Below are 72,089 nucleotides of genomic sequence, written 5' to 3'. Positions count from 1 at the left end.
GGTGGGTCAACGCCAAGTGGGCCTGTCGGACCAAGAGTCTGGCGGATAAATAGGGAGTGGTACCCCCTCCATTTACGTCAAGTTTTCAACCCAACGGACGGCAGAAAATACGAAAGCAATATGTGGTCGAGGCGGTCGCTGCGACCGCCTCGACCACGTGACGGTTCGCTGCATACATCCCAGGCGGTGCCGCCGCTGCGGTCGCCACCACTTGACCGGTGCCTGTGATGCCTCTGCACCACGGTGCATGAACTGCGGTGGAGGCCATCCAGCTGACAACCCTGCCAGCCCCGGATGGCAGGATGAACGATGCGTGGCAGCGGCAGTTTCAGCCGCTGCGGAGCCTGCGTCACGGAGGGCCATCCTGTCGAACCTCCGCACAGGGGGGAAATCTTATGCCCAGCCCACCAGACAATCAACAGCTGACTCCACCAGGCCACCCCCGCAGGCCCTGCAGCCCGCGGCCCAGGGCCTTCCCTTCCCCAGGCCGCCACACCACCTCCCCTCCTGAGCGACCACCTGGAACAGCTGACGCGGACCCTGGTTACAACGCTACAAGCTGTCTTGCAGCTCTTCCCAGTAGCCAGCCAACCACCACAGTGTGGTGCAGGCCATGCGCAGCAGCCAAACCACCATGGCTAGCTTTCCACAGATAACCCCCAGACCACGGGCTCTCCAGTGGAACTGCCGTGCACTCCGTCCCCGTCTCTTCGAGCTTCACGAACGACTCCGGCTGGAGGAATATGACGTCCTGGCCCTCCAGGAGGTTAATCTACAGCGGGACAAGTTCACCTGCCTGGCTTCATCGGCTATGGCAGCAGGTCCTCCTGTCAGCAGCCTCCTGTTTGGCAGACCCATGCTTGAAGGACAGTCATCCTCGCGGACCCTCCCGGCTAGCCATCTTCGTCCGCAGGAATCTGGTCCAGGCAGAGATTTTGGTGAGTGATGCGGTTGTTGCCCCCATGGAGTTCGTCTGTGTGAGGGTCAGGCTGCGTCGAGTAGATACAGCTGTGGCAAGTATACACGTGCGTCCCCGGACACCTTGGGATGCCGAATCCTTGCCGCAGCTGGTCAGTCTCATTGGCGGCGACTGTTTGCTCTGCGGGGACTTCAACACGGCACTCACGCGATAAGGATACCGCAGGGCGGACCATCGTGGCCGTGACCTGGTTGCGGCTCTTCGCGGCACTGGGCTGCATGTCTTGAACACTGGGGTCCCAATGTTTGTCCGTCGAGGGCGCATCCACATATGCATTGACCTGTCCATTGGGTCGTCGTGATGTGTTTATGGATGGCACCCCTCGTCGCACGCTTGGGGTTTGAACCACTTTCCTATCACTCTGGTTCCTAAACTGGGCAAGAAAGTGGATGGACAGATGCAAGGTTTCCACCGAAACAAGTTCCGGGACCTCCTCCGCAGTTTCCCAATGCAAGACGCCATCCTGACCCATGTGGCACGGTGTTCTGAGGCGGCCACGGTCCGCTTTGAGGTTCTCCCTAATGAGCCCGTCCCGGATGTCTTCCTCCTCCAGCGTAGAGCACAACGGCGCCGGGCACAGCGGAGGGCCCTTCGCTCGGACAGGCCTGAGTATCGGACTGAAGAGAGCCGGCTGGATGCGACCTGCCGTCGGACCCACAACCTACGCCGCAGAAAGTTAGCGCTGTAGGTGAAACAACATGTATACGGCGCTAACAAAGGGAACTGGCCGGACCGTGCGGTTGGCCGCCGGTCCAACGAAAATCCTGGTAGCGCAGTCAACATTTTCATTTTCAATCCTGAGTTTGTGTAGAGTGAACACGTAGAAACTATACCTAGTAAGGCTGTTTAATTCCCAAGTTCGAAGCCATGTTTCCCGGAACGAAGTCCGATTTTAGCTCAGTGAAATGTTAAAGAACTGGCTGCAGCACAAAGAATACTACGAAATTCCATTGTCAAATCAAAGCCTGTTGGCGGTGTTGGTGTGCAATTGTTAAATTCACACTGTGAGCAGTACAGTACAGTCGTATCTTCTATTTTTTATGTTCGCTGAAATCTAGCTATAGCAAAGCGGTGCCGCAATGGGGTGGGCAAAGCCAACCACTGTGTTCTTAGCATGGAAATAAAGCAGCAGCTTAACCACCTGGGTACGAATCATCGCTCGCTCCGCCTTGCATAGTGCGATGTGCTAAAGAAGAAAAAGTTGTACTGCTTACCAAATAAGAGGAACATCTCTTGGTTTATTCCTCCCCCTGGCGAGACGTGTGACTACGTAACGCGCGCCTGGTTTTATGAACCAAATTTAGTGCAGGCATGGTAGGTAATGAACACGCAACTTTTGGGTAACGCGTAGACGTGCAAGCAAAAAAATCACGGGTGGTTTAGCTTGCTGTTAACCACGAATTATTGTGCACTAGCACCATTAGCCCTGGTTTTGCATGGTTTATGTAGACTTTCTATGCTTTTGCTTGACGTGACCAGACTTACTTTGGTTGATATATCTTATGATGTAAGTTTGCCAGATTGCATCATTTTAGACTTGTACTATGGTAGAATTGGTCGTTCTCTACACTCTCAGATACCTAGCAGTCCTGATACCGCTCCTGGCGCAGAGCGGTCAATCTACGTGCCATTGCCCTGCGATGGCAGGTACTGCAATTGGTGGGGCTTGCGACGCCTATCTTGTTCGTGAGGAATTCTCGCGACTAATCATTAATTGAACTACCAAGGTGGGCAGTTTGCTCACAATCCGGTGGGAAGCTTGTGATGACGTCACAACGTCACGGGACCAATGTGGCCCACGTGCTACAAGCAGGCTTCATACAGGCAGGCAACCACTTTTCGGCGGTTTTGAGGCTCTAGAGCACTGAAATGACAACCACAGGAATCGTCAACTCAAGACTGTGTACTTAGTGATTACCAATATTCAGCCGGAATGCTGCATTTTAATGAGTTGTTGATTTTCCAGTGGCCTGAATGATGTTTTATCTAAAGTTATGGCATAACAGCCTCATTGTAGCGGAAAGCTGGCATCGCACCGTGGGAAAACACTGAAGAAGTAAAGAACTTTATCGTATCGCAGACCCCTCAGCTCCGAACGGCGAGAAGGTAGAGCGCGTCATGCGACAAGCTCACCCTACCTTCGCAGCCTACCTACGAGGAGTGCAGTTCAGGGACTTGGACGAACTCGCCTTGGCAGCCAAGCGCATACAGGCGGACATACTCGCCTCCTGCGCGTATCGGCCACCACCGCCAGCGTCGCAGGCACTTGAGCCGCGATGCGCCTGGAACGGAGACACTTTTCGCATTCGTTCCCGGGGTGCCGAAACGGTTGCATTCAGTGACGGGCAACTGAGAAACGGTTGGGAATTGTCTGACCGAGCTCTCGACCCGTACACGTATGCTATGCGGGCAGCACACGCTGCACGTAGCCAAGGTACGCAGAATCGGGACCGACATGCCGACCCGAGGACGCTTGAGCAAAGGGCAACTGCGACGGTATGCCCGGCAGGTAGGAACGGTCAACCGGCGCTAGGCGACAACTGCCCCGCCCGGCAATGGCCGAACACCCTCTGCTACCGGTGCAACCAACGAGGGCACTACGCCCGGTAATGCAGACGCCCCGTGAACCGAGAGCACGCGCTTTCGGGAAACGAACGGAGCCGCCGGTGAGCAATGCTGCACAGCCGGCGGCGTCAACAGCGGTGCTCAGTGAGTCACACGAACTCCTAGCCCCGCTGGCTTGTCGTTTGGAACCACCCAGCGACACGCCAGTCCCGCTTATTGAGCTTACGGTTGCTCGACGTAAGTTCATGGCTTTGCTAGACACAGGAGCGAGCGCATCCCTGTTTGGCGCCGAGGTATGCGAGCATCTCCGTCGGAACGGACTCCGACTGCGAGCGAGCAACCTCACGTTCTGATTAGCCAGCGGCACAGCGCTCGCGAGCGGTGCCGCGCGGCTTGTGGTGCGTTGGGAGAAACGAGTGAGGCGCCAGCTCTTCGCCCACCTCCCCAGCCTATCGGTTCCCATTATTCTTGGGTGAGACTTCCTCGCCATGACGGGCATTGTTATTGACGTCTGCAACGGAGGATACAGGGAGCGAGCATGTGGCACCCTGAAACCTTTCGTTAAACCCCTAAAAGCGTCAGAAGCACATTCGCTTTCCGATGCTACGCGCGCAGACGTACGCAGCGATCGCCCGAAAAAGCCCCTCGAAACGCCTTCGGCCGAGCTGCCAAACCAGCCGGTCTACCGCGCCGAGAGGATAAGCGCAGAAGGAAACCCCTCCCTTCCCGTGCGACCCCCTTTCCCCCCCGCGGTGGCACTCTGCGCCGCGGCGGCATGCAGGCCTTCCCACCCGCTCCTGAACAACTCAGGCGGTTTGTCGGGGGAGGAAAAAGCGCGTTTGTCTCTGCTCCTCCACAAATACGACGCTGTATTCACGGAGCGGCCTGGCTGCACTACGCTGGTTAGGCACAAAATTGAGACAGGCGACGCCGTTCCGTGGAAGTGCAATCCTCGACCAGTCAGCTTGGCTAAGAGGAAAGCGCTCGATAACGCTCTGGACGAACTTCTCGACACAGGCGTTGTGGAACGTTCAAACAGCCCCTGGGGGTTTCCAGGGGTGCTGGTGCCCAAAAAGGATGGAACTACCCGCCTTTGTGTGGACTATTGACGCCTGAACGAGGTGACACGGAAGGACGCATACCCACTTCCGAGCATTCCCTCAATCGTGTCTAATGTTGGTGGAGCGAAGTACTTCACTACGCTCGATGCCAGCAGAGGATACTTTCAGGTGGAGATGACTCCCAGTGACCGAGAGAAAACAGCTTTCACTTGTCACAGGGAACTTTTCCAGTTTAACCGGATGCCTTTCGGCCTGGTCGGAGAGCCCGCGGCGTACCAGCGTCTGATGGACCGTGACCTAGGCGATGCAAGGTGGCACCACGCTCTTGCTTACCTGGATGACATTGTCGTGTTTTCGGCAACCTGTGATGAGCACTTACGCCATCTCAGGGATGTACTGAAAAGGCTGAGGTCAGCGGGAATCACTCTGAACCCGAACAAGACCCAGACGAGCGGCGACGCAACCGAGAGAAAACAGCTTTCATTTGTCACAGGGGACTTTTCCAGTTTACCCGAATGCCTTTCGGCCTGGTCGGAGCGCCCGCGACGTACCAGCGTCTGATGGACCGTATCCTAGGCGATGCAAGGTGGCAACACGCTCTTGCTTACCTGGATGACATTGTGGTGTATTCGGCCACCTTTGATGAACACTTACGCCATCTCAGAGATGTACTGGAAATGCTGAGGTCAGCGGGAATCACTCTGAATCCGAACAAGACCCAGATAGCGGCGACCCGAATAACACTGTTGGGGTTCACGCTAGACAAAGGACGCCTTTTGCCGTGAGAGGACAAGCTGCGGGCTATATTGCAGTTCCCGTCGCCGGCAGACATGGGCGGACTGAGACGCTTTCTGGGGCTGGTGAACTTTTATCGCCAGTTTATCCCAGATTGCGCAGCTCTGCAAGCCCCCTTAACGGCATTGTTGAGGAAAGGTGTGAAGTGGCATTGGGGACCCGAGCAAGAGGCGGCACTATGCCATCTCACTTGCGCGCTCGCGGAAACCACAGAGCTGAGGCTGCCTGACCTGAACAGGGAATTCGTGATCCACACGGACGCTTGTGACCTGGGCTTAGGAGCAGTCCTTTTTCAAGAGCACGAAGGTAGCCTGAGACCGGTGGCGTTCGCTAGCCGATCATTAACTCCCGCAGAGAGAAACTATTCCGTGACAGAAAAGGAATGTCTCGCGATTATCTTCGCTCTGCGGAAGTTCGTCTATTACGTCGACGAAGTCGCCTTCGTGATTGAGACTGATCACATGGCACTCACGTGGCTGAGGCGCCTAGGCGAGCCGAGCGGACGCCTAGCGCGATGGGCGCTACTCCTCCAGCGTTACGACTTTACCGTGCGCTACAGGAGGGGTAAAAACAACGTGGTGGTGGACGCACTTTCGCGCGCGCCCGTTGATAGCGTGGGAAGTAACAACACTGCCCACTCCGCCGTGCCCGAGAGCCGGAGCAGCGCGACTGCCGCGAAGCTCACCCAACGCCCCGAGGGAAGGGACTACCTGCCTTCCCAGGGCGAAAGCGTGAACCACTTGGAATTCGACAGTTCAGTGGTGAGCGTTATCAGCAGAAAGGAGCTGTTGGAGGCACAGCGGGAGGATTCATTTTGTCGAAAAGTGTTCGACGGACTCAGGGAGCCAGGCGGCGCGGCCGCGGCGCACATGGAGGCAACTGGTATTGTTGTCCGTGCGGGGCGCTCGAACACAGCTGGTAATGCTGTGAGCGCGATGGATTCCTATCTGCTCGATTCCGATGGCATCCTGCTGAGATATATCCCCTCCGAGAAGGATACACACGAGTCCTTCAAGGTGGTGATACCACGCACGATGAGAGGAGCACTTTTACGCTACTTTCATGACACGTGCATCGCCGGGCATGCGAGTGGCCCTAAAGGCGCGCTCACACTAGCGGGAAGCTTCCCGCAGCGGCACAGCGTCAACGTCCACGCTGCCTCGCAGCTCCTCGGAATGACGCTCACACTGCGCGTATTTTCTCGCTGCGGTTGTCTTGGAATGTGGAGAAAGGAGGCGCTGAGGGAGGACCCGAACGAGCAGAAAGAGAAAGGGATAGTCACGTGACACTAGAGAAGACAGGAAAGCGCACCCTTTTCTCGCGTCGTCGTCTTGATCGTCTGCTAGCTCCCCTCCCGTCGCCCTTTTTGTCTCGAGGATGACTGGTTCGAGCGATGAGCTGTTGGCTACAGTAAACGTACTTATTACTTGTTTGTTCGCTGCTTCTGCACCGTCGCTTCTGCACCGTCTCAAGTGGCATGTTCATGCTGGCAAAGCAGCCGCCAGTGCCCGGCCGGCCGGCCGGCCGGACGCGCGCAGCCTCCGCCTCCACCGACGGGGTCACTCAACTGGGACTGACGTCACGGTTCACGGTCGGCGCCCATTGGCTGTTCTCGTCAGCGGCACGGGAAAAATAGGTACCGAACCCATCGCTCTGCGGGACGGCACAGCAGGCTGTCCGCGGGAGAAAAACCGGCTTGTGCGGGAAGCGGCAAGCGGAAAACGTCCTGCATTGCGCGTTTTCCCGCTAATGTGAGCGCGCCTTAAGACTTACCTCAAGTTGTGCCGCCTCGCTACCTGGCCTGGCATGAAGCGGGATGCGATTCGCTACGTCCGCTCGTGCGACGTGTGCCAAAGGGTCAAGCCGCGTGGTGGACGCACACCCGGGCTTATGCAGCCGATCAATAGCCAGGGTTCTTGGCAAATTGCGGCTTGTGACGTCATGGGACCTTACCCCAGGACTCCGAGTGGAAACCACTTCCTGCTCGTTGTCACAGACCACTTCAGGAAATGGGTGGAACTTTTCCCGATTCGAAAGCTGACGGCACGCGTAATCATGGGGAAGCTGATCGAGGTGTTCACACGATTCGGCTACCCCGGGCAGCTGATAACGGACAACGCATCGTACTTCACTGCCAAACTCTTCGTGGACTCCTGTGTGGCCCTTGGCATTAAGCACATGAGAACAACCACGTACCATGCCCAGGCGAATCCCACGGAACGCGTGAACCGCAACATCAAGCACATGCTCGTTGCATTTGCGGAGACGCACAGCGACTGGGACACCCGTCTCCCCGAGATTGGGTTTGCTCTCAGGTCAACCGTGAACCGCTCGACTTGGTACACACCTGCCGCTCTCAGCCTTGGCAGGGAGCTGACGAACCCGGTAGAACTTACTCTCCAGTTCGCAGCAACACCCCGATTGCTTCGTCGGCACGCGCCGACTACGCGACCGGGCCGCGCGCGAGGATGACGGAGGCTTTACACAAAGCCCGCCGGAATCTGAGCCCTACTCGGGCCCAGCAGAAGGCGCAGTATGATCGCTCTCACCGGGAAATTCACTACAAACCGGGTGACCTGGTGTTGAGGCACAATCACGTCCTGAGCCACGCCGGTAAGAAATTCTCTGCTTCTCTGGCGCCGAAATGGACGGGCCCGTATTTAGTTCGGGAGAAACTCTCCTCTCACGTCTACAGGCTGGTGGACTTGACGCTAAGACCGACCGGCGGACCGGTGCATGTCTGTGATCTCAAACCCTACTTTGACAGAGGGAACGAGTGGCCGGTGGAGAACACCCTCCCCCGCCAGCAGGCAGCCGCACCGAGAGGCAAGGCTCGACAACAGAGACCAGCGCCTCGTTACAACTTGCGCCCACGGCAGAACTAACTCTGGCCATCGCGTAGGGAGTAATTTCTCCTGCTTAATATGGACGGAACACCCCATCCATATTTCGCACTGTCGCTTCCAGAGCGAGCACACGCTTTCTCTTTGGAAAAGACCGAGCGGGGTTAGATTGACCTAAACTAAAAACAAATGTTAAATGTAAAAATAACTAGAAACAAAAGACAGCCTTGCAGCCGCAGACCAGCCTTCGCAGCGAGCCCGGAGGAGAGCTGACGGACGCTGAGACACGACCTTTGCTGCTTCGAACATCCAAAGCCAGGTCGTTCGGAGAACGGCCGCATTCCAGAGCCAAGATCCCGCTGTCACCGCCAGGCAACCAGGCCGAAAACAAACAGCTTCCGGTCGGCCGCGGGACGAGCGAGCAAAAATTAGGGGAAGCCGGCGCCAGTGTCTTCCACAGCGAATGCTGCAGCAAAGAAGCCGCCTTTGAGTCCCCCGTTCCCCGCGGCAGAGGCTTCGCCCTCGAAAGCAGCTTGGCACCCCGCTGGGCCCGCCTCGCAGGCCCTCGGAGGCCGCGAGATAATGGGTCGACGCGCCTTTGCCGGCCCCGCCGAGAGGAAAAGAAGGCGAGCCAAGAGCGAACGGTGCAACCAGCTGAATGGAGGCCTGCTGCACGCTGTGCAACGGGACTGTGCAACTCTGCCTGCCGACCGCGCGTCCCGGGAAGGCTGCCCTGGCCTAGTGACCCTCTGAAGCGGGACCAGCGGTCATCGACCCCCTTCAGTGCTTGGCTCCACGGGCGTCCATGGCGGTCGTCTGCACTACCTTCCTGTCCTGTCGTCCACGGCCTTCGACGACGGCACCTGTGGCTGTGAGCTGAAACTTTTCTTAATTCGTTTTAAAGTTAAACGGCGTTTCGCCGGCCCCACTCGGTACACCCCTCGGTGAACGCTGTCCTTCTTGGCCGTAAGCAGTTTTAAGGAGGGGAGGATGTGGGGATACACGCGAATCCCCTGTTCCATGGTAACGGCCGCGCGTAATTATCACGCGATGTTATGCGCGCGCTGTTCCGGTGGTTTGCGAGGGAGGGCACTCGCGCCACACCCGCTTCCTTTCGCGCCCCCGCAGCGACGCCGCCGCGGAGACTTTCCCTCTTTCCCCTCTTTCACGGAGAGACCTCGTCTCCACATCCCTGGAGAAGGCGCGGTCGCGCGGTTCTCCTGGGGTCCGGGGGTCTTCTGGCGGGAGCCGCGCACACGCGCGGACGCAGACCTGCCACGGAGACCGCTGCCATTATCGCCCGGCTACCGTGTGTGAACTGACCGCCGCGGGCCGCGAGCGAGGAGCCACGCGAGGTGAGCGGAACCTTTCTCCCCCACCGTTTTGTGTGTGCTCCACCCTTTTTGTGCATTTCACCCCCGTACGCGAGCGGAACACTCCCTCGTTGCGGCGGTTGTTTTCTTACTTGCTGCTGCTTGTATTGCTCGGCAGCAATAAACCCTTATCCGAGTAGCATACTCGTGTTTGTCCCCTCTGGCCCGAACCCGCCGTGGTTGCGACTTACCGCACCGCGGGTTCTCCGATAGCCTTCGGCCGCGGCTAGTGCAACGGCGACTTCCTCCCCCTCTGCTACCGTGTGGCCCCGTAGGGTTGCGTATGTGATCGGTTTGCCGGCGTAATCCACGACTGCTGCGGCGGCATTGATTATTCTTGTGCGTTTATCCCACGGATAATGCGCTGCGTCCGTGTACACTGTGTTTTATAGTTTAGCCAAATGGCGTTCCACATAATCTGCCCGCGCCTGTCTTCTAGCCGCGTGGGGATTCGGGTCCATGTTCTTTGCTATAGGACAGACTCAAAATGCTCTTCCATGTCGTAACCTAACCTCTTTAGGAGTGCTCGGCTGGCTGCTGATGTTCGGAGTCTGAAATTCTGCGCCTTGAGCTGTGCTTCCGCTAGTTCGCTGAAGGTGTTGCTGAGCCCCATCTGCAGCAGCATGTCGTATGGCGTGTTTCTAGGCAGGTGTAGCGCCGTCTTGCATGCTTTTCTTAAGAGCGTGTCAGCTTGTTTCCTTTCCTTCTTGTTCATGGGGTGGTACGGGACCGAGTAGGTAGCTCTGCTGACCACCAAACTTCTGACCAGTTTTATCTTATCAGCTTCTTTCATTCCGTATCTTCTTTGGGAGACCCTGGTTATCTTACGACTCACCTGCTCCGTTGACTTTTGGAGCAGGCTGATCGTGTGGCTGCATTTATTACTTCCTTGGATCCACATGCCCAATACTCGTATCATGTTTCTCTCTGGTATGTTTTGTCCCTCGAGCTTCACTTCTAGCTCTGCTTAGGTGGGGCGTCTTCCTACTCTCAGGAGCTCGGATTTCTCCGTGGCGCAGGCTAGTCCCCTTTCTTTAACATAATCTTCCACGCAGCTTGCTGCTTCTTGCAGTTTCTCTTGTTTTTCTCCCAAGGAGCCTTGGTTGGTGAAGCGACGCACAATGACCAGCGAATTAAGCAAGATTATCAGCTTCCTGATGACCTCGCCAGAAGTTTTAGGTATGCACACTAGTTTAGGTACCACAAAATGCACAGGACTTCGCCGAGGACGGTGTGCTTTATCGGAACAAAGTCCTTAAGATCGATGTTGTGGATCAACTTTTTTCTTCGGCTGATGTCACTTCTTTCCTTGAGCAATCGCGAAGTGCACGACACCATTTTCACTCCTGCTTGTGCACTGAAATGCGCCGCACCCGGACATCACGCGGCACTTAAAGTAAAGTTCGAATAGTCAGCGCGTAACTCAACGGAGCTGGAGCAGCTGCAGAGGCAGACGGCCTGCGCATGGCGCCGACGAAAAACACAAACACACGAAAACGATCCTTTCCTCCGCGTTGTCTGCGCGCCGGTGAGAGGGACCAATGATCGTTCAAAAAATCGCCCAATGGAGAGTCTTGCGAGGAGGATGTGCGAGAGTCCGCAGCGCGGCGGCAAAGTTCACAGAAATGCGCTACTTTCAATATCAAAGGGTTTAAACTGCTCCTGCGTGTCCGTCTCCTGGCCGAATGCATTAAAAACGTTACCGATGTCTATTGTATTCCCTTTCCCATTTGATTAAAATGACATTGAAGTTGCCAGTGAAAGGGATACAGCTTGTAGTCGAGGTTAATATCGAGGGGATATAACAATTTGTTCTTTATTTCCCCTTTTTTACAATTAAGAGGATAGTTGATCAATACCCGCCAGGATGGCTCATTGGTTAAGGCGCTCGGCTACTGATCCGAAGTTCCCGGGTTCGAACCCGACCGCGGCAGCTGCTTTTTTATGGAGGCAAAACGCTAAGGCGGCCGTGTGCTGAGCGATGTCAGTGCACGTTAAAGATCCCCAGGTGGTCGAAATTATTCCGGAGCCCTCCACTACGGCACCTCTGTCTTCCTTGTTTCTTTGACTCCCTATTTATTACTTTCTTTACGGCGTGGTTCAGATGTCCGCCAAAATATGAGAAAGATACTGCGCCATTTCCTTTCCCCCAAAATCAATTATTATTATTATTGTTGATTAAATCACCTGGCCGACAAGTTAAAAATCGCGCGCGTGTGGGTAACATAGCGCGGAAATTATTCGTGCAACATTCTGTTATGCCTCTCTAGATTATAAACGCACAAGTCATTGTGGTCTATCATAGTTACCATTCAAAATATGGGCCGCTTACACATGAAGGTTTTGCGTGCGAGCATACGCTATATTAGGGCACGGCGCCCTGAGGTATCATTCCGCGCTCTTACCACTACGTAATCCACTAAGCCACGGCTACTTGTTACCATAGTACATATACAGACACACACAGTGGAACCGGGTTGACTGCTGCTGGTGTTGAGATAATTTTTTAAACTTAGCGCGAGAGTTACTACGGTAGTTAAGACGCATCGCACTTGCTGACATTTATTGGTCTGTTATTTCAATTTTGTAACATGCGCATTTTTTAATGAATAGCAGCCTCTACGCACGCTTCATATCGCTCGATAGCGTATAATATACAGCTCGAACGGTCGAAAATCCGTCGGCATCGTAGTAGTAGTAGTAGATCCTTACGGCGCGGTTCGGGTGTCCACCGAGATTTGCGAGACAGGCGTCATTTCCTTTCCTTCAAACGAATTTCGATTCCAATTTCTTTCCCTTACGGCGTTTACTTTGCTGCGGTGGCTCAGTGGTTAGAGCGCTCGGCTGCTGATTCGAGGTTCCCGGGTTCTAACCCGACCGCGGCGGCTTCGTTTCGATGGGGCGGAACGCAAGAGGCGCCCGTGAGCTTTGCGATGTCAGTGCAGGTTCAAGATCCCCAGGTAGTCGAAATTATTCCGCAGTCCTTCACTACGGCACATATTCTTTGCTTTCTTCGCTCACTCCCTTCTTTATCCCTTCCTTTGCGGCGCGGTTCAGGTGTTCACCGATATGTGAGACAGATACTGCTCTATTTCCTTTCCCCAAAAATTGATTTACATTTTCCCTTACGGCGCGGTACGGGTGCCCACCAAGACAGGGGCATTTCCGTTCCTTCAACTGTCCAACGGGAAGGCGTCGCTCCGACCGGGCGATGGCGTTCCGTGGACTAGTAGGCAACGCAGCAACACGCTATCGCGTCCCACTCTTAAAGAGGAAGCTTAAGCGCCCTCCAATTTTTGCGCTTGTTCAAGCTTCACCGTGCTGACTGCGTCCGACAGTGCGACCATCATGTTCGCCGCTCCTTGTGCTTCTCTTGGTCGTGGACTGATGGCCCCACGCAACGGAGGTTTTTTTAGAGTGCCAACCGCTGGCGACGCTCTGTAGCCCGCTGGTTCATGGTGAGTGCAGCACAGAAATCAGAAAACAAAATGCAGATGCTTAAGCTGAATCTCTTCAACGCAGTCCACATGTGCACAGATTCTTGATAGCAAACTTTGCACGCTTAAAACATTTAAAATGAGGAATCACGTACTCTCCCATTCCTTAGAACTATGTCGAGCATTTCTGGTTTTAAATCGACGAGGAAATACGGTGATAAATTTCTCTGTATGTCTCATGGTCCGTGATTAAATGACAAGGTAATTCTACTAGAAAGGTAGTGAAAACTCAGAGAACAAAACTTTTCCGCTCGTCCCATATAAATGTACTCTATATCGCGGGAAAGTTTTTTACTACGCGTGAGCCGAAAATCCGATAGTGCCGTAGCTGGTGGCTTGAGACGACACTTGTAGAGGTGAAAGTCAGACGCATGTACACTAACGTCGAACTGTCAAACTAAACGATGGCTGGGAGGTATAGTTACGTCGAGATCGCTTTTCGCACTTCCTGAACGTGCCTATTTTTACCCACATATACGTCACAACTTCCTTAAACGAGAGGCCTGTATCAATAGCTCAAAAGAATACTAACTACAAATCTGCGTTCAAGGGTCAAAAAGCATTGAAATGCATTGTTCTCTGCTCGAAGACGTTTGGCACGCGCTCTTTCCGCTTTTGTTTGTCAAAAGAGAGGCCATCAGATTTCTCTGGAATGACAGTAACCACGCGAAAGTCTCTCTTCATATTCAACATTTTCGTAAGCACATTAGGCGTCTAATATTTCAAGTTCCTTGTCACCTTTAAATTTTGCAAGACCGAAAGCTACCGTCCTTTTGACCTTAGTTGGCCGAGCACTTATTTTATCGCTGCGCCGGTGAACTGCTTTCTGTTTGAGACACGAGTTCGCCCCATGAAGTTTTCGAGTTTGAGGCAAGCTTTCTGGTCATCATTCTGGCCTGAGTAACGTCACCAGAACGTAACAGATGCAAGTAGTACTAGCTGCGTATGCTACCACAGATACTGGCGCATACTGAGTATTGCATTTCCAAAAATTATGTATGCCCAATGAGTGACTTCAGCTACGATAAAGAGCGCCACTTTTTGTTGTTCACGTATGTTCAACATTTGCAAAAGTTCTCAGAATTTACAGTTGAATGTCCAATTCCCTCTGTTCTCTTAAAATCAAGGACTGTTATTAATATGTAAGCATCCCAAATCTCTATTTCTAGTTCCTTACATTCTAAGCTAAGCTAGCTGCTATAACGCTCATTGATGTGATGTTTGTTAGTGCAGCCCAGTTAGGTTGCGGAAAACTTTTTGGGGAAAACTTTTAGGACTTCGTTTCCTGAATGACGTGAGGAAAGTTCGAGTTCTCGGGAGGTTTATCAAAAGCGATTACGAGGCTGCAGAAATGCAGAAGTATAGTGCAAAGTTGGTAGTCTTCGACTCTCAGACAAGTCTTTTGGCTCCTGAAGGCCGAGTTTATTGAGACAGAGCACAGTTCCGAACTAATTTTGCTTTGCTGGCTGTTAGTTTATGCTTGCAGTTACTGTCAACAACTGACTTAGTTTTTTCGTTGTCATCGGTTCGGACGGGCGGTCCTAAAACGCCGCCAAATTTCAAAATGCCTTTCCAAGAGGAGTTCTTGGACGTCTCGTGCGTGCAACGTGCCCTGCTCCTGCGGCCAGTTTTGGGCTCCGTCTATAACCGTTCCTTTCGCGAATGACATGATGCGTTTTCCCGGGGGCACCATGAATATTTAATGCCGCTGCTGTGCAAAATCAAAGAAGATGCGCTTGGAATTTCATGAGCTATATATTTACTCCGCAGAATACTTTAATCTCTGAAACTTGTCATCCAGGTGTGGCACGTCGCATATCATTCTACACACTCATTAATAACTGCCGGAACACGAACTACAGGTTGATAGCCTTGCTTTTTAGCCAAATATAAGGGTAGAACGAGCTGACGTCTGTGCTCGAGGCAAACATTCTATCATACACAGTCGGGCTAAAGCAGAGAGCGCGCAAACGTTAATCCGTTATTTCATATTTCTCCTATTGCAAGGGCGCTGACTATGCGGTATTTGCGTAAAGTGTAAGAAGTAAAATATAAAGGCTTGACGGTTACCACTGACGAAGGCCGAACTAGGAGCGAGAGTGCGTTCTACTTCCGGGTGAAGGGTGGTGGAGTGGTGGGGCAGTGGCGACCCCACCGATGTTCGGCGGGAGGCGGAAACAGACCCCATTGAGAAGGCAGTAAAAAGAAAAGCGCGCTTTTTCTAGACTGGCCATGACTCACCAAACCGATTGAAAGGGAGGAACAGGTTATGGGCGAGTCAACCCCTAGAAAAACACAATGCTGAACAGCGCAGTAAGCAGCAGAAAAGGGTGGAGGTTGAAAGAGTAGGCCCTCTTGGGGATAGAGGTGATGTTACTAAACTTCACGCACTGAGAATAAAGAGAAGACAGCGACGGAGCAGAGGCATAAGTAACAGGCAAGGAATTTTCTACCCATGTTTGGGAAGGAAATCCTTTGCCTGTTACTTATGCCTCTGCTCTGACCCCCCTGCATGTTTGGAGGGGGGTCGACGGGAAGAGGGAAGAACTTTACAACAATCTGCAGAAACAACACATAACAGTTGCAGGGAAGAAACCCCACCGCAAAACAAAGGCTATATATGGGGAGGCATAAACCGCCTGGATGAAGAAAAGAGGCTGGTTGCCTAGGCTTTCTCGACAGAGTTGGTTCCGATTGGAGAGGATTCCAGGGACATGCTAGGAACACATGTGGCTGACAGGAAATTTGGCCATCGACAAGACAACACTAGGCCTGGTTTACCAGTGGATAGGGCTAGGGGCGTATCACAAAAAAACACTGATACTTTGATGTGCCTAAAGGCCGATATTGCTGCCATGAGCAGTATGCGAGTGTTTATTGTAGGTGACTTCAATGCCCAAATCGAGGATCTGGATGGCGTGATGAACATATTGGGCAGATTGCTCTTGGACTGGTCCCAAAGACAAGACTTAGTGGTTTTCAATACCGCAGACAAGCGTTGGGGTAAGAGCACTTGGACCATGCACAAGAAGACCAGCAGCATAGACTACTGCTTAATAGCACATGCCCTTCTGCCTCAGCTTCAAGAGATGGTGATTGATCACGCAGGCTCCCAAAGTACCGGAAGCGACCACGACAGTTTTGTTTTCAGCAGCGCAAGGCACAAAGGACGAGCGCAAGGGTCTCGTCCTTTGTCCCTTGCGCTGCTAAAATACAATGTCGCCAACTTGCCCAAGCTTCTACAATATCACACCAGTTTTGTGCTGTCATTTGGAAGAGAGGGACATACGCATGTTGACGTGGCATACCCAGAACATCGGAATGATTTGACGCCGGCAGAAATTGAAGACATTGTGGCACTGCTGGAGAGCGAAGCTGAGAGTGGAAATGTGCAATTTAATGAAGACTTTTAACTCTGGATAAAAAAGGCGATAGCTTCAGTGAAAGCAAGACGGCCAATCCAGAACTACTGCCGAGAACATAAACCTAAAGCATGGTGGGGGAAAGAGGTGTCCAATCCCCAAAGCAACGTAAAGCTGCTTGTAGAGAGCTTCGGCATGCCACACTGTGGGCACACCTGAAATGAGAGATAAGCTGTGCGAGGCATACATTGAAGCGAAAAAGCTTTGGTACAACAGAAGATGCTGAGAGTTAGCAGAAACCTCCTCCATGAAATAAATCACCTGGCAGATGTGGTCCAGCAAAATTCTGGCCATATATTCAAACCCTTCAGCCAGGAGATAAAGCTGACACGGTGACCCTGGGAGAACCAACCACAGGGGAGGAGTACGAGGAAGCAGCCTGCCTGGACTACATTGAATCGCATATGGCCCACCAGTTCCAATCCCTGATAAGCCATGATAGTGCAGCGCTACCACCCACAAGCCCACCTGCCGGATCTGGATGTGGCACAGTCACAGAATTGGAGCTGAAGAGAGCACTGCGGCACATGGCGGGAAACTCGGCAGCAGGGCTCGATGGCATACCACCATTGTTAATAAAACAAGGTAGAAAAAAAAACACGGGACCAGCTCATGGACGACTTGAACGATGTAATGACCACGGACACTGCTCCACCAAGGTGGTGGTGCTCACCGATACGGCTGGCCCTAAAAAGAGAGGAGGAGGCAAGGCCCTCTTGACAAGTTATAGACCTATGCAGTAACATCAGCTTTGTATCGCTTGTTTTGCCACATTCTGCGAGCTCGCATACAGAGATGGGCGGAAGGTGCTCAAATTGTGGGTGAACTGCAAAATAGCTTTCTACCTAATCACCGACTGGAAGACAACCTTTTCGTTGTGATATTTCCATTGAGATTGCCGCCAAAGAGAAGCGAGTGCTTGTACTGGGGTTTTCTTGATATAGCCCAGGCATACCACTCAGTGGAACACAATCGACTGTGGGAGGTCCTGGAGGCACAGGCGATCTCGGAGCCACTACTACGCTTGTTGAGGCCTTATACACTGAAACTCAGGCTTTGATACACTAGAGGGCCTCAACCACCAGGCCAATCTACGTGTATATTGGACTGCGCCAGGGCTGCCCTATGCCGCCGATCCAGTTCATGTTGTTTACCTCGGGGCTAGAGCGGCGCCTTGTTGAGTGCGGCGTAGGTTTCAACCTCACCTGCATGAAGGATGGCACCACTCGTACTCACAGGCTACCAGTCCTCCTGTACGCAGATGATATAGTACTGCTTGTGGAAAGCGTGGGAGATATCCAGAGCCTCGTCGACATGTGCTCATCTGAGGGCGATAACCTCGGGCTCCGTTTCAACGCCGCGAAGTCTGTAGCAGTCAGGTTCCAGCCGGAGGCTTCCGAGGACAGTGGACAAGAGACCCACCCCTGCATCTTCAGAATAGCAGTGTCCTTCGGTTGCCGTCCTACAGATACCTGGCAATAGAAATCTCGGTGGACCGAAACTATGTACAGGACTTCGAGAAGCGACTCCGAACGAAGACCATCGGACGACGGGTTTTCCCGCGCTCACGGGCCCTATGGGCTTTCAACCGCTTTGAAGTCAACCGATCGCTCTAGAAGGCAGTGGCGGTCACCAGGAATTGCTTTCGGGAACGCAGTCATTATCGTCTGTGACTCGCCAAGCTTTGGAGACGCGACAGAGAGAGGTGGGAGGTTTGGACATTGGAGCTCACGGCAGTGTTCCGAAATGTAGGAGGGCGGCTGGGCGCGGTTACAGTTCAAGTATGTCCACCTGAGGTGGGTAAACGCAAGTAGGCCCGACGCACCAAGAGTCTGGCGGATAAATAGGGAGTGGTACCCCCTCCATTTACGTAAAGTTTTCAACCCAACGGACGGCAGAAAATACGAGAGCAATATGTGGTCGAGGAGGTCGCTGCGACCGCCTCGACCACGTGACGGCCCGCTGCATACATCCCAGGCGGTGCCGCCGCTGCGGTCGCCCCACTTGACCGGTGCCTGTGATGCCTCTGCTCCACGGTGAATGAACTGCGGTGGAGGCCATCCAGCTGACAACCCTGCCAGCCCCGGATGGCAGGAGGAACGATGCGTGGCAGTGGCAGTTTCAGCCGCAGCGGAGCCTGCGTCACGGAGGGCCATCCTGTCGAACCTCCGCACAGGGGGGAAATCTTATGCCCAGGCCACCAGACAATCAACAGCTGACTCCACCAGGCCACCCCCGCAGGCCCTGCAGCCCGCGGCCCAGGGCCTTCCCTTCCCCAGGCCGCCACACCACCTCCCCTCCTGAGCGACCAGCTGGAACAGCTGACGGGGACCCTGGTTACAACGCTACAAGCTGTCTTGCAGCTCTTCCCAGTAGCCAGCCAACTACCACTGAGTGTGGTGCAAGCCCAGCGCAGCAGCCAAACCACCACGGCTAGCTTTCCACAGATAACCTCCAGACCACGGGCCCTCCTGTGGAACTGCCGTGCACTCCGTCCCCGTCTCTCCGAGCTTCACGAACGCCTCCGGCTGGAGGAATATGACGTCCTGGCCCTCCAGGAGGTTTATCTACAGCGGGACAAGCTTCACCTGCTTGGCTTCATCGGCTATGGCAGCGGGTCCTCCTGCCAGCAGCCTCCTGTTTGGCAGACCCATGCTTGAAGGACAGTCATCCTCGCGGACCCTCCCGGGTAGCCATCTTCGTCCGCAGGAATCTGGTCCAGGCAGATGTTTTGGTGAGTGATGCGGTTGTTGCCCCCATGGAGTTCGTCTGTGTGAGGGTCAGGCTGCGTCGAGTAGATACAGCTGTGGCAGATATACACGTGCGTCCCCGGACACCTTGGGATGCTGAATCCTTGCCGCAGCTGGTCAGTCTCATTGGCGGCGACTGTTTGCTCTGCGGGGACTTCAACACGGCACTCACGCGATAAAGATATCGCAGGGCGGACCATCTTGGCCGTGACCTGGTTGCGGCTCTTCGCGGCACTGGGCTGCATGTCTTGAACACTGGGGTCCCAATGTTTGCCCGTCGAGGGCGCATCCACATATGCATTGACCTGTCCATTGGGTCGTCGTGATGTGTTTATGGATGGCACCCCTCGTCGCACGCTTGGGGTTTGAACCACTTTTCTATCACTCTGGTTCCTAAACTGGGCAAGAAAGTGGATGGACAGATGCAAGGTTTCCACTGAAACAAGTTCCGGGACCACCTCCGCAGTTTCCCAATGCAAGACGCCATCCTGACCCATGTGGCACGGTGTTCTGAGGCGGCCACGGTCCGCTTTGAGGTTCTCCCTAATGAGCCCGTCCCGGATCTCTTCCTCCTCCAGCGTAGAGCACAACGGCGCCGGGCAGAGCGGAGGGCCCTTCGCTCGGACAGGCCTGAGCATTGGATTGAACAGAGCCGGCTGGATGCGACCTGCCGTCGGACCCACAACCGACGCCGCAGAAAGTTAGCGCTGTAGGTGAAACAACATGTATAGGCGCTAACAAAGGGAACTGGCCGGACCGTGCGGTTGGCCGCCGGTCCAACGGGAATCCTGGTACCGCAGTCAACATTTTCATTTTCAATCCTGAGTTTGTGTAGAATAAACACGTAGAAACTATTCCTAGTAAGGCTGTTTAATTCCCAAGTTCGAAGCCATGTTTCCCGGAACGAAGTCTGATTTTAGCTCAGTGAAGTCCTAAAGAACTGGCTGCAGCGCAAATAATACTACGAAATTCCATTGTGAAATCAAAGCCTGTTGGCGGTGTTGGTGTGCAATTGTTTAATTCACACTTTGAGCAGTCCAGTATAGTCGTATCTTCTGTTTGAAATGTAGCTATAGGAAAGCGGTGCCGCAATGGGGTGGGCAAAGCCAACCACTGTGATCTTAGCATGGAAATAAAGCAGCAGCTTAACCACCTTGGTAGGAATCATCGCTTGCTCCGCCTTGCATTGTGTGATGTGCTAAAGAAAAAGTTGGACTGCTTTTCAAATAAGAGGAACATCTCTTGGTTTATTTCTCCCCCTGGCGAGACGTGTGACTACGTAACGCGCGCCTGGTTTTATGAACCAAATTTCGTGCAGGCATGGTAGGTAATGGACACGCAACGTTTGGGTAACACGTAGACGTGCAAGCGAAAAAATCACGGGTGGTTTAGCTTGCTGTTAACCACGAATTACTGTGCACTAGAACCATTAGCCCTGGTTTTGCATGGTTTATATAGACTTTCTATGCTTTTGCTTGGTCTGAACAGGCTTACTTTGGTTGATATATCATATGATGTAAGTTTGCCACATTGCATCATTTTAGACTTGTACTATGGTAGAATTGGTCGTTCTCTACACTCTCAGATACCTAGTAGTCCTGATAAGGCTCCTGGCGCAGAGCGGTCAATCTACATGCCATTGCCCTGCGATGGCAGGTACTGCAATTGGTGGGGCTTGCGACACCTATCTTGTTCGTGAGGAATTCTCGCGACTAATCATTAATTGAACTACCAAGGTGGGCAGTTTGCTCACAATCCGGTGGGAAGCTTGTGATGACGTCACAACGTCACGGGACCAAAGTGGCCCACGTGCTACAAGCAGGCTTCATACAGGCAGACAACCACTTTTCGGCGGTTTGGAGGCTCTATAGCACTAAAATGACTACCACAGGAATCGTCAACTCAAGACTCGTGGACTTAGTGATTACCAATATTCAGCCGAAATGCTACATTATAATGAGCCGCTTGATTTTCCAGTGGCCTGAATGATGTTTTATCTTAAGTTATGGCATAACAGCCTCACTGTAGCGGGAAGCCGGCATCGCACCGTTGGAAAACACTGAAGAAGTAAAAGACTTTTATAGCTGGAGTAGCTGGAACCGAACCTGCGGCGGCGCTAAGAAATCACTTCCGCTGGCCGCTGCTTCAGCCCACTACGCCATTGCCGCAGCATTTTTAAGCATGGTATTTTTTACATTGAAAATATATTCTATATACATTAACTAATTTATTTACAAAGCTTTTAGGAAATGCCACGAAACGCATCGCAAAAAGACAAATAGAGAGAGAGTGAGAGTAAACTTTATAAAATTACGCGGGTGGTTCACCCACCCGCGTAAACCACCCGCGGTTGCTTCACTGCCCATGGCTGAGTTTCTGTTAACCATGCGCTTTAAGTTGTTCGGGGCAGTTCCAAGCCATGTGGATGACGTTTTAAATCTCTCCGCAGGCCTGATAGGCGTTTATTGGGTATTGCGCGGGCCTGATCGGTCTAAGTTTGGTAGTGTGCGGGATACCATGTTTCGCCATATAGTGGCTTCTTGACGAGTGAGGTCTTTGAGGGGGGCTGCATATTTCTGTGCCTAAGTCGGTGGTAGTCTATGATTTCACCGTATGTTAGTGGAGGCGAAGGCTCGGAGGTGGACGGCGACGGGGTTCGGAATGTATGGCCTAGAGCTAGCCTGTCAGCCGCCTAATTTTCCTCTATCCTTCGTGGGCTGGGATCCACAGGATACTGTGATGGCAGTGGGATTCCTCATGAAGTAGACGGCCACAGAGTACTAGATATGAGGTAGTAGTAGTAGTAAAGACTTTTATTCGACCATAATTTATAGGCCGAGCATGTCGACCGCCTGGGCGACCAGAAGCCGCTGTTCTTCTTCCCCTTCAGCGCCAAGCCAGTCGAGCCAGGTGGTGATGGATAGAAAGGGTGGGGGGAAGGAACCCGACTGCTGAGCAGCCGGGCAATAGAAGAGGCAATGGGCCAAATCCGCATAGATGCAGGGGCAGTTGGGACAGGAAGGGTCCGATCGATAGCGATAGAGGAAGAGGCGGGACGGGGTGATAACTGCATTCATCTGAATGTGCCGAAGAAGGCGAGACTCCGGCACCGTGAGTGATGGATGAGGAGGAGGGTAAAGGCGTTTGTCGAGGCGGAGCTCAAGGTAGACCTCTTTTATGGTGCGGCGAAGGGTGAGCCTCCCACCGTCCTCCGAGGGCTTGGGCCAGGAGATCAACGGTGCCCGGAAAAGTGTGTCGCGGGCGAGCTGATGGGCCAGCTCATTGCCGTCAATCCCTGAATGCCCAGGGACCCAGCGGAGGAAAACGATGGAAGGCTGCAGTGCGGAGACCGCTCGTTCGACCGCCTGTTGGAGAGAAGGGGTCAGGGTGCGTTTCTGTATGTGGTGTATAGCGGCTTGTGAGTCTGAATAGACTGTGTACTCTTGGAGAGAGGGAAGGAGGGCAAATGACTGGAGGGCATGCGCAATGGCGAGGACCTCGAGGGACAATGCGTCTGGAGGGTGTAGATACGGCCCGCTGGTGTGGGTTTCAGGAGAAGGGAGGTGTGGATGGTACAGGGCGTAGCCGCAGGAACCTCGAGGAGCCACGAAGGAGGCATCCGTGTAAGCTACACCCTGGGTATCAAAGAGAGGGGAATGGTGCTGTGCGGCCGCATGACGACGTCCGGCGTGCAGGAGTGCAGGTGTGCAGTCAAGGCCTCTTTTTTACGTCAGAATTGTCTAAGCAGAACCGTTAGCAGTTTCTTGGTTCAGACCTGCGCTTTGTGGACGACCATGTTTGTTGGGGCTACAGCCCAAGATCCGGGAAGCCTCTTTTTAGGTACGAGTCAGGCCACTCGTGGCTAGGGAAGGGTGGTGAAGAGGTGTACTTGTCTCTGGCTAAGGCCAGTAAAGATGGAAACACTTGATGGGTGTGCAATCGCATGCATGACATCAGCTTTACTTAAGTCATGCCATTTCTGCTGAGGACGCATTCTCATAGCAGGTTTCCAAGCTAATGGCAGCTGGGTTCCCACTTGCCCATCTCACCAACCTGTCAGAGCGTCTTTTCACTTGCTCGAGGGAAAGGAACACATACTCGGATGATGCTGATATACCTTACCTCTACAGTATTTCACACAGTCTCAAGAAAGTCTCGGCAAAGTGTAATGTTGCTGTCGTCTTAACAGCTAAGTGCAAGATAAGAGGCTTTTGCGTGGCCATTAAAATAGGCTTGATAAAACTATCGGTAATCATCCACAATGGACAGTGTCACGTATAAAAAGGTTCACCACTTGCAGAAGTAATAAAGTTTATTGTGTTCCACTGCCTTATGGCTGCAACTACTATGGGCAGACAGGCAGATGTCTGATTTTGCACCTGACTGAGCACTTTCAATCTACAGGAGGGAAGGCAAATTCTAATCTGGCACTACACACTCAATCTTTTGAACGCAAATATGAGGATGACCTATCTCTTTGAACGCCTAATTTCCGCAACACATCAGTGGTTTACGGAAGGGAGAAATCTGTCGGTAGATACTTGAGGTTTACTACATCGGTAACGCTAAGGACACGTGTGGCTAAGCTGTGGGTAAACTTTCGCCGTAAGGAATTTGCTTTTTTAGATTCACTAGTATGCCAGTGACTTTCGATTGCATATCCTCCTTTCACTGCTTTGGGGTACTGTGCGCACGCATGTCTTTGCGGATCTTCTTTTGCGGCTTTCTTTCAATAAAATTTCAGTTGTTAGTCCAGCCTCTTGAGCTCATGTCTTCTCCTGTGTTGTGTCTTCTGGCTGGTTTTAAGTTGAGTCAGTACCAGTATCAATATATCTCTATTGGCTACTACCTGATGCTGTCGCTTGTATTTTGCAATTTTAAGTTATAGGCTTTTCAAGAGCGCATCGAATAAAGGCTTTTCCTTTCTTGCAAAGCTGCAAGTTGTGACTGCTTATTTCAAATTTCTTGAAATGCCCTTCGTTGAGATCTGGCTGTGTACATGTGCCTCAGGTGCTTGGTTTTAAACATTTTGCCTCTCTGAGAAGCAGCGCTGGCATTCGATGACTGTAATTTTCCGACTAGCTAATTGATGACTAGCTATTTTCTGTTCAGAACAGTGCAGCCACTCAACAAGGCTGCCATTTATGTCATGATGGAATTAACGATTTTTCATTGTACCAGCATTGAAATGAACATATTATGTGATGCAGGATATACTTATTGACTGTTTTCTTCCATGCTTCTGCTGTTTTATAAAATTGCAGTTCTTGAATCAGTCATTGGTGAGAGAATACCTCTGGCATTCAGTGAACTCTGTTCAGTCTGTCGTGCCTAAAATTCACTAGTGACGTGACACATAAAGTAAGTGATGTTTCTAGTTCAGTATCCTTTAAACAAAAAAAAAGTGGTAGGGTTAAACCAAGTACACGTGTGAAAGCAGGGGACACTTAAGTGCCACTCTGAGGGGTTTAGTAGGATAATGCCCATATAGACAGAGGTGGTAATTCTCTACTTAACATTCATAGATGGCGGCGTACCACTACTAGCGCAGTGGCGCAGCGGTTAAGGGATGTGCCACTGCATTGACAGGTGTCTGTTTCTATCATAGCCACCGGTAGGGATCGTGCGACTCATGTTGCTCTTCCCGAGCAACCTTTTGCGGCCAATCATTATTTTGACTGCCACGGTGGACAGTTTTCTCACAATCCAATGCGCAGAATGTGATGTTGCCACAAGCTTATGTGACCTAGGTGGTGAGATGCCCTCCTCCCAATGGCTACAGTTGGCGCGATGCTTCTCCAAACTTACCTGAGCTTCATCCTATTGGCTGCAGCTTGCGTGATGCTGCTCCGAACTGACCCGAGCTTGGGATAGTACAAGCACAAGACAAGATTCTTGCTAGGGGTTGGTACATGTGGAATAGTGCTTTCGCACTAAAAGCATGAGGGAGGGACAATGGCTGTCAGTGACTGAAATATGACAGTGAGATGATATTAATGTTGATAAATATCCAAGTGTACTTTAGTTTTACAAACTGAACACGGACGCTCAAGTAGCTGTGCTCTGGTTTACAATACACACCGATTAATAATTAATTAAAGAATTTACTAGCTGAAGACATGCGTGACACTCTCTTCTGGTACAGCAGATTGACTAAACATTTACAGATGTGTGGCCAGCTTTATTCTGGTGTTTGGATATAAAGCTATTACACTTTCGGGTACAAGCCGGTAGACTGTTTCTTTCCTTTTTGTCTGTCCCAACATAGTATTTGTGTTGGATTATGAATGATCTTCCCTTTCAGTACAAATTTAGCCTCACATTTAAACACTCTAGACAATAAAGTTTTTGCTTGCACTTTTTCTTCTTTCAAGTCATGATTTAGACATTAGAATACATAGATCACCACCTGGTACTCACCTGTGACTGCTAAATTTATAACTGAATTTCTTCTTGGCCCTGTTTAAGTTTCAGTTTCATCAACCAAATGATGGGTGTGACAAGTAGGACACATGAGACACGAAAAGAACGGCAGTTTAACTGCTGATATGTTGCTTGTTGTCATTCCAGCTCTTGAAGCAAGCTGGTTTATATGTTTTAGTGAATTAAAACTATGTATCAGCATTTATATTACAGGTTTTTTTTTCGTGCCTCATGCTACCTAAGTGTGAACCCCATGTCTCAGCACTCGTTCGGTTGATTAAAGTGAAATATCATGAAAGAAGAAATTAAGATACAAATTACTTATTGCTAATAGTTGTCCACATGGTGGCATAAGTATTCTAATGTTTAACGCATCATTTGAAAGAATAAAACGAACTAATGCTGGGTGTCTATAGTTCTCTAAGTCATAATGGGAACAAAACCCAACACTGATGGTGTGCGGACAGTTTAACCTCATTGAAGACATTTTGGGTGCCTTGTACAGTGCTTTTAAATGTAGTAACTCTGATAACTTCCCTGAAAATTTCCCTTTCTTCAAGAAGCTGCCCATAACAACCTGACTAATATACATATTTTTTTCCATTCAGACATTGGCATGGATTCCAGTGTTGTGCCCCTTGGAGGTTCTGGTTATTCTCTGGTTCAAACTATTGATTACTTCTATCCATCTGTTGAAGACCCCTACATAGCTGTAAGTGTTCAACATTGTAAAAAAATGCTTACCTGCATTTAGTAACCTGGTGGCAGATTGTATACTCGAACTTCAACATCACAGTGCTCTGCTGTCACTTCAGTCAACTGTACAAAAAATACTAAGTGTTATTTTTTTGCAGAAAGTTATGTGTCTGTAGTTTTAATACCAGGCGATAAAACGAAACAAAGCAGCATTAAATATATATTCTTGTAGCTGTAAGAGTATCACCAAACTTTTTCTATAATCTGAGTTTCTAAGTGCTAAGTTTGTTCACTTATTGGCTAGTCTGGATAACAGGTCACTTACTGAGCAGTCTTATTGGGCTCAAAACCACACTATAATTATACTTTCTATAAGCGTGTAAATAAATCTGATTGTAACGATGTGTCAATACGATAGCAGCGTTTGTTACCTTACGTCGGCGGTTGTTCTAGAGCCAGCCAGCAGCGCGCGCTCAGCGATAGCACTGCCGCTACTGCGTTGACACATCTTCGTTGTTACACAATAATGAATCAAATAGGTGACAGGCCTCATGTTGGTGTCCTTTGCTGGCACCATGTGTACAGGATGTTTTCTTATTCATTGTTTTTGTTTGTTGCAGGGCAAGATAGCGTGTGCCAATGTGCTGTCTGATCTTTATGCACTTGGCATGACCCACTGCGATAACGTGCTGATGGTAATGGCTGTCAGCACTAAGCTCACTGAAAGTAGAGGGACATTGTCGTGCCTCTTCTCATCAGGGGGAGTCAAGGTAGGATCGGCCCCTGCTGCAGTAAAGCCTAAGATGTTTGCATCAATGTTTTGAGGTGTGTGTAGGCCATGGCTGCCTATCAGAGCTAATGTGAGTGTGAGGGCACTAGTTGTGTGAGCTCTCAAAATTTGAATGCAGTCTCAGATTTCTTTTTCAAGTTCGTGCGCTTAGCATGGTGAAGAGATAACTTGAGAGAAGATCTACAAGAGATGTCCATGTCAGACAGCAGCTGTTCAAGTGTTTCAGCTTTTAACTCTTTTCACTGCCTGAGGTCATGCCCCAGTACTGAAGTGATAAGCATGGTGCAAATAGCTTAAATGGCATTTGTTTCTCCACAGGACTTGGCTGAACAAGCAGGCACAAGGGTCACAGGAGGGCAGACTATGCTCAATCCTTGGCCTATGATTGGTGGTTTGGCATCATCAGTCTGCAGAGTCTGAAATCATCTCGTGAGTGCAGTAATCGTTTGTCTTTTTTTTTCTTTTTCCAATGAATTAAGTTTTCCATGCTATTTTTGTCTGTGTTAGCATTTATGAAATGCAAAATGTGAGCATTTGAGGCTCTGTCTGTTGGGTACTATGATGAATTTTTCCAGCATGAGCGTCGTTTTCAAAGTTCAGATAAACCTTACTTAATACCCAAATAATCACCACACTGATGATGTAGTTTGCCCGTGGAAATACCTGACTGTACAGGCAAAGCTCATAATTTGAATTTCTGGATAATTCGAACTGTACGACTGGGTCTGGCCATGCTCCACTGGGTCTGTGTGAAACAAAGCCCATTAATTTGTTAATTCGAACAACCACCACCGTGCCTGGAGGGCGGGTGACGCGGTGAACCAAGAAACATTCCCACTAGGCTTCACCACCTCTTTGGAGAAGTGGGCAGGGTTAAAATGGCGTGAGAGGCTGGGTAAACGGGGGAGGGGTTTCTCTCTGTGCTAGTGGTAGCAACTAACTGCATTACCTCTGAGCCGGCTTGCTTGTATGGGTTGGTCTCGAATGATTCAGTAGCTTGCTGTGTTGGGTTTTGCTGTTGAGAAATTGATCACATGGCCAGCGACGAGATGCTTACAGTGAATCAGACATGTCGCAGTGTCTCCAGCACTCCAAATCCGAAACCATGCGGTCGTGCGCGAAACGACGACGTGTGCCAAACGAATGAGTTGGAGCTTGGCTGATGTTTGCTGTGTGTATTTGTCTCGGTTTTTCAGTGCCCTTTGCATGTGATTGGTTGCGGCCGGAGCAGTCAACCTACACGGTGTACCGCATTTAGAATTGTCTTCCGTTTGCGGTAATTACTGTGCCAAAATGCTTGAAGAGAAGGTTGGAACCATGCATGAAGTCAATGCCAGAGCATTATCGAAGCAGGATATCACCAAAAAGCACACTCATTGGTTTGGCAGTGTGCGCCTTGAGCCAGGGGAGGCTGCAAAATCGGGCAATATACGTGTGGTCGCTCGGTTTACCTTTGCTTGTCGACTTCAATGCTTACGCAACCTCGCGACTCACAAGTGTGAATTTGAAAGTCACAGAGGTTGCACTATATGGTTTGGTCAAAAAGCGCCAGACGTGAGACGGTAGTTCTTTTGACCATGCTCAGTGGTGGTTGTATGCCTTTTGCAACTTCAGTGGGGCCCTCCGCTGCGGTAGTTTGGATGCACTGAATGCTATGCACCTCTTCAGTTTTGAAGGTGAAAAAACGCCTTCAGATAAAAGGTAGGAGGTGATGAAGGAATACTTTCGGACAATGAAATGGCTAATCTCGCTACCCGACTGCTTCCCAAATGCATATTCTGTTCACTTTTGTTTGTTCGAACTTCAGTCAATTTGAACCGTCGTCCCCATCGAGTTCTTATTAACGAGCTTTCACTGTACTGTACAATTCACTTTTGCACAAGTTCAAACCATGTCTTATTGGAATTGTGGTCATTATATCAAGTGCTATCCCGCACCCACCAAAGATGTTCTGATACTATTTTGCACTCCACTAAGTCAACGCTGATGCTTTTTGCAAGTAGAGTACTTGTAGCAAAGGCCCAGCAGGTCAGTCGCATAGACAGTGAAATTTTGAAAATGGCAATATAATGTAAACAGAAAAAGAATTGCAGCAAAAACCTTTGAACATATGCCTTCCCCCAGAGCAAAGAATGACAGCAATAGTAATGCTATGCCTGTCTCAACGTTATCCTTTTAGAAGGTTTGCTACAGAAGTAGTCACTGCGTCATTAAAGGCAAGCTATTTCAGAACAACAGGAAAGGCCCTAGACAAAAACTGGAATGTTCATCAGCCTGGCCATTTAACCTAATTGCTAAATGTTATGCTCCCTTTACAGGCCAGACAATGCACAGCCTGGAGACGTGCTGGTACTGACCAAGCCCCTTGGCACCCAGGTGGCAGTGAACGCTCCCCAGTGGCTGGAGAAGCCGGAGCGCCATGCTTAGCTGGGCAAGGCTGGCATCAGTGAAGAAGATGTACGCAGGGTCTACCTCCATGCAATAGACTCCATGGCACGTCTCAATCTCAATGGTTGGTGCTGATTTGTTCGTGTCTGCAGTTTTTTTTTAGTTGCCTATTTGCTTATGTGCTTATTTACGGCAGTCTCTGCAATGCCTTCCTGAGGTATTGTAGAGGTGAAACATGTGCACTCACAGAAAGAGAGTGGACAGATACTAAAGTGCATACAAACTGTGAGCAATGCTTTAAGAAGGTGACAACAAAATAGTTGATAATTGAAGTACAGCGCAGTGGTCAGGGCAACAATAATAAATTCGTGTCCCATGATGAAGACAGCTTCCACTACAGTAATCGTAACATAAATAATGAGATGAGATATGGTATAGCATTGAAAACGAAAAGTGCAGGACATTAGTGCAAACAAATAAAAAGAAGCTCCAAGAATTTGATCACGCACTTTAGGAGATGTTGCTGCACTTGGTAGATTCTGCAAAATATGCGAGAGCAAAGGACATCATGGCATGTAAATGCACAAAGAAATTGGGGAGTTCATTTGGAGAAAAAGAAGGGATGGGCTAGCAGGGAGAAGGATTAAAAAGGCAGAAGTGAAGAAGATAAGTTGTGAAAAGATGAACGCAAGAAGAGTGATGCTGTCGCAGCTAGGCAAGAGGTGGGAGAAAAGGAAAGTCGTCTTGTTGAAATATTGGTTAAGGGCCTGAGGCTTCCCCCACCACCAGTTGTTTGTTTTCTGTTGTGAAGCATCCAATCCTTGTGGCTGTCTCTTTACTACCACAGCCGTTCAGTCCAGTGTTATGCCAACAAATAAGGAAAAGAAAAAAGAAAATAATTAAAGTCGTGTCTGGATAGTACAAACAAGGATACAGGTTAGATTAGATTGGAAAACACTAACCTTGAGAAGGTGGTGGGGCTGGGAAGTACTGTATTTGGCCCATCTGGTTTTTGCTTCCTTGTTTATTACATGGAAATATCTTAGCTTGTTAGCAGCCCATGGGAAGGGGGACAGTGATAACCTGGCGACCAACATTAAAGACTGCAGTAATTGAGTTACTACCACCTTACAGGGTATGCTGGTAGTATCTGTGCAGTCTCACATTTTGCAAGTGCAAGTATGTGTGTTCCACTTACTAGTACTTCACTGTCTGCATGCAAGAAGGCTACCACAAAATTGCAGACTTTTGACGAGGAAAACTTTTCATTTTGATCAAAGCAGGTCTTTATCAGACCAGCTACATTTCTTTCCTTTTATATCATGAAATGAGAGGCATTGTACGACTATTCATCAGTTGTGTATTTTGTGACCAAGTGAGCATTGACTTTCACTTCACTCCTGCTTGTGCAGAAACTGTGTTAAAACAAATTTTTTGCCTTTGTTGTTCCAGGAGCTCGGCTGATGCACAAGCATGGCTGCCACGGTGCTACAGGTGTGACAGGCTTCGGTCTGCTCGGCCACACCCAGAACTTGGTGCAGATGCAGCAGCGCTCAGTGCGGTTTGTGATCCACACGCTGCCCATCAGAGCCAATTTCCTGCCCTGCTGGCCGCCACGGGCACCTCCTTCAAACTAACGCACGGGCATTCGGCCGAGACCTCTGTTGAGCCACTGACTGACAATCAGTCGAATTTTTTTTCTCTATTGTAGTATTTCCTTCTCATGTCTTTCACAGCTTCTTGAAAATAGATACAACACAATTTTTTAAACTTTCACCGTAAGGAAGTGCTAAAATGTATGCAGAGTTTAGAGTTACATGAAAGCGATGGTGTTCCTGTCGGAAATCCCCAGTTGTTCCTTGGAAAGATATGTTGTTGTCTCCTTTTGGGTGAAACTCTTTTCAGATTTTTTTAATGTAATTCAGATGCTTTGCTCTGAGTAGTACCAGGAGAAAAGTAAACAAAATTGACAGGACAATCATGAAACCTGATGCGAGAACGCTGTAATAGCAGTTGGATTTTCGCTCAGTGATTACTTTGATGCTTTTACTTTAATGAATGCTTTTACTTAAAGCCGAGTGCAACAGAATTTTTCTAGAGGGTGTCTATGTTGGCGGCCCCCTAGCTAGTGGGGCATGGTGAGGCTGTGGCCGGTTGGGGATGCTTCTGGAGGGCAGCTGACTTTCCCACTGTCTCTTTGGATTTGATTTTACTGTTGCTCTTTTTGCTCTGCTGCTGCATGGGCTTCTGGTGTGTGGAGGCAGGCAACGGGTTGGTGATGGATGCGTGGTTCTTGTGGAGGGTGGAGTAGGGAGGTCTCTGGCACTTGTCGAGGCTTCACATAGAGAAAATTTCTTGTCTTCACACAGATAACGCTGCCCTTAGTACAACTGTAGCCAAAAATTTTTTTTTACTTAGCAATGCGAACTTCCTGGAAACGGCAATAAATGGCAACAGCGACATGGCGTGTGTCCTTTCCACACGCTCTTTGATAAATCAGAGCATAGCGACGGATTCATCGCGTGACTTAGTATCTTGGATCACCCACCGGACACCCAAGATGCAATGAACAAGTTAAAGCATCATTTGGGGTGTTTTCTCAAAATCTCTTGCCAATATATTAGCATAGGAATTTATTTATTTTATTTATTTATTTATTTCAGTACCTCCAAGGCCTCTGGGGGCATTAGTGGAGAGGAGTGCATGAAAAATATATAATCATAACACAGGAATTGCAGCAATTTTGCGGCAATACAGGAATTGTGGTAAAACAGCAGCAATTTCATTTCAAGTTTATTTCATAGGTTGCACTCGTAAAATTTATGGCGTTAGTGAGTTACAAGTTTCCTGTTTTCCTTTCTCATGTGGAGTGCTGATGTGCCTTCCAAAGGAGAATGCCGAAGGATCGTGCAAAGAAATTGAGCAGCAGGACGGATACCCAGCGTGGATCATAGAGGATGTTGTTGAAGGGGAGCGGGTAGCAAGGCTGACGGACTCTCTACGCGTGCTCGAAGTGCCTTCAGCCGACAAGGAGTCCTAGCTTTGGTAACACAGGCTTGTGAATAGGGGACAGGGAAAGAATTGGTTGTGAGGAAGGTTTCCAGCCTTGCAAGGAGTTTTGAAAGAGTGAGCTGTGATGTTTTTACTGATGGGGTACCTTATGGCTGTCATATGCAACTACGAATGCCACATACACGAGTGGCGACAGCTTTGGTCTTATGCTGCATGCCACTGACATGAACGTTAGCTAAATGGACTCCAAACAAACATTTTGTGTTGTGTTAGTGATATTTTATGCGCTTTATGAGCACACCAATATTTTTGTTAGTCATGAAAGATAGTCTTCTACAAGCATTCGTTATGTAAAATATTTTCCCCTTTTATCATATAGTAGTGGTTTTGATGGTTTGTTCAGTTAAGAGACTGGCTGTTCCTTGAAGAGACCTTCATGAATCTGTGCTGACTGAATATTACGGTGGTGTGGAGGATGGTTTGTCTCCCGTGGGCATCTCTCACAGCCTCTCATTGCTAAGCCTCAGCCATTTGCCATGCATTGGGAATAAAAATATTTTGCAAAAATTCTGGCTCTTGTCTTTGCTGAGAGTGTGTGTGGGCACACTGAAGCTTTACCCATCAGTATCATTAAGAGCAGACATTACTTAGCACCATTAGATACAGGTTGCTTCATCCAATTTTATGTAAAACGACTTTTGAATTGAATTTTTGTGAAGACCTAATTTGCTCGTTTTGTCACGACTCATATAAACAGCACATTGCAAGAAATTGCTCCCCTGAATAATGTGGTTAAAAAGAGCGCTAAGGAGCTTGTCACTTATCCTTTCCAAAATTTATTCCTTTCCAAAATTTATTCCTCAGGACTTTACCTGATTTTGTGAAATATTAAGCTTGAGGAAAATTACTTGTTTACAGCATCTCATTTCGGAACATGAACATTGTGCTTGGTCCAGTGTCTACTTTGGGTTCTGCACATGTCAACAGTGCATATAGCGCTCCTGCACATTACTGCGTGGTGGACGTAAATGTTAGGCAATGCAGCATGCTGTAACAAGACAGATTCAAACCAAACTGCACATGATGCTGCCATCAGTGAGAGTAACAATGGGAACTTCGGTTGCAAGTGCATTAAACACTTGAAGGTTCCCATATCTGATCATGGGCTTTGGTTGCTGTAGCATGTGGCGTTGTCTTTAGCGCTGTCTTGTTGCCACTGCACGCCCCAAGTGATTGTGACGAAGCTAGCGCAAGGCGCCGGCTACGTGCAAGGAGTGGTCGCGTGATCATAGGTGAAGTCCATGGCTCTGTTTAACAGCTAGCACTTTAAACGTTTTGGACGCGGCGTGGCCTTCCTTCCGTTTGCCCCATGGCATGCTGCAGCAATGAGCTCCCGAGACTCTTCGATGCCTGCTGCTTGTACTTTGATGCAGGTGTCACAGTGCACGGCTATCAGGAAACCTCTTTCTTCCTTTCTTCTTTCACTCCCTCCTTTATCCCTTCTCTGAGGGTGTGGTGCAGGTGTCTGCCAATATGTGAGACAGATACTGCACCATTTCTTTTCCCCAAAAACCAATTTCATTTTCATAGTGGTTAGGGGTGTTCCGCTGCTAAGCTTTAGGATGGGGGATGAAAAGAAAATTTTGTTTTTTGAAAGGATAGCGTACCATCTCGGTGAACACCTCAACCCTGTGGTGAACACCTCAACCCTGCCGTGGGGAACGGCAGAAAGTATATAAAGAGTGAAAGAAGGAAGAGAGAGGTGCCGTAGCAGAGGCTGCCTGATAATTCAGACCTGGCGGGGTACTTTAATGTGCACTATAAATTGCCACTTGTTATACGGGACATGAACGTTTGAGTGCAGTGAGGCCGTGCAGGGGCTCAAGGACCTGTGTGTCCTAAATGTTTTATAGCGGGAGCTACACTAGGCTACCAGTCGAGCATTTCGTGGTACACGCGAGGGGAAAGTTGTGCGTATGCGCCGATACCATGTTACATGGGAGAGGCCAATTGTGCTCATGCGCCGTTACCATGGCAACCGTGAAGGAGTGAGTGGCTTCATCGCTGCTCTCCCTCCTTTATTCCTTCCCTTATGGCTCGGTTCAGGACCACGTACCATCGGCAAGGACCGTATGCCTTGCTATGTGTAACAAAATTTTCTTTTCTACAAATCATTACATTTTGACTTAATAATTCTTTTTAATCCCCACATTATTATTATTAGTATTATTATTTATTTCGAAATCAAAACTCTTGTCCTTTCTCTGCTCATGAGGTAGAATCTACCGGTGTTGCATTGCCGCGTGTTTTTCGTTTTTAATAACTGAGTGCAGGCGAACAGCCACCCGATTCTTGGCCGATCCCCCAGTGTGGGCATGTGCTATCCTTTGATACTTTGATAGGCTAACAACAATGACATATAAACTCGTATGACATCATAATCATCATCATCAACATTTTCATACACACGTAGAACGGCTGCTGCCAAGAACGCTCGCACGTTGTGTCACGGCAGCTGGCGGATTGCGGCCGCTAGGCCTATCGCTTGTTCTCTGGATGGTCCTGTGCTCAAGCCTTCCTGGCTGCGCTAAGGCCCTGTCACGACCGGCGCCGGGTGGCCAGCCTTGCGTTATTTTGCTCTTAAAGAAGCTTGAGTTCAACGAGGGATCTTTGTTTTGCCTAAGGTGAGTAATTTTTGCTCCGCGACAGCGGCGCCCTTTATCGCGAATGCCTATTTAGTCTTGCGTGGAAGACTGCTCGCGCCAGCTGCAATGACCGCACAGTTTTCTTTAAAATATGCCACCAGAAAACGTGAGGCCAGTAGGACTTCGAGATGCATTGCAGCGTCCCGACAGCGTTCGTCTTCTGTTAGACACGCAGCACGTTTGTGGCTCCCGTTTCCCACTTACGTGCAGCGTTCCGAGCATGTCGCTCTGCCTCGGCTGCATCTATGACCCTTCCACAACGAGTCTTATGTGCCACTTCGCCTGTGGTAGCTCTATCATTAATGCTGCGGTTGGTACTGCACAGGAACGCAGAACGCTGCGTCGTCCAGTCACAGCAGGTTATCTTGGGACGCGTTTGTACCCGGTGTGGTGGCTCAGTGGTTAGAGCGCTCGGCTACTGATCCGGAGTTCCCGTGTTCGAACCAGACCGTGGCGGCTGCGTTTTTATGGAGGAAAAACGCTAAGGCGCCCGTGTGCTGTGCGATGTCAGTGCACGTTAAAGATCCCCAGGTGGTCGAAATTATTCCGGAGCCCTCCACTACGGCACCTCTTATTTCACTCCCTCCTTTATCCCTTCCCTCGGTTCAGGTGTCCGCCGATATATGAGACAGATACTGCGCCATTTCCTTTCCCCAAAATACCAATTATTAATATGGGACGCATTTGTCGTTGTTTATAGCCCTTTTTGTGACTTCTTTTGTTGCCCCGAGTGATTAGGACCAAGCTAGCGCGAGTCGCCGGCTATGGGCAAGGAGTGGTCGCGTGATCGTCGGTTAGGTCCATGACTCTTCGCTTTAAAAGCTAGAGCTTTAAAAGGTACTGGACACGGGCGGCCTCCCGTCCGTTTACCCTGCGGTGTGCTCTAGCAACGTGCTCCCAAACGAGCTGTCCACGAGATTTTCTTCGATGCTGTTGCCTGTACTTTGATGCTGGTGCAGCTGCGCACGTGATATCAAAACCCATCTGCTGCTGTGGCTTATTGGTTATGAAGAAAACTATTAAACCTTACGCCCCTAATCCGGGGCAGGGATAGTGCACTGACATCGCCTTAGCGTTTCGCCTCCATCGAAACGCTTAGGCGCCCGTGAGCTTTGCGATGTCAGTGCACGTTTAAGATCCCCAGGTGGTCGAAATTATACCGCAGCCTTCCACTACTGCACCTCTTTCTTCCTTTCTTCTTTCACTCTCTCCTTTATCTCTTCCCTTAGGGCGCAGTTCAGGTGTCCACCGGTATGTGAGACGTATACTGCGCCATTTCCTTTCCCCAAAAGCAATTTTCATTTTCATAGTGGTTACAGTGTGCCGCTGCTGAGTTCTAGGACGCGGGATGGAAAGAAAGAAAAATTGCGGGGGGGAAGGAAAGGTAGGTTAAATCTCTGACATATCGGTGAACACCTCAACCCTGCAATGGGGAAAGGGAGAAAGTAGAGAGTGAAAGAAGAGAGAGAGGTGCCTTAGCAGAGGGCTCCTGATAATTCAGACCTCGCGGGGTACTTTAACGTGCAGTATAAATTGCCACTTGTAATACTGACATTGGCAAAACGTATATATGGAGAACAACCTATGCTTGCAGTGCTCAGAACATGTGTCAGTCAGGCATCGATAAAGGAGTGAGTGAAACAAGTAACTGAGAAAAAGGTGGCGTAGCGGAGGGCTCCGCCAGCAAGCTCGGCAAGCCGTGGCATGTCTTTTTATCTTTCTTCATTCAATTTCACATTCCTGCCTACGCACGCCCATGCGGCTCCATACTGCGTCTTTCCTTTCCTCCTTGTCCTCCTCGCAATTCCAGCTAGGGCTGCTGCTAAGTCCTGCACAGCAATACGAGAAAGTTACTGTGCACTTTCCTCAAAATACGCAGCCGTGCGCACGTGCCCGCATTCGAATGCCGCGTTAACGAGGTGTGTGGTAGTCCACGTCGGATATTGCGAAAGGTGTGTGCTGTGGGGTGCTCGGATATTCGCCATGCCGGCAGAAGTGAATATTTACATTCCGACGGGAAAGTCGAAAGCATCGTGATATCGAGCTGAACAAGAACACACCGTTAGCGGTGGCGAAGACGGAACTACTGAACTACTTCGACCGATATGCCGGCGCCGTTGGTCGACCACGCGGCCATATCTATCGGAAGAAAGAGAGTGTTGAAAGAATTCGTATGCCGGGGGTGGGGGAGGGGCAGTCGGCTTCCGCTGAAACCCGTAAGCATAGCTCTACAATTTTATTTATTGGAATGTACGTTGGCATGGCCCACCCTGCCAGGTGGCAGTTATTGGTTGATCGCGGGAGGTTGTTCAGCCAATGAACGCTGCGGCCTATTGCTGCAGTGCCGCGTGTCTGCCACAACGTTGTCAGCGCTAATTATTGCAGTCCACATCTCTCTAACCACCGCCGCGTACCTCAAAGCGCGAATGAGGTGTCCACTGACCCATAGAGCCAGCTATGCGCCTTTCCTTTCCTGAAAATCAACGTAGACTTCGATGTCAGTGGCAACGCTAATGAACAGCTTTGTATATCCTGGATTAGCTAAGCAAATCCTCGGCCAAATTTTTTGTGCTGCAAAGAGTGTGAACAAATGCTAATCTGAGCCTTCATGAATCCTTGCCCTTTTGAAACTGTAGCAATGGAAGCAGCGCCAGGCAGGAGAGGTAGTCGAACCGCAAGGCTTGTTAGAATTTAGCGGCGCCCTGCTCGATGACAAGATCTCCGGTTCGTTGCTCGGGCTCATGCCAATGCAGACGAAAGTGGGAAAATGGTCTCAAGCCTTATTTCGGCGCTCACTGACTATGCGCTACGTAGCTGTTGTTCCGAACCACTCCATTGCGATGAAGAGCCGTAATCAACTAAGTCCTTGCGATTCTCAACGCGCTCGTCCTTCATCGGAAGGACGGTGCTGGCCCATAATAGACCTATTGCCCCTTGACGTATTTCTGGCCTACAAGCTTTTCATTCATCCGAAGCTTTCCGCGGCGATGTGGCGCCGTTGTCGGCCCTGGGCAACCATTGGCGAGTGGGGCTGCTCGTGTTTTTAATTCATTCTAAGCATACCGATGCGATGCCGAGGTGCCCATGTGTTCGTTATTCACCCGAAGCACTTCGCTGCGGTGCAGGCCCGTAATCGACCTAGGCATGATGTTGCCCTGTACGGTAATCTTTCATCGAAAGCACTCCGCTAAGGTGCCGGCCTGTAATCGACCTATACCACCTAAACATGCTGCCTCGCGTGTTCGTCATCCTTCGGAAGCGTTCCGCTACGGTGCCTTGCTTAGGCCACCTAGACATAGCAGTGCCCCACGTGGCAGTCGTTCATCCGAAGCACTACGCTCCGATGCCGTTTCGCAGTCTACGTAGGCCTTAGACCTTGGTAGGTCACCTCCCTGATCGATGGAGACTACTTGGAAGAAAAGAACCCTCATCCGACGCGCCGATTGCCCAACTTTCTGGTGCAAGAATCCCGATACCCTCTGGTTTTTGCAGAAGTCATATAGGGCGTTTTGCGAGATGTTCGTTGTTCGTCAATTGGCTAGACCCCTCTGCGATTCCGAAAGAGACTAGAAGGATGCGGTGCTTAATGTGTCAGTATGTGCTTTCGGTGTGTTAACAATATAATAATCGGTCTTTGAGGAAAGGAAATGGCGCAGTATGTCTCATATATCGTTCGACACCTGAACCGCGCCGTAAGGGATGGGATAAGGGAGGGAGTGAAAGAAGAAAACAGGAAAGAGGTGCCGTAGTGGAGGGCTCCGGAATAATTTCGACCACCTGGGGATCTTGAACGTGCACTGACATCGCACAGCACATGGGCGCGTTAGCGTTTTTCCTCCATAAAAACGCAGCCGCCGCCACCTGGGGATCTTTAACGTGCACTGACATCGCACAGCACACGGGCGCGTTAGCGTTTTTCCTCCATAAAAACGCAGCGGCGGCAGTGCCCGTTAAAGATCCCCAGGTGGTCGAAATTATTCCGGAGCCCTCCACTACGGCACCTCTTCTTCCTTTCTTCTTTCACTCCCTCCTTTATCCCTTCCCTTACGGCGCGGTTCAGGTGTCCAACGATATATGAGACAGATACTACGCCATTTCCTTTCCCCCAAAAACCAATTATTATTATTATTTTTAACGTGCACTGACATCGCACAGCAGACGGGCGCCTTGGCGTTTTGCCTCCACAAAAACGCAGCCGCCGCGGTCGGGTTCGAACCCAGGAACTCCGGATCAGTAGCCGAGTGCGCTAACCACTGAGCCACAGCGGCGGGTGTGTGTTAACTGCAATCACAGTTTTTATGCAAGAATGAAGTCGTGGTGCCCAACATCAGGGATGCTGTCACTCATGCCCATAATGCAGCTGCTGTATTCAGCCCTAATTACTTATGCAAAGCCTCTTCGCAGCTCGCACCAAAGGCCAAGACAGCGAGCAGCTCCAGGCCCACCCGTCCGTCTTCTGGTGTGACCGCTCAAGCAGAAGACATAGTTGAACTCAACTCAGAAGCCAGTCGGCGAGTTTGAAATGGCACAATAGTCACCTGCCACTATGGAGCCTCCTGCAAAGCCGTTTCTTCCGGGGCCGATGGCACCGACGACCGCGTTTTGCGCTCGCGACCGGGAGGACAACTGCCGGGAGATGGCGCTGCGCGTCCATTGTCTGGACTCCGGCTGGGGCACGCCGACAGCGTCTCAGCTTCGGCGGCTTCTCGGTCTGCAGTGCGCCGTGGGCCAAGTGGTGGCCGGAGACTGTGGCGAGGTCGCAGTCTACGAGAGCCCCACTTGGACGGCAAACGTGACGCTGCAACTGCAGCGGTCACCCAAGGACTCGTTCATGCATATCGTACTTAAGTGGTGAGTGCGCGACAAGTACTTCTGGATTTCCCCTTAGCCAGTCTTCGGTCGGCCTCAACAATCATATTGTTAGGCCTCTACTGTCGCGTAAGTTGAGAAACTCCTCATATGCGCTGACATGGGTTCAAAATTCGGAGGTTTGCAGATTTGTGCGCACTGGAACTAAGGTGACTGCAGTGCCTTTTGAGCAATGCAGATGAATTGTGAAGCACTGCTCAGAATATGGTGATCGAGAGGAAGAGGTTGTAGAGCTTCATAAACAACTTACTGCGGAAATTATTATCGGCCTCTCTGTCTATTCAGTCTCAGAAATCAGGGGGGGCGTGTTTATGCAGACATTTCAATTCAAAATTTCTTGCCTGGTGCAATTAATGAACTATCGGCTTCTGCGGGCTCATAGCCGCCATATTGAGGTGGCTAGGGTGGTGAGAGTACCGCCATTTGTGTTCGAACATATGGCTTCTTAAGATTGTACCAGCTCTTGGTTCCGCGCGTCAATTTTACATTCACTTCCGCAGGTGCGACCAATGCCAGAACGCCTCTAATAACGGCGCGGCTGCGGGCATGTCCGGCCCGCCAGAATGGTGGCTCGCATCCGAGGAGCTCGAGGAGTTCTGCGACCCGTACAGCACCCAGATAGCCACGGAGCACAAGGACGTACCCGTAAACGCGTTCGCCCTCGGCTGCTTCCTCGGGTACAACACTTTTGTGGCGCACTTTGACAGCACCTACACCATGCCGCCTCCTCCATCGCCACTCTCGTCTGCCAAGTCTTCGTCCTCCCTCTCCGGCAAATCAATGTCTGTGAAGCGGGGAAAGAAGGGAAGAGCGGTCAAGTCTAGCTCCCCTTCAGATGGAACAAGCTCATCTGCGAAGACGTCTTGTCCCAACAGTGAGCTGACCTCATCTGAAGGCTTTAAGGTGAGATGATGTTCCTGTAGGGTGTTTTCTGACGGCGTCCGTCCAGAAGTTTGAGTTATGGCAGTGGTGGTTGCATGGTGTAAGGTCATGGGAATAAACTGCATTGCAGTCTGTGAGGACATAAAGTGTCGTATTCTAAAAGCAGCGTGTTTTTCTGCTGGGCAAATAGTTTCGATGATGCTGAGAGCCCCAGTCGCAAGAGGGATATGAGAAGGGTAGTCAGGACTTGTCAATGCATCATTTTTCTGGAAGGCAGTGGCAGCTCATAGGCACATTAAATCTAACCCTTTTTTCCTGGACAGGTTTTGGGTACGTGATGGCAAAGCAGAGCTTCGGGCCTGGTGGTCACGCACTTTGGCACATGGGCCCCTTATCCATTCATCTGGTTCCTTACATGTCTAGTTTGCTTGCTTGGCGCGCAGCCTAAATTGTTGTGGGGATTGAATTCTGTGGAGAGCGGATCCAGAAAGATTTAGAAACACTAGTGAGAGGTGAAGGGAGAGTGCTTTACACTGCGTGGATGATTTCAAATAACCAATTTTATGTACTCCTTCCTGTATCAATGACCTGCAATTCGTCGTCCAATTTTTCTTACGGTGCAGCGATTTGGGGTGACGCGGCTAGGTTGCATGACATCGCAAATGATGAGGAAATGTATCCTCAGTCTTAAAAGAGGACTCTGAAGGGGTTTGATATACTGTGCTTACAGTACATAAAGCTCTTCAAGGGCCTGGAACGTATTAGCCACGCTGCATGAATTGGCAAGTGCGAAACTGTACCAACATGGATAGGCGTACTTAAAAAGTACGGCAGTTTCGCAGTCGGAGCGGAATAATTCGGTTTAGGCCCTTCTTCTGAATGCCTTCTCTTCCACCAGGTGACGCAGTGCAATGCGCACTTTGAGCACTGTTACAATGGGTTGTACCTGTACTTCGTGGATGTCCGCAAGCGTAGCTCCACGCTGTTCCGGCTGCTGGTGCGGTACTCGACCATCTGCCGCATCATTCTGCGCAAGACGTCGCCGACATCCACTATTGTCTACCTGCAGCTGTTGCACCCGCCGCTGCTTTACAAGGTGTGCGCTGGCAACAGCGCCACCAGCCAGTGCAACCGCGAGGGCGACTACCTGCCACAGGTGAGCAGCGCTATATCGTTAATTGCTTTCAATGGACTAAAAGAAAAAACCTGCCGACAAACACACTCCTGTACTCTTACGGTTTCCCCTTCCGCTACAGTTTCCTTTAGTCGTAGAGTTCTACATCACTGCGTAGAAGGGCAGCTGTGGGGCAACACGCAAAATTGCAGGACTGCAAGGAAAGCTGTATAGAAAACTGGACCACTGACTGCTGTGGTGAAGGGGATGTTAATGGGCGTAAAACGTATTTTAGGCGTCACCGGACTTCTGCTGCTTAAAAGAGCGCGGTGTAAAGCTTCACGACCACTACCAAGAGTGGACATACATCCTTTCGCTTCTGCGTCCTCTGCTCCTTGTGTACTTTCACTCTAACCGCCTAGCCTTTGTTTTCCAGTTACTGGTATCTGAATTTTTTTTTTCAACCGTGTCCCGCTCCCCTTCTTTCTCGAGAGGCAGTAACGGACATCGGGGAATGGGAATCCACACAAAAATTCCAAAACGACTACGCCGGTATGCCAATAGTTTAATTTGACGGGGCAAGAGCCCATATATCCTTATCCCATTCACAGGGCATAGTGATAGTGTGGCAGTACAGTCGTGACCTCACTGTTTTTTGCTACACAAACATAAAGTTATGACAGTGGTGGCTCGAGAAGCTCCTTCTTAATACAGCCATTAGTGTAGATGATGGGCGCTGAACTTAGGTCAGTCATCATCATCAGCAGCAGCAGTAGTGTAACTGTGACAGCATAGGACAGAGGATTTTGCTCTTATCCCAAATTAACCCTGTCCTTTGCAGCTGCGATCACCTTATCTCTGCAAACTCCCTAATTTCATACGCCCATATTAGTCTCTGCCTCGCACTGCTACACTTGCCTTCTCTTAGAATCCACTCTGTTACCTTAAGTGACCATCCGTCATCGTGCATTCGCATTACGTGCTCTGCCAATAGACTGCAATGCTATTCTTGATTTCTTGATTTCAACAAGAACATCAGTAACCTGAGTTTGTTCCTTGATCCATGAAATAATAATAAATTGATTCGTGTCAGCCTCAAAATAAGCCGCACTACAGCTTGCTCACCCACCACCTTTCCTGTCGCAGTTCGACCTGTCCGACACCACCCCGTGGGACCGGGCCGTCGAGTTCGGTGAAGGACCCTTCAAGTGCGGTTCCGACGTTTTGGGCAGAAGTCGCATGATGCGCCTGACGCTCAGTGGACCACGCCACTGGGCACCTCTCTGCAACCTGATCCTGCGCACGCGCAAAAACGCGCAGGTTTTTTACGCGCCGGTGCGCGAGCTGCATGCGCGCGAGTTCAAGGCAGTGGCCAGGCCCAGCGTGCAGGACTTCGGCGTCGTGTACGCCTTGCTCAGCGTCTGGTCCGAGAGCTTTCAGGTAGGGATTTAACTCATTGCGTGGATTTCTTGTAAGCTCAACCCCAAGAACAAAGGTCAAAAGCTGACGAATTAGAAATGTTCCAGGACGTCGGCGTGAAACCTTCGATCCTCTTGAACATTTCTTGTTCTTGTCACTTTCAAACTTCTCGTTTTCTGTAGAATAAGTTAAAAGACATACAAAACAGACAGTACAAGACACCCTTTGCGTGTCTCTATATCCGTTGGAATTGGATCAAGTACATCACATAATTTCCATGTACAGGACCTCCAAGATTAATGTCAAGTACGTTCTAAACGTAGCTGCCTCATGTGCTCAGTGGTTACGGTGCTCGGCTACTGACCCGGAGGACCCGGGTTCCAATTCCGGTCGCGGCTGCCACGCTTTAGTGGGGGCGAAACGCAAAAGCGCCCGTGCGGTGTGCGCTGTTGTTGGTCGTTAAAGATCCCCAGGTGGTCGGAATTACTCTGGAGTCGCCTACTTCAACGTCCCTGATAGGCTAAGTCGCTTCGGGACGTTCCCCCCATACCACACTATACCATTTTAAATGCAGAATCAATAAGGATTATCACGAGTGAATGCATATTGCTTCCAAAGTAAGGGTTACTCCGATGGGTCGGATCTACGCTATTGACGGATGAAGATGGCCTTCGTTCGGGGATTTGCTGCGTTGGCGGTTTTGGCATATCGCGCTGTGCCATGACCTGGCGTAAATATAAAACTGCGTCACTATTCCATGCGCGCATTTTTGTGGACCTACGGTGTCATTTTGGGTTTCAATAGGGAGCTTCCCGAAGCGAAGTAGAATTAAGCGGGCGCACGACTCGAACGGCGCTTGAAAACTGCACTGTCGAACGCGGACGAGCAACACCTGGATTACCGCCTTTGCAGGTCACCGATGAGCTGGCGATGGACGCTCAGAGCTGCCGGGAAACGCTCCTCGAGTTGTCTGCGCGCGCCGAGGAGTGTCCCCGTGCCCTGGAAGAAGCCCTCTTCGAGATCTATTTCTCGCTTAGCCAGGGAAAGGTGAGAGCCCGGTTTTTCAGGCTGGCTTTAACAACAAAAGCTTAAGGGCCCTCTTGACGTCCGCAGCCCGCTCGCCTCGCACCTGGCCTGGCGTTCAGTAAGATTTGTTTTCTGAACTATGTTAAGTAAGCTTTTATTGCAGAATTCTGTACTGAAGGCAGCAGCAGAACAGTGGTTTTCTTAGAGCGAAAGCTCGACTCTTCCCACAACTCGCAAGGTCAAGTTTACTGCGCGTTTCACCTTGAACCGGCGCAACGAAGGCGTAGCAAGGAACGTCATAATACGTAACTCGCTGTGGATTCGCCACAGCTGCGCTCGCTCCGGGCCTCTTCGCTGCTCTGCCACGTGTCTAGCAAAAGGTTGCAAACACAGTTGCTTCGCAGGCGCTTGGTCTCTGTCTTGCCATGGATAACGCGCACCAGACCGACTCCAGGGCCAAACCATATGTACCCTTGCTTAACAATTTCTTTCGCTCGTATCACTAGGTTAAACAAGCGCTAAACCTCTGTTAGCTTTTTTTTTAAATTGAAGAGTGTAACTTCAGATGTGTTTTATGTAGCAGAGCATGTTCAGTTCGTGCCCATGACAACACTATACGCGCTCGTGTGCAGTAGTGGAACCTGTTTTTTTTATAGTGACGGTAAAATTAGGCCAGTGGCAACGTTAGGAAGCCAGTGTAACGAAATATAAAATTAAATTGAAAGAAATTATATTCAAGTTTGCAATATCCTCTTTCTTGGGAACGCGCGACCGACCAGAAGCGATGGACCTCCTCCACCATGCGGTTTACTGGGAAGCACAAAAAACGGACTAGGGACGGATTAGGCGACACAGAAACACGTTCACGAGCGCTTGTGTCCCCTATTCCGTCCCTCGTCTGTTTTTTGCGCTTCCCAGTAAACCACATGCATAAACAAATAGCCCGGCAGGTTGTTCTCCTGAACTCCTCCTCGAGTTTCCGCAAGATGAACACCTGAGAGGCACCTGCTTCTTTCCCGATGAAGTTGTTACAAGTGTAGTGCATTGTTGGCATCAGCATTCGGCCTCATTCCTTCACGGCGGCTTGCAGGCTATATAGGGCAATGGTAGCGGAAGTGGGGACTACCAGAGACTGCATCGAAAAGTGGCATGCTGCTTTCTTAGCAAAGTTTCACTTGAGCCTTCCAAAGATGTTGTGTCTGCATTATTGTCGGCACTTTGCATGCCGTGACCAAGCTTGCTCACGAGAATTGTCGTTAGAAAATTCAAAGTCTGGTTTCCTGTGTCTTCCCAGCATATCGCAAAAAAATGTGGATAACGCTTGCTTTCATGCATGGGAGCCACCGTTGTCGGAAATTTTTTATTGTGTGCCTGATCGTCGGATAAATAGCATAGGAATGTGTGCACGCTGATATTAATATAGCTGCTCTTTGAACGGTTGCGAACAAATGAGGGGATAGGTCGTTCTATCTCTTTCACTGTGCTAGCGTACGGTGCATACGGACGTTCAGGGAGCGCTTATTCAAAAGGTCTAAGCGTAACACCACGCGGGCGCCTGGGAGACCTCTGATGTTCGTGCAGAGCTGCATGACATGGTGTAGACTGCGCTGCTTTAAGGTGGCTACAAGTGCGCGATATTACAGAACTGAACGAGGAGCTCAGTTTGATACACAAGGAACTCGGTATTAAGACATGTGATCGGTTAAAGAATGCATGCAGAAATGCAGTATGCTAACTGTGTGATGATAGGGGCACACAAATAAGTGAACGGTGTGTAGCTTAGCAATTTTGTGGAGCTTGATCTCAAGGTGTCATTTTAAGCGGAAAGTGAGGAAAAAAATTCACTTTACACATAAGAAGTGCCGGTGAACCCTGAACATAATCGTGTTTTTAAATTTTTTTTCATTTCTTCTCGGACTACAGTTCCTTTCAATGCTTTATGTACATCAACACTATTGCCTCTTTTTCCTACCGATCTTTGTGCAACGCTTCTATATATCCAGCATATCAAGAACAGTGTCCTTGTGGCGCGGTACCGCGCAGGTGTTCTAGTTCCGCAGTGCCCTGGAGCACCTGTACTTCCGGTATCGGGCGCACCGGCAGCGCATCGACGTTTTCACAGGCTCGGTGATCGCCCAGGAGCTACCATCCCACATGGTCAAGGTGCACAAGGTGATCCTGACGCCCACTCGGCGCGTCTACATGCCCCCTCAACTTGTGTGCAAGAGCCGCCTGCTTCAGCACTGCGACCCAGATTACGCCCTGCGCATCGTCGTGCGGGACGACGACTGCAAGCTCATCTCCTTTTCGCTGGGTGCCTGCAAGGACGACTTTCTCAGCGCGGTACGCTGTTGGGGGGTTCATGATCGCCCTGTGAACAAGTAGCCGTAGCGTGCTTAATTTTTGGAAAAATGCAGTATCTGAAGTCTCAAGGAAAAAAAATGGCTGGCGGTTTAGCATTGCTAAGCACAAAAGACTGGGCGAAAGCACTGTTTTTTCACATGTACACCACCGCCACGTAGCTCAGAGCGCTGTTGAGGTGTCCTCTTACTCGGGGATCCAGTTATGTTCCTCCCTTTACTCAAAATTGGCATTCTAAACATGCCACCAGTTTTGAGAGAAGGAAAGGCATGTAACTGCCTCAAATTGTAGGTGAACAGCGCCGCCTATTCACAGTGCGACTGGCGTGTCCACTCACCTAGTGAGCCGGTAATACACTTGCTACTGAAAGGCTTCACACGCACAGACACCGCTGATACCCGAGGATTGCGGCTACTTCCTTTCGCACTGAAGGGCACAGGGAATCAGAATGCCATGCGACAAATCTATATTGGCAGTAGTGCTACATTTCAGTCTCACATTGATGAGCTTCTATTTGCCTATTTTAATTTGATTTCACCGTCGCTTTTTCGTTCCGCTGCTGTATGGATTCATGTAGCTGGAGTGCAGAGGAGGGCACAAAACTGCATGAAGATATTTGATAGGAACACTGAGGAAAGTTATGCATGGGATGGGCTCCTTGAAATGACAATGTAAACCGTCAATTTAGTTCCTCTCTTTTACCTTGGGCTTGTTTTCTGTAGGTGATCAAGCCTCCGCTGTCGTCCGGCCTGAAGATTGGTGGCCGCCGGTTCATGTTCCTGGGTTGCTCGACGAGCCAGTTACGCAGCCATGGCGTCTGGTTCTACGCGCACGACAATCAGGGCCGCACCGCGGAGCAGATACGCGATGGTATCGGTGACCTCTCTACCATCGTCAGCGTGCCCAAGTTCATGGCACGGCTTGGACAGGTCAGAGGCCAGTCACGTTCTTGTTGAGAGAGGTGACGGGAAAAGCGACTAAATCGCACGAAAGTATGTGAGGGAATCTCTTCTTCACGTTTAGTAACAGAGCTTTTGTTTTCAAGAAGGTTGAGCCAAGTGTCTCTGCCATTCACCATCATTCATCACACTTTCATGGCCAGGTGCATTGCGTCAATCCATATATGTTTGGATCGCATTGTAGCTATGTGAGCCCTTCATTGATCAGCGGTCCGCAGGGATCAGGCGCCATGTGCAGTGACTCATATCTGACTGTGAAATTATCCACATCATAAGTTAGGCCTTGCGCGTTTTCGAATCGAATGTGGGAGTGTTAAAATGCTCCAGAGGGGGAATGGAAAGTAAGACTAGCGTTCATAAATAATTACGACACTGCACGGACTGTGTCCGGAGATCTAACCAGGCAAATCAGCCTCCTTTCGGAGTACCAATGCCCATTATGGAGGTGTTGTTTCCATTACACACTTTCTACTGCTGAGAAGCCACTCTTTAATGTTCTCTATATTTGCGAAAGGTTTCACAAATTTCACAACTCCCAGCTGCACAAACATGAATTCTGTATCACCATTATTATAGCCAGCCAGCTATGGCAAAATGGCCCATTCGGGAGACCTCTTTTCCTGCATGCAGGCTTTTTCGCAGTCGTTGGGTCTGTTAACGGTCCCGAGCCAAAACACGTCTGTGGAACCGGACATCCGCCACGCAGCCCCTGGCCGCAGCAGCGATGGTTCCCATCGCGAGTACATCTTCAGCGATGGCATAGGGCGAATATCGCACGGCCTGCTGCGCAAGGTATGTATATTATCGTCCTTATCGACAACCAGTCTAAACTTACAACCTTTGCTAATGTGTCGCTCAGGTCACCAAGACAAGCGTGGCTGTGCCGGCGGCGATTTTGTCCGCACGCCAATTAAGTTGCTCCCGCGCGGGTAGCGACGAAATTCGCAGGTGCCAACACGCTCCCGCGCAATTACTATGCCTCGACATGAATCGACTAGAGAAATTGGCAGCATGCCAAGTAGCGGCAGGGCTTTCTGAAAAATTCATTGTTGTCACACCGCTGCCAACGCTCATACATTCGCTTTGGACACCCGGTAACTGTCCTGTGTGAGAGACAGAGATAGGGAGCGAGAGAAAACATTACCTCGGGTCAAATCCGCACTTCAAAGTAGTCATCCTCCGCAGTGTGTCTGTCCGTCGGCCGGGATCCCGAAGGTCACGGAAGCAGACAGAGCTTGACCGATGGTTTCACTTTGCACTTAACGGGAGGGGGGGGGGGGCACAGTCCTGCGAGTTTTTTTTTGTTAATAGCAGAAGCCTTTTTTCATGCCTTGCGCCTCCCACAGCCATCTCATCCGATCCAACTTCTTGACAGGAACAATATACCAAAACTCTGCCGCCCATGATAATGCTTCGCTTCTTTTGGACAGGAGGGGCCATCGCATGTCTAAATAATTTCGTGCGGGTCCTTGAAACACCTGAAAACCCTGGAATTTGATAGGACTGTTTTCAAGGCCTTGAAGGTCATGGAAGTTTTGAAGATGCTTGAAAACCCTTGAATTTTTAAAATTTTTATTTTTAATAAACATTAAGTGATTGTATATAATAAAATATCAACCCACCTGAAATCCCGCTGCGATTTTGTTAAAAATAGAGTGTAAGTTTCGTACAGTCAAGTAAGCGCGTGCCTAGCGGACGCTCGTGAACGTCTAGCCACAGTGACGCTGGCTTGTTTACCGTTTCCTCTCAACCATTTCCTGCGTACTTTTTGGCTGCGTTCCAATACTCTAGACGTCTAACAAGACGTCTAGTGTGACGTCTAGGAAGCAGTCTACATGTCCATGTATTGGAACTTGTCTACTGCTCACGCCGCCTCGCGGCATAATAATGTAACTAAAGCTTATGAACAGTTTTTTCACTATTTTTCACAAAGTGAGCAATAACGATAATTAAAACGTGTTTTCAACAAGTTTACACATTTCTTCTGCAATGACTTTGCGCGTAAACCGGACTGATGGATGTGCCTATCGGTCAGTCTACTTGTAGCAGACGGGGCCGCTCTCCGAAGACGACGCTAAAGAGATATGCGATTATTCTTTTATTATTGATGCTCAACTGTACATGCTCCTCGAACGTGCTCGTTCAGACGGTCCTGTAAACATAAGAAAGAATACGAAAGACTGTAATCAATATGCGCGAAATGCGATACGGCTAATGTACACTGCAAAAGGAAAACACATACGTGACATTAAACCTGCTGTCTGCCCTACGTGGCACTCGGAGACAGCGAGAGACCTAAATACAGCAGCGATCTTTAATCCTGCAAAGACTAAAATCAATTCGCAACATGCCGGTGTATTTGTTCTGAGAGTGTAGAGATAAAAAAGAATGCACGCGAAAGAGTTGATGCAACTAATACAGCAACAGAAGAACACATTTGTTAACCGTCATGCCAGCCGTCTTAACGCCCGTCGAGGAAACCAACGACAGCGACCAGTATTCTCTAAAATAAAGGTGCTAATTAAGATCCGGCATCGTCAGATGCCGGATCACGTAAACAGACCTACAGCGTCCGCTGCTGTAGCAAAGCTCTCAACTGCACGATTTTCTCCTGCGTGATTCACTTCTAGGAATCGCACGTCCACAAAGATTAATTAGCCACTAGTTTGCGTACCAAATAACATAATAGAATGACTCGCATTTTTCCTTTCCTATACTCCGTGTACAGTCCGACGCCCGCAAGAGCACGACTCGCTCATCCGCGTACATCAACTCCGCCATCTTTAGACAGCAAGTTAGCCTGCATCGATGTGGACTTCGGCGAAGCAGTCTTATGAGACTGCTTCGCCGAGAAATGGAACGCGTCCCAAGATGGCGGCTGTCCGGCTAGACGTCTAAGTAGCCGTCTACTTGGGAGTATTGGAACGCAGCCTTTTTGAGCGCTTCTACGACAACTCCCTTGGCAGTGGTACCTTAGGAGTGCACTACTCTTCGGGGCTCGAGCGGGGGTGCTGCGCACGAAGAAGTGGCAAGCCCGGTATCCGGCCAGATCAATGCGGACATCATGTGCACAATGTGTGGGCAGGATGAGGATTCGATAGAGCATGTTATTCTGTTGTGTAGATCACTCCACCCCTGCCAACCGAATACATGTACCCTTCTGCAGGCGCTAGGTTTCGACTCAGGTCAGCCGACAGAGGGCGGAACGACCGACAGCGAGGTGAATGAGCAAGAAGCCTTTTCCAAGGCCAGAGCAGTCGAAACAACTAAACGCCGCCTTGAAAATTGGAATAGGCTCAAGTGATGGGTGGTGGTGACGACACGGCGGGGCAGACTCTGTCGTAGCGTCCCAAAAAAGTTGGCTAGGACTTCAGTGTAAGGTCCTCCGGTTAGAAGCCCCAAGATCCAATATAATCTAATCCACTTTCCAGTTGAGTAGATAAATGGCCGCCATTGTGTGTGTGGTTGCGCGGTCGAAGCGTTACATTTTGTGCGCGTTTAGCGCTTGCGTGTGCGGTTGTATCGTCACGTCTTGAGCACGTGTAACGCTTATGCGCGCGTGTGCTGTTCCATCGTAACATTTTCTGCGCGCGTAGCGCTGATATGTGTATGCGCGGTTGTATCGCGAGATTTATTGCCCGTGTAGTGCTTGGGTGTGCGTGTGCGGCGGTATCGTGACATTTTGTGCATCTGCAGCGTAGTGTGTGCCAGTCAACGTGCGTGGAAACAATACCCGGAAAATGCAAATTTCAGAGGTCATGGCTGCACAACGACGACTAACGAGAGTGGCTTGCGTCGGACATGTCAAATCCGCACAAGGCAAAATGCAAAGTTTGCTGTAAGTGTTTCGACATCACTGCCATGGGGGAGTCGGCACTAGAAAGCCATCTAAAAAGTGCAAAGCATAGAGAGCACATGCAAGCCGCCGGGAGTAGCTGTATGGTAAGGAGCTTCGTGATGATATCTGAATGTCAAGCTAATGAACCACAGACAGCGCCATCGCAGTCGTCAAACTTGATGGATGCGTGCAAGAAGCATGGACTTGTGATGGACGCAGGGCATTTCACAGCGGATTAGCTGTGATGCTGTACACGTAGCAGGTGGCATTTTCAATGTTCCCATCACTAAGGAATTGAGAGCATCTGTGACTTCTCCAAAGAGCCAATACCGTGCCTTTTTGAAAACACATAAAAAGCAGGAGCGCAAAGATGCGAAACAGCGGAAAAAACGGTGCATTGATGAAGAGATTGAAACTCTCAGAAGGAGGAAAAAGAAACTAGAAGCCGTAGTTGCAGGATTGACAGCTTCAGCAGAATTGTATGCAGAAAAAGCAGAGGCAACCAGTGGCCTGACTTGCATCATGAAGTCGGACATCCTAAGGAAGACTGCCAAGAGCAAGCAGTAGGAGGTCTTGGACATAGACAAAAAATTGAGGAGAAGCGAATTGGGGCCACCTAAGGACTGATTGAGTGTTTGCTTTGCTTCATTAGCGAATAAATGTTTGCATCATCTAACAAACTGAAAGTGGTCATCCGTGTAACAAACAATGATGAGAAGTGGTTGAAAAAGAAAATATGCTGTTGCCATCGTTTTATCCGAAGACAAGTTTCTTTGTTAAAATATTGGCTCCAATGACAATCCCCTTTTTCAGTGAATTCTCATCATTTCACACCTCTTTCTACCGCTGAACATCTGTCTTATTTGGATTTCTAACTGCGAATGTGGTCCTTGAAAATCACGCAGAGGGCTTCGAAAGTCCTTGAAAACCCTGGAATTTTTGTCATATACACCAGCATGAACCCTGTCTATTGTGAGCAGTGGACGTGTCATCAATGTCCAAATGCTGCCCAAGTCCAATGTCTAGTCATCCACCATACATGAGATACGTTTCTGCTCCATGAACTACAGAAACCTGTGATGCATAGGACGGTATTTTTGCAGCGATATCTGTATACGAGACTTCCTCTGCAGCAGGCAGTGTCGCCATCGGTGGTGACTACTATGTCCTGACTAAAACTCGCCTCTTTGCCGTTTAGAAAGTCCAGGGACGGTGCTCTCGGCAATGTGTCCTTTGTGGTTATGATGACCCAGCGGATCTGGCCATTGTGACCCTAATTACGTGAAACACGAGCACAACGCCAGGAGAAAGCTTGTACTGGTACGGAACTGGTTATCTTGTAATCCCGCAGCTCCCGCATAAGACAAGGTCCTGGCGGTTTTTCCTATTTTTGTTAAAATATAATGTATGGAGTGACCTAAGTACATAGCCGTTCGTAGAAGCCTTCATTGTCCGCCCTTCCGCAGGTCCACCACGCCTTGGAGCTAGAGGAGGGTGAGGAGCCGTGCGCTGTACAAATCCGCTACGGTGGCTGCAAGGGAATGCTGTTGCTGGACCCGACGCTGAGCGGCTGCCGCATCGTCTTCCGCGAGAGCATGCCCAAGTTCCACTCGGACCACTCCGACCTATACGTGCTGAAGACGAGCAAGCCGCGTGCGTTGTCTTCATGTCCTATGACCGCGACCATCGACAGAAAGCGCTTAGAGAAGCAGTTGGACACTGAGACACATAATTCTCCCGTGCTCTCTCCCGCAGTCCACTATAGTCGGATGCAACTGAAGAGCGAATCGACTTTTTCCTGTCAGTTAAAGGACTCCCTTCCAGCCATTGGCGACGGCCGGCTCTCATGACCCTGCTAGCTAGACAACGCAAGGAGCGGCGTGACAATGCAGGGAGGGGACTGTCCCCGACCAAAGAGGGAGTGGACAATCTCTTTTCATCTGGCGCTTCCCGCATGTCACGCTAGCAGGGTCATGGAAATCTGCTGATGCCATTGGCTGGAAGGGGGTCCTTTTATGGGAGAAAGCCGCTTCGTTCTTCAATTGTATCCGACTGCAGTTACGCTGTGTCCTAGTGGGCTTGCGCTGGGCTCCTTATGAGCATCTTAGCGAATTTTCAGGGATCCATAGTTCGGGGTGCTGTTCCACGCTTACAATGAATTGTCGTGCAGAGTATCCCACAATTTCTGTTGAAGTGTAGTGCCGTTTTTTCACGTGGCCACGAACAGTCATCGAGAAAAGTTTACGTGAAGCAGGATTGTAGACGAAATTTTCCTCTGGGTCAGATAAACCTGATAACTGAAAGGCCAGAATACGGGAGGGGTACTTATTCTCTACCCACTGGAATGAATACCAAATGAATGGATAGCGACGAAAGATTGCTTATTTGTGCGAAAATTTAAATGTACATTTGCCTCTCAGTGTTGCACTTACACAGCGGACTTAGAGCTTGAAATTTTCGCAGTCGTGCACTGTTCTGTACATTGCTCCTCGCTACCACAAGTAGACAGAAAGCATAGTCATCGAGCCACAGTATGATACAAGGCATGAAAGGGCACGCCTTCCTTCTGCGGTGCATGTCGCTGATTCATTAGTGAGGATAATACGTGACATGCATTGCAAATTGTAGGAATAGATTACGGCAACAGAGTTACATTTTGAGCGTGCTGCCGCGACAGTATATTTACGCCCATGATAATTTACCGTGCTCCTCGCAGGCGTTCTTTACCTGAACCGACACATGATCACCATCTTGGAGCAGAGCAACGAAAGACTGCTTATTTGCGCGAAAATTTCAATGTACATTTGCCTCTGAGTGTTGCAGTTACACAGCGGACTTAGAGCTTGAAATTTTGGCATTTGTGCACTGTTCTGTACTTGGCTCCTCGCTACCACAAGTAGACAGAAGGCATAGTCATTGAGCCACAGTATGTTACAAAGCGTGAAAGGGCACGCCTTCCCTCTGCGGTGGACGTCGCTGATTCATTAGTGAGGATAATCCGTGACATGCATTGCAAATTGTAGGAATAGATTACTGCAACAGAGTTACATTTTGAGCGTGCTGCCGCGACAGTATATTTACGCCCGTGATGATTTACCGTGCTCCTCACAGGTGTTCTTTACCTGAACCGACCCATGATCACCATCTTGGAGCAGAGCGGCATAAAGGCCGAGGTGTTCCTGATGCTGCAGAACAAAATCCTCGATTCCTTCATCGACAGCATGATGGATCCCCATGAGGCCGCGCATGTGAGAAATTTTTTCCATCTTCGCAGCTTTTGTGCCATGTGTGGTGTCAGTGCACTGTTCTACGTATAACTGAAGCTCATGTACGACAGCCGATCCCATACTAGACGAATAACTGAACCCTATATACGACAGCTGATCCTATTTTAGTCGAATTACTGAAACCCATGTTCGACATCCGATCCCATTTTAGTCGCATTGAATGATGGATTCAGGGTTTTGGAGACAGGGTCAACGACCTATGAAGTGGGAAGGTGCTTGTAAACTGATAACGAAACTGTGCGCCTTACTAATTGTGCAGGTTCTCCGTTCCTACTGCGCCTTGCGTCTCCCGTACAAGGAGCTGGCCGGCGTGGGCATCGACCTGACAGTCGAGCCCTTCTTTCGGGCTCTAGTTCGCGCCGTCAACAAGAAGGTCCTGAGTGAGTGCAACACATGAGCTTAACCGCTTTTGTTCATTTTGTCGTCGGGGAAGAAGTGTAGAGAAGCAGCACCCTGGCCCTGACTTCGTCCTTTTGCCGATTAATTACGCTAAGTTCCGGGATCTTTCAAAGTTATCTCAAATTTCCAATTTCTTCACCGGATCCTCCTTGTCAGTTTTGTGCGATGTTTAGCGCAAAAATAAGGTTCTTATTATGAGGCTAATGTTAATGTTACGGAAAATAGATTAAATGCTATAGGTGACACCATCGAGAACCTGTCGCTTGCATTAACCAGCCTATTGTGGTTATCGTTACAGTCGTTCCCTTTGCATCTAGCATAACCATACATTTCTGGAAGGTAGTATCTGGTCTTAAATGCCTTCAATCAGTGTCACAGTGAACAGCAGAGATGTTTTGGACCCGCGTACGAGCCTTGTAATAGCCCACAAACGCATATACGGCAGCGAAATGACGGGCTTAACATTCAGCGAATTGACAAAGATTATGGCCAAGTCAAAGATTGCCCATAAAGATCAATGTTTCCTGAGGCAAAGAACTTCAGCTCGTAAGGCATTGAATGGCCCTCAGGGAGCTTGTCTGAACTTCTCTACAACAGCATGTGTGAACGACGAACCCTTGCCTCTTCACGCCGGATAATGTATACACCTTTTGCAGAGGAACTGAGGACCAAGGCTCGTATTCTGGTTCCTCCGAACTACGGGCGCACCATGTTGGGCGTGCTGGACGAGACCGGCACGCTCGAGTACGGACAGGTGTTTGTCCAGTACTCGAACGACATGCTGCGGTACAAGGTCAACGACCCTGCGACCATCCTCGAAGGTACCACAGCAACCTATTTTCGTGCTAGCAAGCATAGCGCAGCATTGTCTCGGTGCGTTTAGGCAGCACCTTTCATATTTTATTCGAAAGGATCCATTAATGTGAACGTGGTTGAAATGGTAGGGGAATAAAGTGCCCGAGTACATGCTTCGAAGGCATATGCAAACGTGCTGCGTGTTCGAGGGCTGTTGTCGCAGAAATATAGATTCTTGTAGTCGGATCTAAAAGTAGAATTCTCCGACGGTGCTACCACGTTATTGTAGTCTGTATACATGAACGCACGTCTAGTTTTCTCGTGTGCTGATTCTGACCGAAATTATCTTGTTTTGGCCTCGCTTACGAGCTCCTTCTCTGGTTACGGCATTCTCATATCTGAAGCCGAAGCTAGGACTTACTAATGCTCAGTTGTCCAAGAAATGTCCCGGATATATCTTGTGAGATATCCGTGGTTTGCACGGATCGATGCTTCTATGTTGGCAGCACCGGATACGCAATAGATATATACAGTGGTGAGGTACCCGTGCTTTGTGCGCAGCTAATCGCGGTAATCTTGAGGAACCGGCATCTGGAGCCGAAACAGCATACTATACTCGCCGCCAGCTTAAATGCCTATCTCTCTTTCTCGTGAGAGCGCGGTAAGACTGCGCATGGGAAAGCCTTGCGCGTCGCCCTCGTAGCTTCACTGCATAGCCACAAAAAGCTGTCCGCGAGTATATCCATTTTATTCATTGGCTTGGAATGAAAGGAATATTCTATTTTCGTTACATCGCACAGAGGAGCCGAAAGGTTGACGCATGAGATTGTTTTTTTTTCACCTGAATTTTCAGCCGCACTTTGCATTAAAGTCACTGAGTATTCCATGCACGGTGGGATACGCAGGCGACGTGATCGTGACCAAGAACCCGTGCATGAACCCGGGCGACATCCGGAAGCTGGAGGCGGTGAATGTGCCGCAGTTGCATCACGTGCGCGACTGCATTGTCTTCCCTCAAAAGGGGGAGCGGCCACACCCCGACGAGATGGCCGGTACGCACCCTTCCTGGCACGCTCCCTGTTGACACTGTGCTATGCGGAGACGGATGTAACCGTCGCTCTCTGCGCTTGTGACGGATAGCGTGCCTTAGTTTACGTGCGCGTTAGGTCAGGGCTCTGCCAAGGCCAGGACTCTGCGGGCTTTGACTGATGTATGTTGTGAGCACAGTCACAGCGTGAGAAAAAACGTACTGTGAGGTTCCATTACCTGAGGTATAAAATATTTCTCAGTTTCTCATTTCGGCGTCGCAACTATTCCTCCACTCACTGATCTCCGTTTAATTGGGTCATTAAGCAAGGACCTTCGCCATCACTGCTTTGACAGACGGCCGGACGCAGCTTGTTTCCAATGGTACCCCTTAATGTGGTCTCTACCTGTGCTTAGGTTCTGACCTGGATGGTGACGAGTACTCAGTGCTGTGGTACGAGGACCTCATCTTCAATAACAACTGCAATCCTATGCACTACCACAGCGACCCGCCAAAGGAACGAAAGGCGTCCATTGGGGTGAGCAATATTGCTTATTTTGTGGTCTCTTAGTCTGCTTAGTCTTAGTCTGGGGGTGGGGTTGGGGAAGGGCTACATAATTCTGGATAAACTATTTTAGGTGCTATTAGTCCAGTTGTACCGACTGCAGTGTTGTCTATAATGAAATATATTCGAAATTTTTCAGCTACATCAACGGTCAGCGGTGGAATACGACGAAATCTGGATTGTCGCTGTATTTTTAACATTGATCACAAATGGGTTGTAATGGAGTAATAATTTGCTAAATGCGGCCTTTTGGTTCGAAAAGAGGCTGTAGTCGAGTTTTGGTTCCATTGTACAATAGACTGTAACAGCGGTGAACCTATTGTCTACGTTCCGAAATTTTACTTCCGTGTAGAAATCAGAAATAAAGGACTCCTGGCAGCTCATTTTTCGCTCGCAAGAGGCAATGCTCTTTGCTCAATGGTGACATTACCTTGCAAACCTTGCGTCTTCTTGACCATTTTAGATTGAGAGCGGTGGCTTGACCATCGGACTGTGTCCATAGTTGAATAAGACGAGCTGTCGGGCTTATTGTATCATGTTGGTTAACCAGTATGTGTGTCTTGTTGAGTATTGAGGTTTACTAATATGTGTGTCCTGGATGTTAACCAATATGACTGTGCGCAGCTAAGTCGACACAACCAAACCGATCCAAGCAGATGATTATTCGCTAAGAAAATCATCCAAAACTTTCTTATGAACAAACTTGTCTGAGTTCCGGCGAGATGCAAGTGAAGACATCAAGAGAGTGTGCAGCATGGCTCACTTTAAATAATGACACCTTTGTGTAAGAAAACAAGCACATGTAACGCATTGCCGCGGCTTTGCTAGTATATACGTAGTTGACTGGGAGGGGACGGCTGCTAAAAGTCTACATTTCTCGCCGGCTCAAAAGTAAAGTGAGCAGCACAGGCCTAAAAGGTTCCCGCTTGTGCTCGTTCCCTTAAAGGTGCCACCAAATATTTTGCACACGTGTAAAGACCCTGACCTTCAGTTTTCAGACGAATGTAAATGGACGGGGCATGAAATCTGTATATCCTCCATCTCACGAGAGAACTTGCCATTCGTTTACGGTGGCCACAGGTCCAGGACATGGTGGACTTCTTTTGCCAGTACATCAAGGGTGACAAGATCGGCCTGATTGCCAACGCGCACCTCGTCTGGGCTGATATACTGGACAGCGGCATCAACTCGCACCGCTGCCGCGAACTGGCACGCAAATGTGCCGTCAATCTTGACTTCGCCAAGTGCGGTGACCTCAAGGGCTTTCAGAACTCTGAGAAGCCACCCATGTACCCGGACTTCATGGAGAAGCTGGACACGAAGAACACCTACTGTTCGCGCAAGGTTCTCGGGCAGCTCTACCGAAATTGCAAAAAGGTATACTTCCGCGTTTGCCAACTTGTGGCTCAGGCGACTGCAGTTACTCTTATGGCGAAAACGGCGGAATTAAACAAAAAACTCTGCTTGCGAGGATAGTGCAGTTCATAATGCACACGTCTCTTCCGAAACTCGTGCTTGCTCCTGGCTTGTGTTGTTTGGCGCTGCCTTTACTCCCTGACTACTCACTCAGGTTTTAGATCTCAGGGCCTCATCTGTGACTGTTCCAAGATGTTTAGGTTTCTCGTTTTCAAATGAGCGACAGGACTTCTGAAAGTGTCGATGTTTGCTTCAAAGCTGGAATCTGCAAGATCCCAGGTTGAAAACACTTGAGCAACGTTGCATCAACCTGTAGCTTAGGGCCACTGGAGCTCTTGCATGAACCTGTCGGTCTTTACGCAGGTTCAATTTATAACATCATCAACTATGACAGAGCCGTGAAGCTTCTGACATGAAGGTTATATGTTTTCATGAATGATCGCATGTCGATCATTGCATAAGCAACTAATTTGTTGCGGCCGTGCTTTTTACATGATATTTAGCAATATATTTGACGGTCGGAACTGAATACGTTGCTCTATGTACATAGCACATAGTATATTCGAGATATACCCCATGGCTGCTTCTGGCGATGTACTTTGTACATTTTGTTCATCGACAGTGACGAGTAGAACTGTAGCGTTTGTTTGTATTCGAGATGCTCAAGAAGTCCGTTGAACTCTGGCGGCCTGTTTGGGTTTTTCGTTCTGTGTGTCATTGCTGGAGCACCAACCATCAGGGTGCAATTAATGAGCTTGTATACTACATGCCAGTGTTGCTAGGTAGAAGCGTTTTGACTTGTTTAACCTGCCCTCGGTTTCTCTCTACCGACTACCGTTCAGTATTATCACGGGGAAAATCTTGTCACTTGTCGCATCTAGCAGTAGTTATGAGGTCTCAGGACCAGTGCTCCTCGACTATCGGGGACCAAAGTAACTGGCCTGTCCCTCGCGCCGAGGATCGACACCGCCAGTGCGCAGTCATGCGCGCTCGCATGCAATGTGGCATGGTGGTGAACTTGAAAAAGAAGGCCAGTTAATTTTTGTCCCCGATTGTACGTTCACGGATGCTGTTTGCATTGTTTAGTCTTGATGTGCTGAATGCGCGCAACACACTGTTGTGTCATCCTTGTGTGGTTCCGATGAACAGGTTGAACTGAGCACCGAGGGCCTTGAAGTGGTGGAAGAGAGCCTTCCGGACCCCCGACTGCTGCTCGAGGGAAGAGAACAGTTCCTGAAAGAAGCCACGTCCGCCTATAAGCGGTACGCTTTAATGCCTCTGAACATTACACTATACGAAGTGTGTTGCACTAAAGGAGATGGCTGAAATTGCACCCTTTATCTTATTAGGCCAATGTGCTCTGACTACTGTGGGGTAAAAATGCGGTCATAAAACCATGGAAATCACTTGTCGTATTAGGCCTCTCTCAGTTAGTTGAAGCACAGACTGCTTTGGAGCCATGGGTTGTGAATAATCTGTTTTTGCACTAGCGAGGCCTGTAAGGAATTAAAATAGCACGTGGGGAAATATTACCCCAATTTAGTGCTCACAGTTCTATTTCATTGACAAGGTTTTGTTATTTAACAGTCTCTACGGTAATGCCAAGTCTCTATAATAGAAGGCACCAGCAGCTTCATACTGACCTTACCACAACTGCTTCAACGAAGGGTGCTGAATATTTTCATAATGACAACTTTATATACCATGGAGAGTACACAGCTTCTTGCAACATGTTGAAGGTCTTAGGCATTCAACAATTAGCGCCCTCTTTTATCCCCCGGCAGGAAACACGGCGTAACTCAATGGGAATATATTAAGCTTGTAATATTGTGAAAACTGGAGAGTCCTGAGAGATTCTGCTCGAACATAGTTATTATCGTGGCCGACTCTTTCTTCTGGCTGCAAACTCTGACCTGCAAAAATGCTTCCTGCGCTCATGCCAACTATTTGCGACAGCCGTAGAAAAATAATGGGATGCACCGAACGACCAAAATTTCCTTGCTCATTTTTATTTTTTATCTCCACATGGTTGCAGCCGTCCGAACTAGGACCGTTTGTTAAAAATTCCCGTGCTTGCTCGCATCACTTGTACAGTTAAGTGACAGTACCTTATCGTTTTCGGTTGCTTCCATTTTCCATTACTTGCACCACCTGCACAGTTCATTGACAGTACACCATCATATTTCGTTTGTGTCAGCTTCATAGTTCAGTGCTAGTACCTCATCCTTTTTAGTGGCCTGCTTCACCTTCACAGTTCTTCTTTACCTCAGTAAACATGGCACATACCCACGCGGGGGGGAGGATTGGCCAAGGTGTAGTGGCATAAACAAAGAAATTTCCACGGGAGATTACGACAAAATTTTAGCACCAAGCATGTATTTTGAAAAATGTATGAATCAAATTGACGGAAGAATATTTAAAGTTAAATAACACAGTATTTTGGTGAGAAAAAGAAGAGCTCGAATAATATTAAAAGAATTAGCAAATCAACCTACCAGTTGAAATTATCTATTCATGGAGAATCCCAAAAATTGAACCCAATGCAAATCTTTTGGCGCTCGCACCAAACGATAAACACTTTGGCAGAGATAATGGGAGCCCTAACCTGGAGAGAGGGACCTCCAGGTAAATCTTTCTCTGAAGTGTGAACTTTGTACAGTAGAGGAGAAAATGGTCTAAACAGATTCAACCTCCCCGCATTAGTCACATGGGTTTTTCGGTGTCAACCCACACCTGCATAGATATAAATTCAAATTGGGAATCCTGCACCGCAACTGCGTCATATTTACTTACACAGCCTGGTTTTACATGAACGGACTTTCTAATTATATGCTAAGTGCTGATAATTAGTGTTATTTAGTAGGGGATCACGTAACCTGGCTGATATGTGTTGGAACCACTGAAACCTGGAAATCGCCAGCAGGCTGACATTCGGGGCATATAAGTGTCAATGAGCCGTCAGGAGCCGACCTTGCTACGTAATCAGCCACCTCATTTGAATGAATACCTGTATGGCCAAGGACCCAGACAAAACGGACATCCTTCAACGTGCATGTGACAAAAATCGCAGGAAACGGCTCAAAAAATCTTTTTTGAAGTTTCAAGGGAGACAAACTGACAAACAATCAGCGAGGATATTAACGTCAGACACATGACATGGAATTTTGTGCAGGCTCATTCCAAGAGCCAAAAATTCCACAAAGAATATAGGAATATAATCTGGGATGCGGGCAGAATAGTTCCATGCCAGAAGCTGTGAAAAGATGGCAACTGCAGCTTTTTGGCAGTTGACGGAGGCGTCGGTTGAAAGCACCGTATGATAGGGGTATTCCTCTATGTGATCAGAGAGAAGACCATTTAAAATGTTTGCTGGAATGTGTTTTGCATGAGATGGGAAGATGTGGTCAAAATGGAATTCCACAGCTGCCGGCGTGTCGTCAACCCACTGGAAAGAACTGCGATCAACAGCAATCGGTGTTAAAAAGTTCTGAACTAACATAATTTGTGGCATTTGATATCGTGGCCAATGATGAGAAAAGAATACGGCCGGCTGAGACACAAAAATAGGAGTGCTGACATTAGTCACCGGGTCCATCGACTTGAGGAAGGCTCGCACCGTGAATATTTGAAAGCGGGAATTTAGATCAGGGATATGAGCTTCCAGATAAAGCAGGGCGTTTGAAAATTATTTTGGGAGGCCAAGGCAGAGACGTAGAGCTCGCCTTTCTAGTAATATTAAGGATTGAATCTTGTAGTTTGCGCTACCAGAGAACAGAATGCAACCAAATTCAAGTATAGGTCTTACATAGGCTTTGTATAGTAACAATAATGTTTCGCGGCGCATCCCAAACTTTTTATTGGCGATTCTTGTCAGCCGGCCTGGAGCGCGTTATCCTTTAAGAAGGCTCCAATCTAATGCAGGGTGATCAGTAACACCTAGATATTTTACGGATTCCACTTGTGGAATCAGGTTAGAGTGATGGACTAATGAAATGTGCAAAGGCGTGTCTGGAGGAAATACCAAAACGCTGCATTTGTCTACATTCAGGGTTAAATTATTACCCTGCAACCATACTCTAAGAGCATCCAAATATCCCTGCAGAATCTGGTAAAGCAAATGAATATCCCTGGACGAGGCGAAAAAAGCTATGTGATCTGCATACATCACAGATCAGGACGAATGGACTAATTATATCAGGACGAATGTTGATGCCACTGAGCAAAATATTAAAAAGCAGCGGGGATAGCACCGATCTTTGCGGAAAACCTCTTCATTGATAATATGTATTAGAACATAGGGTTCACTCAGTGCAATAAAGGTATATGTCCTTGAGAAATTCAGATATGCACGCATAAATGTAGGTTGGAGGTTGTTACTGAGCAAGTCTGTTAAGCAAAAAAGTATGTTCTACGCTGTCATAGACCTCTGCTACATCAAGAGTGCCCAAAGCTGAAACTTCCCTTCTGTGTAGCGAAAGCCGAATTCTGCTCTCTAGATCCACATGTGCGGACCATATAGAGCATCCGCGGCGAAAGCCAATCTGGGCTGAGCTGAGACCATTGACGTCATGAATATGTTTTGTGAAGTGACTGTGCACTGTTCCTTCTAATAATTTGACTAAGTTTGAAGTCAGCTCAATTGGCCAAACATTATCTAAGACGTATCCTTTTCCTGCATGTTTCATGAATAAAATCATTTCCGCTGTCTTCGAAATGTTTGGAATCGATGCATTTTCCAACGAAGCATTGACCATATCTAAGAGGTCGGTTGTAAAATCTTGGGGTAAAATTTTAATCGTACCAACAGTGACACCATCTGGTCAAGGACCTGCAGGATGCAACATTGCCAGGACTGAGAGGAGCTCTGATGCATCAACCTCGGTATAATCCGAAGATGGTGAGATTGTGCACAAAGGGACGTTTCTCTGCATCTGGAAGCGTAATGGCAATCCCTGAGCAATACGCTCCACGGTTTCCTGAGCCTTTGTGGTGATAACACTGTTGAACTAGTGAGGAGAGATACTGCTGAACTCTTGTTATGCGCCATGAATCTATACAGGGCCTTCCGATTGCGAGGATTTGAAAGTTATGTGTTTAAATTTTGGTTATGTTCCTCCTTGGCTTTTGCAGTTGTTCTTTTGAAAGATGCTGAGAAGAATTTGTAACTAAACCAGTTAGCTGGACTCTGGTTGCAGAATAGCCGGTGCCAGGCCCCTTTTCTGCGACGATAGGCCTTCTCACTTTCTTCTGTCCACCAAGGAGACGGCTGTTTATTAGAGACTGCTGTGGGTACAGCGAATATTGAGAGGTCTACTGCATTTTACAAAAATGAAACCGTCTGCTGAGCTCTGTCTTCCCAGCTTGTACTATAGAGTTAAATGAGGAAGACGTCAGATTTTTATAGATATGGTGGTTGACAATTTTATGGGTTACACAACTAGCTTTGAGCGGAGATAACTGGATAGTGAATGTTATAGGAAGGTGATCACTAGATGTACCCGAATCCTCTGTCGACCAGTCAGTCACCTCTAGCCTACCTGCTGATACTGTTAAGTCAATGGTAGAGCGAGAAACCCCTCGCATAAAGGTTATTTCTCTAGAATTGCAGCAGCGTACAGAATTTGCAGACAGCCACGACCAGAGAAGCTTGCCACAGGAATCAGTACGACTTCCCAGTCACCATGGTGAGAGTTAAAATCCCCTGCGATGGCTGCACTGCTTGTGCCTGTCACCAAGCTGTCTAAAGAGTCTGTCCTCTGTGCACCTAAAGGAAAATAGAGGTTAGCAATTGTAATATCGACGCAATGCGGAAATAAAATTTTGATCGCTAGAAGGTCACAGTCAGGGAGAATTTTCTTAGAGATAGATGCCTGATGACACAAATGTTTATATAGCATGGTTACCAATCCGTCTCCCCTGCCAACATTTCGATCTGACCTGAAAACTCGAAAGTTCCTCATTTAAAACGATTTACAAGATGATAACCAAGTTTCTTGTAGAAGCACAATATATCAGGTTTATGTTTGTGAATAAGTATTTCTAGATCTGGAAGAGAAGACAATACGGATCGGCAATTCCATTTTAACACTTTAATACCTGCCATGATTATTGACCAATTGAAGAGGTAGAAACCGTCTCTTTAAGGATGTAAACATGGGGAAGAAGTTTGGGTGGTCCTTTTTTAGCTTTCATCTGTGGAGAACTAGAATTAGTGACGAGGAAGGAAGGCGCTTGAGCGTAGGGCACGACATTTCGACATCTGTGTGCAGGTGTCAGTGCGACATGCACTGCTAGGAACAGAGATGTTAGGTGGGACCTGAGGTGCATCAGGAGGTGATTTTGAGTGGTCCTGCACAAGCTGAAACAGATGCAGACGTTGCTGAAAGGACGGTTGTTGATGGTGACACAGATTGAACTACAACAAACTGAGCCACCGCCTCAGAAAATGTGTTCAGCATTCGCTCAACCACATCATTTAGCGCTTTTTACACTGTGGTCACAGTTGAGGCAGTCAAGTTGGACTCAATCTCCCCAACAGAAGCGCGCACATGACTAACGTATGAGACTTTCCTGTTAAGAGCAGCGTAGGCATCGACTCTAGAGCACCGGTTCTCTTTGATAATGTCCAACAAGCTGCGCTCTTCACTACGTCTTGCGCAATTGGCATCATCAGCTGAGTGAATGTTGCTGCAGATGCAGTGAGGCTGCTCTGAGGTGCAGTTATCAGCAGAATGACCTTCTCCATATAAACGGCAAGGGGTCTCCGACTTGAATGCTTTGCCGCTATGCCCGAACCGAGAGCAGTTGATGCATTGAAGAGTGCGGGGTTCTAGTGGGTCCACAAGGTAAACAATTGGCCAGATTTTAGTTCAGAAGGGCAGGAAGAGCCAGCAAAAGTTGTTATTACAGATTCAGCAGCAAGACGTGAGCCATTTGCCTCTCTACTACAGCGGTAGACTGAAAGAACCCCAAGTCCTGCATCCGGAAATTCTTCTAGAATTTCGTGAAGAAATGGTGCTGGGTCAACACCACGTACGATACCTTTGAAACATGCAAGCTGTTCAGGAATGAATGCTTTCACCGGCAATGAGCTGGAAATTTTGCACTAAAGCAAGTTAGCAACACAATAGGCGCCTGAGGGCTTGCACACAATGCCTGAATGGCCAAATTGACGCATTTAAGAGATCTGCAGATAATGGACTGTCAATGGTCTTAGCTCCTGTTGACTTAGTTTGGGGGTTTTCATTTTGTTTGCACCCTCACCGATTGGGACGAGAACCACGGGAATTGCATCAATGCCATTTTTTGGAAGGACTCAAGCGGCAGGCTTTGGGCTGGCAAGCTGGCAAACCAAGCTGCCAACCTTTCACCTGGGGAGGTCAACGGCATCTTTCAGCAAAACGCACCTTCAGATTCACATGAACTGTGCCTTAACCTACACCTTGGCCAAAACCCCCTCACATAGTGCGGGCTCACCAATGATGAACAAGCCGGAACCACCAGGAGAACCAGAGAACAGCAGCTGCCAGCAAAACACATCAGCCAAGCAAACTTCTTCCTCCTCGTTTCCAGTCACAAATCACAGTTCAGTGACAGTGCTTCATCCTTTTTCATTGCTCCAGGTATGCAAAGAAGATTCGGGCACTGCTGAAGTCGTACCGGATCGAAACCGAAAGCGAGGCTTTCTCCGGGGCTGTGTCCAAGCTCAGCAAATATATGAAGGAGAACGACCCTACGGACATGGCCATGGTGCTCGAGAGCCAGGTCGAGCATGTGGTGCGCCGAACGCGCGAGGAGTTTTTCTCTGAGCAGCTCGACGAGGCTCACGAGAAGCTTAAGGCCTCCGCCTGGTACCAGGTGAGGCGTACTGCGCTTTCAATCTGGTATTCAGCTGTGCTATCGTCAGTGCATATGGAGGGAAGCTGGTCATTCGAACAAACGAGCCGAAAAAAGATATGGCTCATGAACGCAACGATAAAGGCTGCCGCTTTATAATCTTGACAACGGTGTTGTAGTCGTTTCACTTTCTTTGTCCTTCGCTTTGTTATTTAGCCATATGTAGAACTTAATGGCCGAAATAACATCTCAGGGAGGAATACCAGCACCCGCAGATTTAACGCGGATGGTGAAGCATGTGGCTTGGAGGACTGACCCCAGTGCCACGGAGCGTTGGCCGTTATGTCTGAGACCATGTTGCACAGTGTGTTTGCAGCGGCTGACGATAACGGGTGGCCATAGGATGGCCTGCCGTCTCTATCGTCGTTAACGGTGCTGATGTCACTCGAAGAGACACGCTCGATAAATCGTGTTAAGCTTGCGGGCGGTGTCACAATGCAAGATAGGAGATATATCTGTATTACAAATTAACTTTCATTTGCGGTTGAGTGTGCGTGTCTGCGTGTGCAAAAGGAGCCGATGTCACATCACGCCTTTAAAGGTGGAGGTGCAGTGTCTCCGCAAAATTTTCAGCGTTTTTTGAAGATATTTCACTGCGATGCATGTTTTGCCAAAGGTCCATGGTCTTGCTTCGGCGTGTTTCGTTCGACGCGAGTGCATACTGAACACCTTACGGCGACTAGTTTAAGGCTAACACCTTGTGGAAGACACATTGTAAATGTATTATGCTGTGTCGGGGAGCAGGTGACGTACGAGCTTCAGTCCTCCGAAGGTGGCATCCAGAGCTTCCCCTGGGTGGTGTACGATGTGCTCATGCGCATCGTGGTCAACACGTCCTCTTGCCTCCCTGTGCCGGCATCGCGCAACAGCTTGTGCCAACGACTCGGGGCGCTGCTGCTTGGCCTGCCGCACCCTGGTGGCGGCGACCAGGACGGCACACAGCACGGCGACACGCAGGTGCTGACCAACCTGCTCAGGCTCATGTACGAATGGATCGACTCCAGTCGCGAGTTTCTCTTTGTCAAGAACACAGAGGAGTTGGGCGTCTACAAGAGTATCATGCGCGAGGCCTGTTTTAAGGTGCGTGATGCCAGCAAAAAAGCTGCGTTGGGTGGATTTCCTGGGCTACGAGACCAAAGAGTAGACCTACAAGCTAGAGGGCTTGGCTCCTTTATGTGCTTCGTGCATAAGGCTCTTTTCTGCATCGCCGTTTGCTGGCTAGAGTTCGCCATCCAACGGCCGTAAGAAGCGGGGTAGAGGCAGCAATGTGGTTCGCCTGTTTGAACAAAACTCAGTCTGTTTTTTAAACATAAACGTAGCATACAGCTACATGTGGCAGCTTTGAAAGGAGGCGCCATGTGCTGTTGTATGGGAAGCTTGCGAAGTGGTGGCATTTTGTTTCGTGTTCTGATATCACAGCTGCGTCGATGGTCTACCAGGATGATGATGACGACCTTGTAACTCGGTATAGGCGCCAATTTGTGTTGTGTGGTATGAATATAACGTTTTAACATAGCACCCATGTACTGCGCATGTACCGGATGAGCTGCACTTGGCCAGCGGTAAAGTAGACGCACCTGCATTAGACAATCGGCTGGTACGATCACGACTGGGATAGTACGTCTCCGCTGTCATAACTGAGTAATAACGAGCAGTCATTCTACACTGACGATTTCTCCTGCCTTATGTTCGGCTTTTTTTCAAACAACAGGGAAATGTGCACGATTGGGCACGTAACCTGGATTGAGGTTTATTTTGTGAAAATCCCGAGAGCTTAAGTAGGCTGAGAGGGTATTTACATGCTCCTTCAAGACATTTCGCACGCTCCCAGTATGAAGTGAAGGCGACTCTATGTGGTAACACAGTAAGCGAATGTCATCGCTCTACCAAGAAAAACGTATTCGTAGATAAATGCACTTAAATATTGTGTGCCATCCTCAGCGTGGGGGAGTTATCGGTGGAGGCTCACTATTCACCTCCCATCACAGGTGTCCCGCTCCATCTCGAGGGACATGCCGCCGCACAAGCTGGTGATCCTGTGCCTGCGCTTTGCGTGCGCATGGTGCCTCAAGATCTTCCAGGGCGGAAGCGACGGGGAGGTGATCTCCAAGGAGTGCCGGCGCCGCTACCGGCTGGGACACCTGGCCCTGATCACGCTCAACCGACTTTCCATGTCCGGCAACCTTGCCTACCTGCGCAGGGCACCCGAGGGGTGCCCCTCCACAGAGCTGATCAGGTATATTTCACACCTTTCTTCTAAACAGGAGTGACGTCGTTTGAAGAACTGAATGAATCCAGTGACGTCAAGGTGCATTTGCCCTTAACGCTGTAACGTTACCGAACTCGCCTGTGAAACCTGTGAACAACCAGTGTTTGGTGCTTTCCGGTGTCGCCGACATCATCAGGAATGCATATGTCCGGGTTGGCCAGGCAATCCTGACATCGAGGCGCACTTAAGCCTCAGATGGAGATTAAAACTGCCTGTACAAAATTATTTGCAAATAATTATTGTCTCTGTGCAGCGGTGGGTCGAGCTCACTGTCATGATTACTAGGCCTGCGGACCTCTTTCAAGGCAAAGAAACTGACAGAATTTTTTCTGTTACCCTTTAAAGGGGAGAACAATCAAAATACGTAGCAGACAGCTTCTAAAGATTTCCAGGCAGCAGCGGAGGTATCGATTCCTGTTTTGAGCAAGGGTACTGCTGGGAATTCTGTACCAGTAATGCTCCTCTCTCCTATTGACTCAAACCCGGAATTGGTCGTTAAACATTCGCGTCACCTTTGTTGAGGGCTTACGTTGTGCTCATGTTCTACGGAAACTTAACATAGAACACCACTGACACAGGAAAGACGTCCGTGAGTCTGTGAACATTTTTCCGTGCGCACCGCTACATGCTTACGCAGTTCACAAGGAGTCTAAGGAGAGCAAAGATGTAGGCCAATTGGTGAGGCCTTGTTGCTTGGGAATACACCGCACAGTCATCAGATATTGCATCAATCGGCGATAATCGTCTATATTCATTACCCTCCTCAATGCCTTGCTTTCATGCTTTCCTTGAGGTGTTTTCTAAGGAAACGCTAACGAACCGTGCCATGAGCCCCAATTGGCAGGCTTTGTGACTGCCGTTTGTTACGTGTGTACGTTACCTGCATGCTTGGAGAAGTGCTATAAAATCAGCATACGCCGTCTCAGTGCCATTTATTGAGGAAGTTAACAGAAACAGCCACTGCATGTTTCGCAAGTCCAACCTGCGAATTTACAGCTTTTTTAAAGCACCCTTACTCGCAGTGCATCGATATTTGTATTCACCGCAGTATCCTGAAATGCGTTAATAGTAGTCTGTCAACCTGTTGGCTGTCCCCAGGATTTACATCAACCGGGAAGACGAAGAATTCTTCGAAATCCTGCGCCGCTACGAGGACATCATCAAGAAGATCTTGATGGACTGGTCCGGCGTTGAGGACATCCAGTGTGACCTCAAGACGGACCGTATGGACGAGTGGTTTCTCCAGCTAATGGTCACCGGGAGCCGCTGGGCGCTGGAGCGCCTCAAGGAGATCGTTGTCTACCCGTCTTTCCGCGAGGTGCTTTTGCTCGCGTTCGAGCGGGAGAAGAACGCCATCGGTGGAACACTAGAGTGATTGCCTTGATGCTTTGCACCGGCAACAGAATTTTTCTTGAAGGTGTCTAGGTTGGCAGCCCCCTAGCTAGGGGGCATGGTGAGGCTGTGGCCGGTTGGTGATGCTTCTGGAGGGCAGCTGACTTTCCCACTGTGTCTTTGGATTTGATTTTACTGTTGCTTTTTTGCTCTGCTGCTGCATGGGCTTCTGGTGTGTGGAGGCAGGTGGGTTGGTGATGGATGCATGGTTCTTGTGGAGGGCAGAGTAGGGAGGTCTTTGGCACTTCTTGAGGCTTCACATAGAGAAAATTTCTTGTCTTCACACAGATAACGCTGCCCTTAGTGCTATTGTTGCAAACTTTTTTTTACTTGGCAATTACAACTTCCTGGAAACGCCAATAAATGGCTACAGCGACGTGGCGTGTGTCCTTTCCACAGGCTCTTTGATAAATCAGAGCATAGCGACGGATTCATCGTGCGATTCAGTATCTTGGATCACCCACCGGTCACCCAAGATGCAATGAACGTGTTAAAGCATCATTTTGGGTGTTTTCTCAAATCCTCTTGCCAATATATTAGGATATAGAATTTATTTATTTATTTATTTATTTATTTCAATAACTAAAAGGCCCCTGTGGCGGTAGAGAAGGAGTGGAGTGCAATAATAATATATTTATCATCATAACACAGGAATTGCAGCAATTTAGCAGCAATAGAGGAATTGCGGCAAAACAGCGGCAATTTTATTTCAAGTTTATTTCGTTTGTTGCAGTGACAGTTTATACCGTTGAAATGTGTGGCATTAATGAGTTGCATTTTCCCTTTCTCGTGTGGTCTGCTGATGTGCCTTCCAAAGGAGAAAGCCAAAGCATAATGCTAAGAAAGTGAGCAGCAGGAGGGATACCCAGCGTGGATCATTGGGGATGTGGTTGAAGGGGAGCGGGTAGCAAGGCTGACGGACTCTCCATGCGTGCTCGAAGTGCCTTCAGCCGACAAGGAGTCCGAGCTGTGGTAACTCAGGCTTGGGAGTAGGAGACAGGGAATGAATTGGTTGTGAGGAAGGTTTCCAGCCTTGCAAGGAGTTTTGAAAGAGTGAGCGATGAAGCTTTTACTGATGGTTTACCTTATGGCTGACATGCAACTACGAATGCCACATACACGAGTGGTGACAGCTTTGCTCTTATGCTGCATGCCACTGAAATGAACATGAGGTAAATGGGCTCCATACAAACATTTTGTGTTGTGTTTGTGATATTTTATGCACTTTATGAGCACACCAATATTTTTGTTAATCATGAAACAGTCTTCTATGTAC

At 49.2% G+C, this 72,089-nt stretch overlaps 2 pseudogenes; both read left to right on the top strand.

The window, feature by feature from the left end:
* The first annotated feature begins 26,138 nt into the window (after positions 1–26,138).
* On the top strand, positions 26,139–32,833 carry LOC144133883 (inactive selenide, water dikinase-like protein; annotated as a pseudogene).
* A 7,881-nt stretch (positions 32,834–40,714) lies between these two features.
* Positions 40,715–71,459, top strand: LOC144133782 (uncharacterized; annotated as a pseudogene).
* The last annotated feature ends 630 nt before the right edge of the window (positions 71,460–72,089 follow it).

The sequence above is a fragment of the Amblyomma americanum genome, chromosome 1 (assembly GCF_052857255.1).
Source record: "Amblyomma americanum isolate KBUSLIRL-KWMA chromosome 1, ASM5285725v1, whole genome shotgun sequence".
In the NCBI taxonomy this organism is placed as follows: domain Eukaryota; kingdom Metazoa; phylum Arthropoda; class Arachnida; order Ixodida; family Ixodidae; genus Amblyomma; species Amblyomma americanum.
Note: the sequence above shows the minus strand (reverse complement) of the source record. Positions and strands in the feature narration are given on the sequence as shown.